This window comes from Talpa occidentalis, unplaced genomic scaffold (genome assembly GCF_014898055.3).
Source record: "Talpa occidentalis isolate TD23 unplaced genomic scaffold, MPIMG_talOcc4v2.1 talOcc4.4, whole genome shotgun sequence".
Taxonomy (NCBI): Eukaryota; Metazoa; Chordata; class Mammalia; order Eulipotyphla; family Talpidae; genus Talpa; species Talpa occidentalis.
The window spans coordinates 67,606,009-67,678,097 of NW_023604295.1; the positions used below are offsets into that span (position 1 = coordinate 67,606,009).

The 72,089-nt window shown below is 34.4% G+C and overlaps 2 protein-coding genes and 1 long non-coding RNA gene across 4 annotated transcripts; 2 read left to right on the top strand and 1 right to left on the bottom strand.

Annotated features, from left to right (window-relative positions):
* Positions 1-14,747: 14,747 nt before the first annotated feature.
* On the top strand, positions 14,748-29,995 carry POU1F1 (POU class 1 homeobox 1). Of its 2 annotated transcripts, none has more exons than XM_037524622.1 (6): positions 14,748-15,011; positions 17,809-17,880; positions 25,580-25,804; positions 27,847-28,011; positions 28,661-28,721; positions 29,647-29,995. In XM_037524622.1, exons 1-6 carry the CDS (start codon positions 14,870-14,872, stop codon positions 29,855-29,857), a joined length of 876 nt encoding a protein of 291 aa, XP_037380519.1. In that variant the 5' UTR covers positions 14,748-14,869; the 3' UTR covers positions 29,858-29,995. The 2 variants fall into 2 exon arrangements, with proteins under 2 accessions (XP_037380519.1, XP_037380518.1); XM_037524621.1 differs by having other exon boundaries at positions 14,870-15,011; positions 17,731-17,880; positions 29,647-29,857.
* Positions 29,996-35,063: 5,068 nt separating this feature from the next.
* On the bottom strand, positions 35,064-51,143 carry CHMP2B (charged multivesicular body protein 2B). Its single transcript, XM_037525693.2, has 6 exons — positions 50,860-51,143; positions 42,187-42,278; positions 39,895-40,089; positions 37,456-37,558; positions 35,565-35,671; positions 35,064-35,265 (listed from the first exon to the last, which is right to left on the bottom strand). Exons 1-6 carry the CDS (start codon positions 50,891-50,893, stop codon positions 35,155-35,157), a joined length of 642 nt encoding a protein of 213 aa, XP_037381590.1. The 5' UTR covers positions 50,894-51,143; the 3' UTR covers positions 35,064-35,154.
* A 10,080-nt stretch (positions 51,144-61,223) lies between these two features.
* Positions 61,224-68,408, top strand: LOC129146749 (uncharacterized). Its single transcript, XR_008553904.1, has 3 exons — positions 61,224-61,288; positions 64,508-64,596; positions 67,880-68,408. It is a non-coding gene; the product is annotated as an uncharacterized LOC129146749 (long non-coding RNA).
* The last annotated feature ends 3,681 nt before the right edge of the window (positions 68,409-72,089 follow it).

Genomic DNA, 72,089 nt, shown 5'->3' on the forward strand with positions numbered 1-72,089 from the left:
CATTAATCTGAGAGTTGGGCTATATCTTGGTATCTAAGATGGTCCCGGTGACTCATCCCATATTTAAGATGGAGTGAAACTGCTAGAGATTGGCTGGTTTTCTCTTCCAATGAGATTCAAATTCTTACATGGTACCTGGCTTTCAAAAGCAAAAGTAGAAGCTTTCAGGTCTTTAAGCCCTAATCTTAGATCTGAGATAGTGTTCTTTTCATTGTATTCTTTGGGTCAAACCAAGTCACATGTCCAACATACATTAAAGAGATATCAATTCCATCGTCTGGTGACAGGAAAAGCATCCATGTATAGGGATGGAGGAATTCCTACTGCATGATTTTTGAAACAATATCCAAAAAAAATTTTTGTCTAAAAGTGAATTTAATTTAACTCTTCTTAAAAAATAAAGACATTACTATATTTTCTTTTAAAAATTCCAAATCTTATTGAATTATTAGCAGTATTTATTATTAATAGTCTCAGTGGGTGCTTCCTGGAAATCTAAAGAAGACATAGGTACCATGAATGAATGTTGGTGTTCCCATAAATTTCACAAGTTGAAGATCTAACTTTCCATATGATGCATAATAAATCAAATTGTTTTAAAAATATTTAACACCAAAAAAGAGTCTCTAGTTGTCACAAAAAAAAAGTTTATTCTGCTGAATGTATTCCATCATAATGCCAAAGAACTGATGTGTTACTGTACTTAATTAGAATTTCTTCATCCAATATCCTATTTATAGCCTGTTAAATCTATAATTCCTGTACTCCAAAATTATATTGTTCAGGTTTTTCTTTTTCTATTCACTCTAAAATTATAGTAGAGGTGAACTCTGAAAAGAGTTATTTTCTTTTTAAATTCCAATTTTATGTAAGGTAATCCTAGACAATGACTTCTAATATAAGTAAGGCAAAAGCAATTAAAACTGCCCAACGCTTTTACTCAAGACAAAATAGATTCTATCATACTGAAGCAGTATTTGGTATGCTTTTTAACATGCTTCTCTTCCTTTAAACTTGTAACACCACTCAGTGTTTAAAAAATTGAAATGCCATCAAGTGTCACTCCAGTAATAATTCATTATGCATTTTTATCAGCTTCTTGAATGATCTTAACAATTGTGGCCCTTTAAATTTAAATAGCATGGATTAAGTTTAAGATAAAATTCATACTAATGTTTTTGCTTCTACACCAGCAAACGTGTTCTATTCCTCTGAATTGTCTCTTTTGATATGCTCAGCTAAAATATGTCTATGCCTAGGTGTTTAAAAATAAGGGCAAATTGTGTAAAAAGCTCTATTAAAATTATATAAATTATATTGCACTAAATAACTATTCTGTGTTGAAAGGGAACAGGAGAATTCGGTTACAAACTATATGTTTCCGTAGTAATCATGCAATAATTGCTTCTCTATAGATGTAGAATTTATAGAATTATCCTTCATATATTGGGCACAAATTTCCATTATAATTTAAAATACCAAAAATACCCCAAAGCTAAAGAATATATTGACATAGTTATAACAAAATAAACTATAAAAGGTACTGTGAATACATGCATCCACATGGAAATTATTCATGCTAATTTATGAACAAGTCTAATTCTCAGTTCAAATTGCTATTGATAATTATAGTTTCCAGATATTGTCACCTTAAACAGTGGTCTCTCCTTTCCCTGAATTAATAGAGGACTTTGCCTTCTCTTTGGAATTAACTTCAGTTGGTTTGTATTATTAGTAATCTTTTATAAGTTCCAATAACGCTTTATTTATGAAAACAGGTGGAGAGCCAAAATCAGGTGCCTACATAATCTGTTTTTGTCTAATGTGCTTTCGGAGTGATGATCAGGATATTAAACCAAAAATTAAACATCTTTTTTCACATGTGTTTATTTGTCTTTAGGGAAGCAGAGAAAATAAAACCATATTCACTTAGTAGAATTTATTTCTCTCACATACTTCCTGATGTTAAGGAAATTTGATGTTAACAAAACATTGCAAATTTTGTGATTTTGTAGTATAGCATAGCTTTTTTGTTGTTTAAAAAAAGTATTATATTTACTTATGTAGCTATTCGATAGTAAGATTGCTTAAAGAAAATAACATATGTTGTTATACTTTTCTTAAGAGTTGAAATGGGGCCTCCCTGGTGGCGCAGCGGTTGAGCGCTGGGTTGCGAAGCTGCCTGCGGCCTCTGCAGCGCTGGTTCCATCCCCGGCTGCTCCTCGGCCACCGGAGGAGGGTCCCACATGGCGCGCAGACCTCTCCTGCCGTCCGCTGCTCCCCTCAGCAGTGTACTTCGGTCCTTCAGCCTGCTCTGCTCCCCGCTCTGGCTCTGGTGAATTCTCTCATCCTCCCGCGCTTCTGACTGTACCCAGTGCTTGTATAAACACAAAACAAACAAATATAAAAAAAAAAAAAAAATGCCTCTAAAAATAAAAAAAAAAAAAAGAGTTGAAATGATTCAGAATTCATTTTACATTGTTTTATCTCAGAGTACCTTTCTTTAGTCAATGATACATTTGGGAATCTCCTAAACAAACGCCCCTTTATGGGTCCCTGGAAAAACTGCACTACTATCTACCTTTATCATATTTGTCTAGAAACACATTTGATGTACATTCTGGTGCTGCTCTTTTGTGCAGCTGTTTTCAGCTTTCTTAAGAAAGTGTGCATGTGTGTATGTGTGTGTGTATTTCTATATATATTTAATCATTTCTGTATAAAACAATTGTCCCAGGTAGATTGTAGTAATTCCTTGTTTCCTGTGCTCTAGATGTAAGATAGTGCCACCTGCTGGTGTAGTTGAAGTAAATGTCAGTATCAGGGGAGAGGAAGTAATCTACACGTTGGTTATTTTGCAAAAGTACATTGTGGGGATCTAGAAATTAAATGAACACTATTCAAGCTACCTAAGGTATATTTTGAAAGATTCTATTTAAATGTACAAAAATTTTCCATCTAAGACCTTTACTGAACTTTTCTGTTATAATAAAACTTTCTAATAAGGAGTTTACAACTTTAAGTAGCAAAATAGTTTTTATTTAACTTTTTGCTAGAAAATTTTCTTAAGTTTCTTTGAATTTCTCATCTGTCTCAAACAGATTACTTAGAACACAACTTATCTGGGGTATACTCATTAATAACAAACATACCCCAGTGAAAAGTAATATTTAGCCACCCTGTGTGAGGTTGGGAGGCTAGAAGAACCTGTGCATGTGCACCCAGCAGACTGCAGGACCCGGCAGGACCCCGCATGTCTTGCACCTCCAATAGCAAGTGATTTGGCTTCCCCACCCCAGCTGAAGGAAGGGATTATACCCCAAGGCTACATAATGGGGTATATCCACTATGTGCCATGGGCTGTGGTAGCACTTGGCTTATGCCATTTCATCTATAGTGATCATAAAAGGCATATTTGTATACTTTATTAAAGATACTCTTCTAAAAAATGCCTTCTTTGACTGTCAGAGAAGGGACCCATACTTGAAATATTTGTCACTGCATCCAACAGTACCAGATTTTATGCTTTGACTAAGCACCCAACTCTTTCTAATCCTTGACAGGGAAGAAAGAAACCAATGTGCAAAGCATTGCTTAATTGGTTTGCATTGATTTACGTGCATGTGTGTAAAATGTATACATATATCATATATATTTTTACAGCCATATACAAATCTAGGGTTGTAAAATATGGAGGACTTTATTTGTACATTATTTTCCCTTTACCCTTAACATTTTTGTTTTCTAATAATAGTAAACTTATTTTTTGTTAAACTGTATATGTATACATCCCATTACATGAAAATACATACAATATATAACAATACTGTATACAAGTATGTATATATATGTGTGTGTTTACATACATACACGTGCATGCACACACACACAATCTAGGCTGCCCTTGTCTCCAGGGTTAAAAAGTATACCTGGTGAAGATAAGAGTCTTGTGTTTTATTGTAGGGTTGACCTGTGTTAAGGATGTGTGAAACCCTACATATATCCTAAATGTGTCTCATTTAGTCGTGCTTTCATAGGGTATTTATTATAACTTATTTTGTTTTCTCATAAGAAATCTAATTTCCTTTTAAGCAAAGGGGTTAAATTTGACTTTTAAAAACTTCCCATGATGGGCTTCCCCGGTAGCACAGCGGGTTGAGCGCAGTGCTGTGAAGCTGTCCGCAGCCTCTGCAGCGCCGGTTTGATTCCTGGCCCACCAGGGAGATTCCCACATGGCATGGCAGACCTCTCCTGTTTCGCCCGTTGCTCCCCTCAGCAGTGTACTTCCGTCCTTCTGCCTGTTCTGCTCTCTGCTCTGGCTCTGGTGAATCCTCTCACCCTCCCGGCGCCTCTGGCCTGTACCCCCAGTGCTTGTATAAATAAATAAATCTTTAATACAAAAAACAAAAAGCTTCCCATGAAATGATTCATTTTATTTTCAAATATATTCTTTTAGATTTTAACACCCATTATTAATTGAAGGTGTAGATATGCTTTCTCCAAGTTTTGCTTGAGATGATCATTGAAAACTAGCGAATGTCTGTTTGGCCAGGCTTTAGCTACTCCAAAAGCACCGGATGAGGCAAAGGAGTAGGTGGAAATGAACATGACTTTTACTTATGTCAAAGGTTAAATTAAGAAAGTAGAACTGGAGAGAAGTACATGTGAAGAGATATTTTTAAAAATTAGGTGATGGTGGGCCTCCTTGGTGGTGCGGGGGTTAAAGTCTCAGTGCTATTAAGTTGTAGCCAGCCACTGTGGCATGAGTTCAATCCCTGGCCAGGCGCTGCAGACCTCTCCTGTCTCATGGCCTGCTCCCCTCAGCAGTGTATTTCAGTAAACCTGCGCCCCCACTCTGTCTCTGGTGAATCCTCTCACCCCCTGCACCTGTGGCCTAGGACCCCAGTTCTTATATGCATAAATAAAGCTGCAAAATCCCTCATAGACCATTATGCCTTCAAAAGGCACAAGATGGAGCTGGACCTTTGTGGTGGGAGTAAAGAGGTAGGAGAGGAAACATGGGACAGGACCAAACAGATTCTCCCTACACTTATCCTAAGTTTATTTCTTCTGCATATCCCTACCCACACCAACTACCACTTCGTTTCTTATTTTCCTCTACTCCAGACTTTAAAAACTGTCTGAGTTTCAGCTTCCAATTTCTGATTTTCCTTTCACCCTACATCTGAGTAATCTAGTTTTGCATTGAATAACTCTTGATTTTTCCTACCCCGTGTCTTTATTTTCTCCTTTAATTGAACCTCAACATTCCCTTGAGAACTATACCTTCTTTTAAATACAGCACATGCACATGCACACACACACAATAATTAAACACATGCACATGCACACACACACAAATTAACATACAATATGCATTAAATATGTGTCCCCTAAACCCCTTATGTCCAGAATGTTATCAAACCAAACATATATTTTACCAGATCAGCAAGTCCAGAATCCCCAGTGTATTTGCCCTGTTTGTTTGTATTGTCTGGAGTGTCCTTCCTTCCTTCCTTTCTCTTTTTGTGTGTTCAGTTATATATACTTAAAAACTTTATTTTATGCTACATTTCTATTTTTGCCAGAAAGTTTTTTTTTTTTGTTATATATGTGCCATTTTCCCAGAACTGCAATTATTACAATTATGTATTTTTGATCATTTTATGTATAGCCTTTTTGTATGTATAAATAGCTAAAGCCACATGACTTTTCTGAAAGGAAGCATTTTTTTCTTTTAAAAATCAATTTCCAGCATGAGGTTAGATAATCACTCATAAATTCTACTTGTAAAGCTGCATTTTTTTATAACAGACACTTTAATCCATGAGAACATATTTGATATATACTCAGAGCAAAGCTCTTTTTCCATATTTTTCAAAGGCAAGTCAAGTGTATGTCACAGGATTATTTACTAAGTGACACTTTCTTTTTCTATTGAGTTCTTACCACAATTGGTGCTGGATCCCTCCTATTAAATCTTAAAGATACCTTCACCAAAAATAAAATTCTAACATTGATAATTGCATGCATTAATTTTGAAATTATTAGTGGAATTATTACAAATATGACATATTGAAAACATTTTTAAGATAATAATTCTATTTAGTGTTTTAAGGATATAATCTTGCCTTCTGTGTCTTATGTTTCAACATATTACCAGTGACCTTTTACAGGTGCTGGGAATTGATTTGAATATGCTGATGAAATCACTTGGCTTGCAAGATGTTTCATAGAAAAATGAAACCTTAAACTACCAAATGTGTTTGAACAGATGATGTTTTTCTGCCTAACGCACCAATATTCATTAAACAGAAATATGTCTCCAAAGTTCAGGTATGAATAAAAATGAAGTAGATTTTCTGGGTGCTTACACGTTAATCTCCATTAGGTCATCATTTCTCAATACCATTATGATTTGTACTTTGTTCTTCAATATAAGAGAAGCAATTAAAATATTACAAAGCCCCATGAACTCTGAAGAACTTTTGTTCTCATTACTAATCATTTTAAAACTGGAGTTGTGTAGTTAGCTTTACAAAATTGTGCAATTGGCCAGTTCTAGGGACTAGTTCTACTCCTATTTTCATCCTTCTCATCTCCCTAAATGTTCTTTCCAAATTGTGGAAATCAAGTTCAAGTAAAGGAGATGCTAAGAAGAGTAATTTAAGAAGACAAAATTCTTTGTAATATTTTAAATTGTGCTCTGTCATAATGAACTAAATCATACAGGGGGATATATGTTTCTTTTGCATCTGCCACACATGAAACATGACCAGTATACCCTGCTATATATCCATCTCTGTGTGCCTGTCCTACCTACCATCACACTGGATTTTTTTTATATATTTTTTGCGTCATTTTTCATTTTTGAACAATGTATGTATTTTCATATTGGTATAGTCCCCATAAAATTCCCACTCCCGCCCCACCCCCATAGTGTGTCTCTGGTTTATAGTTGCTTGATGATTTTGATTTTTACTTTATTATATACTTAATGAGTCTTTTAAATACATGTTATATGATTAATCCTGCTGGGTCCCTCCATCTCCCCAACTACCTCTTCTGTTCTATCTCCCTCTCTTTTCCCCTCACTCTAGCCAAACTATCTGAACTCTTGGAAAACATAAAAGTTACATTAAGACAAGTAATAAACATGTTTGTTTCACTGTATACCAAGGATTTCACATGTGTGTTTAATAAAGAGAAATGTATTTTGCAAAAAATATCATTTTAAAAATATTTTATAAGTATCATCAATATTTTAATAATTCATCATGATGGCTTCTGAATCAGATTCAATTTTTCATTATAAATACAATTATCATATTCAGTTTACTATGTAATGTATATTTAAGTGATCTTATTTTGTAGAGTGAAGTAATTAGGTGATTCTGGTCAGATTTCATTAATGACTCCATTAAAACTCACTTTTTCATTTTCATTTATCCACACTATTATAAGAATATTAATGTTACTGGTTTTGTTCATTTTATGAGTTCAGTTTTATTGTCATAAACACCTCCAGATCAGTTCATTTTTCTACTCAGATTAATGATTGATTCAAAATTTAACTAGTCTAGTTTTTAAAATTCTTTGCAAAACACTTTGTTTACACCCTACATGTTCTTTGAGAACCGTGGGAAGACAGCTTTATCCTCAAAGATAGTTCCTTTCTTCCATTTACAACAGAGTGGTTTTCTTTTGCAGAGTCAATCTGGTGCAAGACAGGTGTCACAGTGAAAGAAATTCTAATTTTATTGACCTTTATTGAACCCTTCAAGTTTTTAATTAAACTTCTAGGATCCTGTAAGAGTAATATAATTACACTTACTTTTATTCAGAGAACAGGAATCTAGACAGCTAGTTAATCACACACATACATACACACACACACACACACATATATATATCACATGTATGGTTAATTGCTATTACTCAAGTTATGAGGAAGTATTCTACTTTAAATTGTTTAAATCTGTTGTTTCCATTTCCTCCTACTGAGAGAAACACGTTCTTTCTTAATAAATAAACTTGATAAAGAAAACCAAACTTAAGTTTATTTGCACAGACTTAGTCAGTTACTATATTGAAAGAATCCTAATTCTTGATGAAAATTTATGTGGTGAGATTAAGGTTTTGAATGTAAGTACAAGTGATTTTTCATCACTTGTAACATGGATTTTTCTGTGGTAACAGTACTACAAGAAAGATGAAAGAAGTATTTTCAACTAAAATGTAAATGAGAAATTTATATTTAATAATTCATTTAACTAGCAATTTTGGGGAAATGTAGGACAGATTAGCATAAAATTACTTGAGTGTCATTGAAATTGCATTCATTTAAATAACATATGATAGAATAATATAATACATGAGCACAAATGACTCACGGAGTAAATGTTCAATAAACAGTAAGTGAATCTGAATTTGAATAAGAAAGAAATGTCTAATTCTTTAAAAAATGAGTGTTCTTTTCTAAAAATTGGACACTAAATAATACCATGTTTGGATGTGCCAAGAACAACCCTTAGCACTACTCTTAAATAATGTCCTCAATCACGGGGATGCTTTACTACACTGACTTAATGCTACAACTTAGCTCTACTTCTTCCATCAAATCATTTTTTCCCCTCTTTTAAGTCATATCTTGAGAAAGATTTAGTCCCACATTTAAGTCAGAATAGTATGAATTTATATAAGTAAGTTTAAGATTTTCTGTTCCTCAAATGATCACACAGAAATTTACAAACACATCATCTGTGCATGACATTTCTACATAATAAGTAGGAAACATGAAAGTAGTGTTATTATACTTTTAAACATGGTGGAAAAGAAAACAAGGATAAGCAGAAGAGATCAGTGCTCTAGATAACATTTAAGAGTAGGTAGTCATAAAGCAGACGTTGTATGAATCTTTTGAGAGGCTTTTCATTCCTTTCTTCATTGTGATCCATACTAAGTCTTGCTTACCTTCATTTCTATGAATTTTTTAAGAAAAGGTTATGCATTACGTAGATATGATTGGATTTTTTAGTGGACATATTGTGGGCCCCCTCAAACAACACAACACACTGAGGCAATCCTAAATAATCAAAAAGCCTTTGATCTCTCTATCAGAGGAAATGAAACACCTTTCTTTCTCCCACTTTGCACCCCTGTTTACTTTTTCTCCCTTCTACAACCCCTACTTTAGATTATCTTGTGTCATGAGCTAAGCCACAGCCAGATGATTATAATTAAATAATCTCATTGCAGTAACTAAGGAAAGCATTCTGCTGCTTTCATCTTCAGAGATGCCTAAATGAAAAAAGAAGTAAAACTCAGTCGGCACAATATCAATTAATTTGCTGTGTTCTGTATTAATTTCTTGTTCTACCATATGATATCCTTGTGTCACCCAGTAAGACTACTAAGCAGCTAATCATGTTTTGTTTTGTCTTTTTTCATCATGCATATAAGGAATAGAAACAACTTCATATTCAGTTTCAAATAGCAAATAACTGTTGTGAGAGATTTATATACTCTAAAATGTATCTGTATACATCATCAATGCTGTCTAATGAAACTTGGAGCAAAGAGGTTTTCCTGCTTATATTAATTCAGGTGCAGCAGTCTATTGTATACACAAGACTTTATTTAAGGGAGACAAATCATACATCTACCCATGAACTGTAGTACAACAGGGATATGGCCCTTGTGGGTAAGCCTCATTCCTAAGTTAATGTCTCACCTTGACATTTATTTTCCGTAAGTAACAAGTTTACCCTTTAGACTGTATTAAGGGAACTTTCATCTTCAGCAAAGTTGCAAGTCATTGACATTATCTCTTCCTTGGGCAATAAAGAACCTTGATTTCTGGATATGAAATAATTTAAGCAAGAATGTACTGAATTATGCACACATTAATTGCTGCTTTCACAATCACTAAAGAGCCAAACTTGACATACATACTGAAATGTGCTTTAAATAATGTCTGCTTCCAATATGATGGAGTTCCTTTCAAGCCATATGGTTGTATAATCTTTTCTTTAAAAAACTGCTTTGAGTAAAATTTATCATCTTTTCAAAAGTTATGTGTTTTGGGAATACTACATTTTATTGCTACTTAGACTAACTGAATAAATTAATTTAGATTCATACTCTTATTCTGATGGGAATCTCTAATCTTAATTTTATATATGCATATTTATAATATAGCCCCAGATTCATAATATCTGTATCTCATATGTGTGTATATTTATATATATGAGTATATCATATATAGAGGGAGACAGAGGAAGAGATACTTCACAATTCTAATCAGTACAAAGTGATTTGAATTACGAGTTGGTATAGAAAGATTGTTAACATCAGTTGATGAATAAGGCTAAGTTATTCAGCAGTGCCAGTTCATTGCCCCACAAAAAAATAATGTCTTTATTACTCAAGTAATATGTCTCAATACTATTGCAGGTTTACATACAACTCCAGCTGCTGGAAAGATGAAAGTACATCTTTTAAAGAATTAGCTTTTTCCCCATGTTTTCTTCCTGAAGTTGTATTACAAACACAAACTCTACATACAGTGATACATAGAAAGAGGTATGGATCTAGTCTTGATATCATATCAATACTATATGATATCAATATCACATACCTTTACCTTACATAATAAAAGCCATTATTAAGTAGCTTGCTCAGGCTTTAAATGTCCTGGATTCATGTACCATATCTGTTACTTACTGTAAGGATTTTGGAAAATCTTTCACTAGTCTAGGACTTAGTTTTTCAGTCTGTAAATTGGTGGCTACCCCACTAGGTTAATGTGAGGGTCAAATGAAATAATGCCTAGCACACAGACTTTATAAACATAAACATTTATTATTATAGAAGCTTACTTATTAAAAAATTCTAATATTTATTGAGGATTTATTACATGCCAGGCCTTGTTCTAAATGAAATGAGGATTAGAGCAACCTCCATTTTACAAATAAGATAAAACATGACACTAAAAAGTGGAGTTACTTGCCAACTATTGAATAGCTATTAAAGTGTAAAGTTGGATTCTAGCCTAATAGTTTAGCTCCAAAATGTATCTGTATGCCGAACCATTATACTATGCTGCTCATCTTATACCAAAATGTAGCAAAAATAAATATGAAAAAGAAAAATGCTTCCAATTTTATTACTAGGAGATAAAGGTTTGAATATTATTCCTCATAAGAATTTTAATGGATTTATACATTTTACCTCAATATGTTATAATTCCATTAAAACTCAGAGTATATTTAAAGAAATAATCTTTTGCTTGACTTAAGAAATGAATCAGGTTAACAAATGTCTGGCCCTGACTTTTGCTATATTCTTTTTTATTACCATAAGTTAAAGTAGATTTTTCTTCTTATCTATCTAATAATTTTAAACTGTGCTATAATTTTAATTAATTAGTATTTAAATATTTATAAATAAAATCTAGAAACTTAATTAGCATAGAAACAAAATGTCGAGAGAATTTTTTAAGGCTCCAAAATAACAAAAAGCAAAAGCGAAAACAAAATCTCAGAATAAGAGAATTTTAAAACTTAAAAGCACAAAGAAATGCAAAAAAGAGAAGGTCAACTTAGTTTAGTTCATACATACCATGCCCAACAGAAGTTTGAAAGACAAACAAAATATTAGGAAAATATTTTAATCTTAAAATGATGAAAAGAGCAAAATTAATATTTTTAATATGTCAAACACACATACAAATTGATACTAAAACTGAAACCTATTAAATAAAAGGGCAAACTATATTATTTGTTAATTAGCAAAACATAAATACATATCGCTAATGTAATTGTTAAGAGAACATATTGGCAACAAAATGCAAATACAATTAATAAAATGTCACTGTTTTAGAATAATGTAGACCTTATTACTGACATTGAGATTGCAAGAAAAACATCAATTTTATTCTACTGGTATTATTGTAAAAAAGGTACAATAGCATCAGTCACATTTTAAGGATGGCTCCCCAGATAACAGCTTACCCTCATTGCATACAAATGCCTGAATGCTCCTAGCCGTTCTAATCCATGCACAGCTGTGGGCCTGGAAACCATGTTGTATGTATGGACACACCAGTAACCAAGACCAATTATAATGTGTCTCTCATAAATGTAGACTAAGAGGCAGCAAGGTAATCTCTTTCCCTGTCCAAAACTTAAGGCGTGATATGGGAAGATCAGTGATGTGGCCATAGATAATCAGTTGAGCTATTTTATAGCGTGTGAAAAGTGAGACATACAGGGAAGACAGGGGAGTCAGAAATATATGCCAGATGGCTTTCCACTTCCTCTTCGGACTCTCCCTATGGCCTGACTTCCCTTTTTTCTGACTTCCCAACACCACTCTTATGATGTACATTGTGGAAATATCCATGTCCTGTCCTGGCTTGCATTTCATTGTACATATAGTTAAAATTTTTAAAACCACTATAAGCAAAATTATGTCTGCTATTGAAATTTTAGAAATTTTAGATGGCATTGTAAACCCCTGGGAAAGGTTTTTTTGTTTTTGTTTTTTTGTTTTTGTTTTTTTATTGTGCACTAGGTTTTATATTCTACTTCATTATCTGTCATTTGGTTAATACACTTGGCCAAATCATTCCAATAGCTCTAAATAACAATAGCAAAAATATTAGGTTCGGGCCTCCCTCATGGTACAGGGGTTAAGACGCAACTTATGAAGCAATCTGTGGCCTCTGCAACATGAGTTCAATCCCTGGCCAGGGAGCTACCCACACGGTGCAGCAGACCTCTCCTGACTTGCCTGCTTCTCCCCTTAGCAGTGTACTTCGGTCTATCTGCCTGTTCTGTTTCCTGCTTTGTCTCTGGTTAATCATCTCACCCCCCGCACCTCTGGTCTGTACCCCAGTTCTTTTATGCATAAATAAATAAATCTTTAAAAATATATATTAGCATCAATTTGTCAAGTGTTATTCTCTCTAAATATCATTTAGCTTAATTTTTAAAAATAGTTATTTTTATTTAAATAGCTTAATAAGATTTTTTTTAAAAAACGCATTGAAAAATAACTTATTGTGACTAAGTGATTCTGAAAATTACAAAAATTCTGATAATGAAATAAATCCATTTCTGTAAACTTCTCTCTGAGAAGGCTAATAGCACTTTAAAGATACAGAATTCAGAATGAAGAGGTATGTGATTTTTAGAATAAATTTTGAGTAATGATTTGGGCAAACTTACAGCATCTTTTCATACAAAATATCAATTGTTTGCTTGCAAAATGTTCAAGTTAAAGTTTTTTTTAAATGTATTATCAATATTAACATCAAATTTAGCACAAAGCAAATATTTTCCAATTTATCTTGAAATATTCCACACTACAATAAAATTTCAAAACAAGATGTAAACCAATATTAAATCAATAAAAAATGAAGCTTGGTCTTTTCTTATGTCAATAATATATATGCCAATTAGGATACTTCCGTTTGCTGTATTGCCCCAGTATATATGCAGACATTAATATTGTATTTACACATTTATTTATAGAAATCATGATCATTATAAAATATTGATACTGATATATTTATGATTATATCAACTGTTTATAGGCTATTTTTTTTTCCCATTCTCACTTAATGTAAATATAGCCTATGTGGAAAGTTTGCACACAGTGTTACCATGGTTATTGCAGGTTCTGGTTAATCGCTAAAATCAAAGTTCTGGCACCATCAAGTTTAGTGGGGATGGTGTGGTGCATGACTCACACAGACATTCTGAGATTCACATGACATGACTGGAAAGTGACCAGGATAATGTCAACCTCTATTCATGACTTACTACATGTTCATTTTTTTAAAAAGATTTATTTATTTATGCATACACGAACTGGGGTATAGGCCAGAGGTGTGGGGCGGGGTGAGAGGATTCACCAAAGACAGAGTGGGAGACAGAACAGGCTGATGGACTGAAATACACTGTTGAGGAGAGCAGGAGGCAAGTCAGGAGAGGTCTGCTGCACCATGTGGGTCACTTCCCTGGCTGGGAATCGAATTTGTGCTGCAGTGGCTGCAGATAGCTTCACAGTGCTGCGTCTTAACCCCTTGTGCCTCCAGGGAGTCTCCCCACATGTTCATTCTTGATAAATACATTGAAATCAAGGAAAAGCTACAGTTACTCATGTTCTTTTCTACAGAGCTATAATTTTATTCAATATTTTACTAGTTCCCATTATATATAGTGACAAATTGGTTTTCATATTTTTTTCAAACTTGCATTCTTGAGTGTTAATCAGGAGTTGACAATGTATTTTTTCTCAAATTTAATGTCAATTTCAATATTTATATTTCTGAAAAATGTATGTGGTGATATTAACACTTCTTGTTTTATTTTATTGTGCAAATTTAATGAGAAATTATTAAAAAGAAAGAAAATGACATATATAAATGTGTCATTGTGTTAGTAGCAAAAGATGTCTAGTGTTTTCAATTCATTGCAGCATTATTTCGTTGAGGACACTTTTTGAAGTTCTTGATACCTTTCTAAAAGGCCTGAATTGCTGAAGTTGAATGGAGTGTCAGATTTCTCCCTTGCCCTCAATCTATACACCAGAATCAGCTTCTCTTTCGGACATGGATTACGTTTGGGTTAGAAGGAAGACAGTCAGATTGATAAAGCAATACCCCTGAGAAAAGATGATTAACATGTATAAAGGGATTTCCTGGCAGTATAAATACCAGCACGCACCCTCCTGGTGCTTCAGAGCTCTCCTGATGTATATATGCAGGTCCTGAGGTCGGAACTGGCCCTGTGAGACAGTAACATAATAAAATTCTGACTTGACGAGCAGCAGTTCTCACTTTCCTACTTTTTTTGTGGGAATGAGTTGCCAACCTTTTACTTCTGCTGATACCTTTATACCTCTGAACTCTGAGTCTTCTGCGACTCTGCCTCTGATAATGCATCCCAGCGCTGCTGAATGCCTACCCGTCTCCAACCATGCCACCAATGTGATGTCTACAGGTACTGACCCCCGAAACAGTCTACAGGCATTCGGCCTGAAGGTTTCAGAATGGCTACTTTGAATCTTGTTAGTTTAGAATCTCTGTTTCTTTTATTTTCTCCTTCAGTTAAAAAAGTTGAATATCGAGGATATTAAAAAGGCCAAAATGCACCCAATTATGTAAGTGTAGAAATTAATTGATGGTTTTATATAAAGTAATTTTTGATAAGTAAAGTAATTTTTGATAAGTAAACAGTGAGTCTGACTATTTTGATCCCAAAGCCATTTTAATGAAAAGTTTGTGGATAAAGAGTAAAACTAAAGAAATTATCTAAAATAATTTAGTGTTCAAAAGGTGTTACTTCTTTAGAATTTAAAGATGTATTTGGCTTTTGGATTACACTTGTAACATGTCATATGCCTCATAGTAAACACAACTAAATGATTCCCAATACCAACAAGAATCGATTTCAAAGAATAAACTAATTAAATAAATTTTAATGAATTTTCCTAATTCAAAACTCAGAAATCAAAGCTAGAAGCAATATAACATTTAGAGTCCATTAAGTGAGTTAAATGCTCTCAGAATTGAATTTGAATATAACCACATTTTATATCAGTTTATAAAACTGTCTTCGACGAAAATTAAACTTGAGAATTTAAATATATTGTCCCTAGCACAATCAAATCAGTATGCTATGTTGATGCATTCATTTTCTGTACAGTACAAAGTGTTCTGAAGTTGATTTATAAATGGCAGGCTTGAATTGAATACATTTCTTCCATTAAAAAGCAATGTACTTTCCACTTGTTTTAAATTTTATCTAAATATGAACTAAAGTTAACATATTTACAAATCGGAATTCACTTTTATACAGTTATGTTCTGATTTAAAAGATTTAAGTTTTATCTTTTATCATAATGAAGCCGTTCTGAAACATTTATGTAAGTTTGGCATTAATTTTCAACTGAATTTATGTGATTCTTAAAGTATGTATCTAGAAGTCATATTCTGAACATCAACAAAATCATTAATGTAGTTTTTTTATATACTGCAGTTCTCATAATTAACTAAAAAGGTACTAATGAAAATATCCTCAAACATGTTTTTGGGAAACTTAATAAGGCATTTTTCCTAAAAAGATATGTTATAAATAAACTCAAACAATTACAACATAACTAATAGTATAGTGTAAATAAAAATATTTCTACAAATTGGGAATGAGAAAAACTAATACATTTGTTTAATCTACTATGCAGGAGGGGTATTTAACCAGAATAAAAATAAAATTTTGAATTGAGGTAATGATTTGGCAAGTTTAGACTCAACACCTTATTTATTTATTTAAATATGTAAAACAAAATAAAATAAATAACATATTTACTAAATTAGTCCATTCTTTATCCAACTTCCACAAATCAAAGAAATGAGTAGTATTTAAATGTTAGAAGTTAAAAAGTCATAGTCATTAAAAACAACCTAAATGTGCATTAAATAACAACATCAGTTTTATAATTTTTCTGTCAAATTATAATCATATATCTAATTGTCTAAATAAGGATTTAGAAATACTGGTTATAATGAGAAGAGCATTTGTGTATAAAGTGTGTTTCATGTTTGTTTAGTTTGGGGCTGCATAGTAAGATTTTTTATTATAATCACTATAATGCAAAATCACCAGTTCTTTCTATAGGTCAGTTGTTAAATGAAAATTTATGTAAATATCTCAAAATATGAAAAATTGGTGTATAGTTAGATAAAATGTTTTATGTTCCAGAGAGACTTCATGTCTTTAATGACTAGATTATATCTCAGTATTTTAAACAGATCCTAATTCTGAACTTTATATCTGTTATATTTATTCTAGATATGACTATGTTTTATTTATAAAAATTCACTACTAGGATATGAAGAAAAAATTAGAAAACAAAATGCATATGGGAACATTGATTAGTGATTTTATTGTCAATAGCTAATATTCTAGTCAACTGTGTGATTCATATTTAAAATGATAAAAGTTTAGTAATTCAGATTTACTCTCAAAATATACATTGAGTCATACTTATGAACAAGGATGTTCTTATATACTAGATTCAAACTTTATAGACATCATGTCATTCAACTATAACTTGTTTTTGAATAGTTTTACTGGAATTGTTGAATGGATTGTGTGCATTCAGAAAGCCAGCATCCTCATGGTTTCAATATTAACATACATAATCATACATTATCATGGGTTTTGTAAAAACCTCTTAATTTGGGGGGGGTTTATCATTGCAATCAATAAGAGGCTTGTTGCTCTGCCATTTTCTCTTTGATGGAAGACATTTATTAAAAAAAGCAAGAATATGCTGTTCATGATTTGATTTCTATATTCATTCTCCCAGAAAAAGACCACTTTATGATGTCATAGTATTCAATAATTTTAAGAAACTAGTCTAGTTAGTTTGTCACAAAGTCCTTCTTAGATAGGACCTACAAAAATCCTGCAACTCAAAATCAGTCAAGCAGAAACTTCTCAGTTTTTTGTTTAGAGAGCACAGAATAGTTAATGAAGGTTATCTTTCACCTTGATGGTTGACATATGACTGTATTTATTATTTGTAACAAACTTTGTCTTGTAGTTTTAATGAACTGATCAGGGAATGTCAAATGAAAACAAATTATTGGCATATCTCATAAATGTATATTTTTAATGAAATGAATATGTCTTGAATCCTCATACATTTTCTTACCAGTCCCGTCTATTTTGTCTTTGATCCAAACTCCTAATTGCTTGTGCACATATTTCTGGGTGACAACACTGGGAAACACAGCAACTGGACTTCATTATTCTGTCCCTTCCTGTCATTATGGAAATCAGGCATCAACCTATGGAGTGATGGCAGGTAAGAAAAATTGTCTATATGTATGAGATTAAGTTTGAGGACCCTAAGATGAATTTCTTGGCTTGGAGGGAATCTCATCCAGAGTATATCTTGAAGTTCTGACCATTTACCTTGGAAATGGCTGGTAAAACCACCACTTACTCAAATGTTCCCTGATCTGTGATACCTTCGGAAGCCATAATGATTTTATCTGGTTGTCCCTGTTGTACAAAACCCTGAACTACTATATTTCTTAACTCTTGTGTTTCAATCTGAATGATGATTTTTATTCTAACTCACTAGAGTCAAATTGTCCATTGTCACTTGTTGATATTCTTATGGTAGCCACTAGCCTCTTTTGGCAATTTAAATGTAAATGTCAATTAATCAAAATAAGCTCAGAATTAAAATTCAGCTCCTCAGTAGCACTAGCCACATTTCAAGAGTTCCATGATCTCTTGTGTCTGTCTACACAGTAGACAGCACAGATTGATAGAACATCTTCTCATTAAAGTATTTCTTCTGAACATTTTGAGCACAAAATAAATAAGACATTGAAGGCTAAAAATGTGATATGTGGGGACTTTAATTCTCATTGTTTGAATATCTGGCAACCCTATCTACATTGCTTCTAAGTCTTAAAAGTGATTGAAATAGTTCAAATCACACATATTTCTCCTCTGGATAATAAAGTTTCACTAGATCAAGATCCAACTGCTGATTTATTGATGCGTGTATGCAGGCATTGATAGCATACTTCTTAAGGAAGAGGTACTGTGACCAGAGAGATCCCCCCATTACAGAACTTAAATTTAGGATTTGGCCAGAAGAACAATTTTAATGTTTTGATAAAGCACATAATTGTGTTGTACACAGATTTTTTAGGTATATTTTTATCTGATATTTATACTGCAGCAGGGACAGAATTACTATGGACAACAAGAAACTATAGACTAAGACTATGTGAGACTATATTTGTGTGTGTGTGTGTGTGTGTGTGTGTGTGTGTGTGTGTGTGTAAGAGAGAGAGAGAGAGAGAGAGAGAGAGAGAGAGAGAGAGAGAATGATACTTAGAGAAAAAACTTTGGCTGAAAAATCACTTATATTATTAGGGAAATGTTTTCTAATTGTTGTGTATTGTTATCATCCAGAGAAGTAATGAAAATGACATGGATTTTTGTCTAAAATTAAACAAATAATTTATTTCATTAGGCTTTAATTTCTCAAATGTTTTGAGCTTAAAACTAAATAGGACATTAAACCTTTAAAAAAATATTTCAGAGTAAATTAGATTCTCTTACATTCTACTTAAGAACACCCTGAATAAAGTAGTATCCTCATATTTATGGCAAAAAAATGAAGACTGCTATTATTAATGGTTACCTGTAAACCCTAATATCTCTTCTTGATCATTAAAAAATAAGGAAAACTATCCTTTTTCTTCCTTTTGAAAACTGATCATTTATGTATGATTCATATACTTAGAAGTTAATAAATATTCATAGTTAATGAGAACAGTCCTCCTTGATGATGAAGTACTTTCATTATAAAAAAGTAAAATGATGTGCATTTAGCCACTAGAGGTGCAGGCAGAACGCTGCTCGTGACCTCCACCACATTTTGACTGCAGAGACAGGAAGTGACAAGTGCGTGGCTGCTTGCTGCTCCCTCAGAGAATAGGCCTTACTTATTTACAGCCATTCCCATGAACACAGATCTATAAATGCCTTTTAACCAACAAGAGGCAGTGATGTATTGAGATTAGCCCAAAGATCAAGTCAGCTATAGACCAAGTACTTTAAGATGGATCTTGCTAGAGACCTTCCCCTGACAATCAAATTAGTTTGCCTGTCAAATCACTTCTCCTCTGGCGTGAGTTGTCTAACATCCTTCAGTTTCCAGAATTAGAGTAAATATCCCCTGGTTCATGAGTACCAGCAGCTCAGTTGTTCTGGTACTAGTTCCCTAGGCAAGCACTCAGCAAACCCTTTCTCTTGTAGTTAAAAGCAGAAATCCTTGGAACAGCTCTTTAAAATGATCAAAAGTCTGGGTTAGTGACATTAAGAGCAAAATGTCTCTACTAAGATTTACAGGTATCTTAGAACAAAATTTCTTTTGTCACTCATAGAAAAATTCCCAGTGACAAGCATAGAGATTGTATTTGAATATTTTTTGAGAGCAATATCATTAAAATGTGTTATGCTTTGTAGTTTGTTAGAATGTTGTTATTTTGACAAATAGTTGGTGTTAATATTTGCATCCTAGCAGATTAAATCTCAGAGCATCTGAACTCTCCTGCCATTATCTCCAGAGAAAGTACAAATTGAGTATAAAACACCGGGATTCACAAATAAGAGAGAAAATTACAAAATACACAAAAGAAACATGGCTGTGCTAGTTGAATGTTCTGAGAAGTCTTAAAGTTTTCATCAAATCAGTCACTGCCATACAAGCTGCAGATGCATCTTATTACAAACAGCAAAGACAGGTTCATGGCCACAGGCTCCATATAAAACTTGTAAAGTCTGCTATAAGAACCACATTTCAAAGGATGTGAGATTGTTTTATTTAAGTGTGGTTATCATATTACCCATACTCTGATGCTTACCTTTAGTTTGTGCATTCTATAGAACTAATCACCCACTAGAAGGGAAGAGCTACAACTAATATATTGTTAGGGTTGGTAGGGAGGACTTAAAACATTAGATGAATCACTGTGCCTCATCGTTCAGGTGTGAGCATACCAAAAAGAATGACTAATTGGGGGCAATGAACTAATACCATTAGCTAATTATGAAATTTGTTTGAGTCATTTAACATTTCTGAGCTTCAGTCTCTTCATATGCGAGCTGGAGTGAGTACTAATGACTCTCAACCAGCTCATCCTGGCCTTCTCTTTTGATCTTCTCTTCAGAAATATTTGCAACTAAATTCTTCTTCAATCCTGAGAATTTAAATATCTCAACGAGTCTAAAATACAGATCATAAGAACTGGGATCATCTTGTTCAATATCTTCTAGATCAACATCCACACACAAAAGCAAAACAACAAAAAAATCCCCAAAACTCTGATTCTTGGGTATCTGAGATATTTTCATTGTCCAGTTTCTACAGCTGGGTGAAAGTGAGAAAACAAGCTCAATGGTCTGTCCATCCTGTTCACAGTTCTGTGGAAAGTGAGCAAATCAACGATGTGATATTACATGTTAAACTCAGCAAGGTCCTATGACATGACAAGACCAAGTTTATTTTAAAAATAAATTTTAAGAGGAAAACAAAATAGCTTGTGCTTGAGAATGAACCACAAAGATGAATGTCCTTTCTTTTCTTATGAGAAGTGAATAATAAGAGAAAAGATTGTGGTTGAAAGTGCCCTCTGCATCTAGGCTAATGCAAAGGCAAGAAAAATCGATTTGGAAGTTGACATGGAGAAATGGTCTACTTTGGAGACATTCTGTTGATTCTTTGCTTTTTGTTGTTTTTCCTTTAAAAAAAAATATTTTGGCTTTGTATTGCTTTCTTTTTACTTATTCTGGTTGTGCTGATTCTTCAGGAAGGAGTAATTCTGAAGATTTTTGGCTTGAATCATGAAAGGTCTTTCAGTGGCAATAAGATGATGTATTTCCCTAAAGTTTCTCATTTGTCTCAGCTACTCAACTCAGCCATTATAGCAAGAAAGCAAATATATTGATAGACAATATGTAAACATGCATAACTGCCTTCCAAATACACTTAAATTACAAAACCAGGCAGAGAGCCTCTGTTGCACAAAATAGGATCTGTCAATGCTCAAAGCAGAAAAGATCACAGTTCATATTTATGATTTACTTCAGTGGTGGGAACGATAATAAAAATAAAGAGAAATATTCAAATATACATTCCAAAGCATATTTGTAGCAAGGTGGTGTCCTTTAACTGTGTTCCTCACCTGCCCTGATTGTTCTAAGCATTCAAACCTGTAACCTCGGAGGTGTCATCCACTAGCATCTGGCAGAGCCACATGCTGCAATGGAGCAGTTTGCCCCAGGCCAGGAGATGGAGTCAGAGCTGTCCCTGTGAGGCAAGACAGACCTCGCTTCCCCATTGCCTGCTTTAAAAGATTTACCTCTTTTCCCTGCACCTCCACCACAATACCGTGCATACAAAGCAATTCAGAAGAGCAGTAGTGGAGTCATCTGCAGTGTGAAAATATTTTTTAAGCTATAAAGAATGTGCTGACATTTCTCAAGCTATTTAGGTATTAGCTTGTGTAGAACTATAGATAGTTTTACTTTAACAATGTTTTAGAAATTGTTTGAGACCTCTGCCTCACATGACAAAGCATATCTTTTCTCTCGTCCCGCCGCCTTTCTTCTTTTCCAATAATCCAGGTTTTAGAAAAATTAAAAAAAAAAATCTTGCCATATATAGCACACCTTGCCCCCAAATACAGGATCACAGGATCAGAAACTCAGTTTGGCTGTGCTTGCGACTGTCATGAAGTTCTGTTTAAGGTTAGTTCCAGGAAAACTGTGTCCTGTAGATAATTGTGGATTCTCTCACTCAATGAAAAATGAAAACATATCACACATCAGGTTTTCCTTTTTAACTCTGGATGCCAAACCTTTGAACATGTTATTTGAACATGTTATTTATACATTGCAATGTATAAATTCCCTTTAAAATATTTCAGAAGTAGAAATGGCATATTCCTAATATTTAAAAAGTAATTTTATTTTATTTTTTTCTGAAAAGATTCATTTAATGTAGCCAAATGCCTATAGACTGTAAGAGAAGCACCTAAAGGGAAGCCGTTTGATTTATCTGAGTACAGGTTGCGTGGAAAATAAACAAGGCGAGTTTTTTTTTTTTTTTTTTTTAGATTTATTTATTTATACAAGAAATGGGATACAGGCCAGAGGTGCAGGAGAGTGAGAGGGTTTACTAGAGAGACAGAGTGGGGAGCAGAACAGGCAATCGGACCGAAAACACTGCTCAGGGGAGCAGTGGCCGAGACAGGAGAGGTCTGCTGTGCCATGTGGGTATCTCCCTGGCCGGCCGGGAATCAAACCCACACTGCAGAGGCTGTGCAGACAGCTTCACAGCACTGCGCTCAACCTGCTGCACCACCGGGGAGGCCCGAGGAGAATTATTTTGATGGGGTTTGTTGTGCTGCTTGTTGGACTTCAGTTCTAGTTTCTACTGCAGAAGTTAATTCATGGCCCCTAGGAAAGTTATTTAACAACTTTACATAAATTTCCTAAATTCTGGGTTGTGGTTAAAAAATACATATTCTTCCTACCTCGTTTATTTATATAAGGACAAGAAGATGACAAATATAAACACAGCACAATGTGTGGTATAGATTAGTAGCAGCACATGGCTATGGGCAGTAAGAAAAATTGAAAATGGTGAAGATTGCTAACTAATTCAGACTCTATGCTCTTGTAGGAGATACACTGCATGTTACTTATGTAAAGTCAAATCATTTGACGTAGGTTAAACGAGCTCTCTAAAGTGTCTTCAATACATTAAGTGTTCAGAATCAAATAGCATTCTGATTTTTTCCTCTGCTTTTATACTTTCTCAGAGTGTTTTATCATTCATTAAATGTTTTAAATGATGCTTGGTATTTCTGAATGATGAAAGAAGTGAAGATGTTTTCATCTACCTATGAGAAACAATACTGGAAACATAAGTGAAAAAAAGGGTCTTGAGATCAATATGAAACAGATGCTAAAATAAATGTGATTCATTTTCTCCTTATGTACATTAGTCATTTACTTCAGTCAACAAACCCTGAAACTAATAGAGAGTAAAAAATGAACCCAAAGCTTCTGTGGTGGGTGTGGTGTGGTAACATACCTCTGAAGAAGTGTGAAATTATACCCCTAAAGGTGTAAGTGTTGGGAAAAAAACATTATCTCTATTTTAAAAAAATTAAAAAATGAACTCCAAAGCAACATTCTCAAAAATGAGCCACTGATAACGATTTTTTTATTTTTGTCTACTCTTATCAAAATAACTCACACTAAAGCATAAAATGGGTGATTAACTGACTTTTAAAAAAATAAATCTGCATAATTTGGGATTACAAAAGTAGCAGAGAGTTTTCTAAACAGAAATAGTTTCTTTCAAATATTTTTCACATCCAGGAAGCAGCCAAATTTATCTCATGCTATATTATTTAATCTCTTCCTTGTAAATTTACTTTGCTCCAGAAAAATAATGTAATTTCTTGATGTGGTACACTTTATAATTACATATCCTCATATAAATAATATAAAGCCAACAATGTGCTGACTTACACTATTCTTTGCTCATTACATATTGATATATTAATGTAAGATTTATATATTCTGGCAAAATATGTTATTACTCATGTCTTTGATTTGCAAATATATTTATGGATGAATTGTACGTAGCATAAATTCTTGATGTATTTTTTTCAAAAGCTTCCAAAAATGATTATTGCATATATTTTGTGGTAATTTATTTTTACTTTAAATATTTACTTAGGCTCATAAGAAAAATGATTAATTAATGAATATTTTATTTACACAAAATGTCTTGGCTATACATGAGTCATTTAATATAAATTAAAATGAAACCTCTACATGAACTTATAATGTATTGATAAAGAAAGCAGAAACAAAATATGTGGGAATTTTGCTTAAATACTCATTCTCTTCAACTGACTAAAACGAACTTTTTTTCCGAATGAAGAAGGAATTCTGGAAGCAATTAAAAAGAATAAATTTGTGAGTTATTATTTAATTCACGCAACTCAATGTTTCATCATTTATGCACGATTTCCTGTCTTATCTAGAATCACGCTATGGTGACCACATCTGAGGGGAGAAATCATATATTGTCCAAAAATTAACAATGATATAAGACAAAAGGCACTAAAAAATAAATGTTTCATTAACATTAAAAACAATGTATATGTTATAAATGAGGAAATTATACTGTATTCTTAAGAAAATAAATAGAATCACACAGGTCTTAGCCACTTATTTTTGTTTCTTAAATACTAAGAAACAATTCCATTATATTGTATACTTTTCAAAAAATCATATTGTTGACTTTTTAATAGAACTTTTTACTTTTTGCTAATATATCTTCACTCCTTGAATCTATTTAAATATGTCTATGTATTTCATGTCCTCATAATTCTCTTTTTTACCTGCCTTTGTTAAAATTTAAAAAGACTTAACTATTTCCCATTGAAGTTAAACATTTACTGAGAAGGCATTGGTACTTCTTAATATTATAAAATTAATTTTCTGATCATAAGAAAGCTTTCCAGCTAGGACTGCCCCTGTGCCTTGAGTATAATAGACACAGCAGCTACTTTGTTCAATGAATTAAGAAAACAGAAATCAAAACATGCATTCTGCTTAGAGTTGAACCTCAGATTCCTAGGAGTAGTTGTATGTTAAGAGGAAAAAAATGATGGAAAACTTACACTTTTAAGATAATATGCTTATTTCAATTTTAATTATTTGCAATTTCCAGCTTCTTGCCTTTGCATTAATTTTTTTTTTTACTGCTCTGGGAAAGGGGGGAAATAAATAATCACATTTACACTAAGGTGTTCTAACTAATATTTCAGGAAACTGAATGTTAAATAAACTTTAAGAATTGAGAGTGGCTACAACAGACAAGATCCTTGCTTGTGTATAAACGTTGGATAATTACAAACGGCCCTTACCCTCTCTTTCTTGTTTATTCACAGGTAGCTTAACCCCATGTCTTTATAAGTTTCCGGACCACACCTTGAGTCATGGCTTTCCTCCCATGCACCAACCTCTCCTGGCAGAGGACCCCACAGCTGCCGATTTCAAGCAGGAACTCAGGCGGAAAAGTAAATTGGTCGAGGAACCAATAGACATGGATTCTCCGGAAATCCGAGAGCTTGAAAAGTTTGCCAATGAATTTAAAGTGAGAAGAATTAAGCTAGGTATGCAGGGGACACATAAGTTGGTCTGCAAATCCTTACTCCATTATAATTCAATCTCTCATATTTGATCAAAAGTCCAAGTCAGTGTTCATAGTACACCTCTACTGTGGTAAAGTTAGTTTAATTATGAAAATCCTACAAAGAACTTAATTTCCTTGTAAATTTTAATAGGCTAACTATACAGATTTTTAAATTAATTAATGGCACTCTGTTTCAAAGCTGAGGTTTGAAATGCCTGTTTGTGTTGTATATAGACACGGATTGGACACGTAGAATGTAGGCACATTTGAATGGATGATGCATCTTGTGATTCAAAGTCATACAAGGGTGTGGTGAAATGTATGCCTTTGACCAATGACATTAGTTTGTGTATCTTTCCAGAGATACAGTTTGTATACACAAACACATACATATTTGTCCTCATAGGGATTTTTTTTTCCACTTTGTTGGAGAGGTTTCAGTATTATTTTTGGAGAGGTTTTTATTTTATTTTATTTTATTTATTTATTTATTTATTTATTTATTTATTTTTTGTAATGGATGTGTCCAATTCCATTTTAGGAATGTACTATAATGTATGGAGTCAGGTCCTTATAGGTGGAATTTAGGCATGTTCAACCTTCAGTTGTTACCAACAATGCTACAATGATGAACTTCTGAAATGTCACTTTGGACCTATATGCATATATGTCTAGGGAAAGTGATAAAAGCAAAGTTGTTTGATTACAGAGTATGTATAGGTGTAATTTTGAGAGATGTCAAATTGGTCTCTGTAAAAATTGTAGTAAATTTTACCAGCTTTGCAAGTGCCTTCTTTTGCTACATCTCAGAATATTAACTTCATGAGGACAGCAGTTTTTTGTTTGTTTCTTTTTGTTTTCTCATTAATAGCATATCCTCAGCTATTGCAACAGTGACTGGTGACTGGCACATAAGCAAATACTCTTGAAGGAAAAATATGCCATTAATATTTTGGAAACCTGCACATCAGATAGGTCAAAGTGGTACCTTATGGTAGTTTCATTTTAAATTTGTCCGACTACAAGTAAAGAGTAAAAAACATTCTTTCATGCATTTGACAGTTATTTGTAATTCCCCTCCTGGCATTGTCTGTTCATAGCCTTTGCTCACTGTCTATTGAAAAGTGCTTTCACATAAAAAACTATAATAATTAACCTTGATTTAAATTCATGAAATAGTAATTTTTTTGGAATGGAAAGGATTGAAAATGATAGTTCAAATCTTTGCACTTGTGAAATGAACTACAGGTCCTTTTATGATATTTATTGATGGACATCATATGAAATCATTTTATGCAGACAGATATATAGCCACAGGCCCTAAATTAACATGTAGTTACTATATATAATAAACACAACTGTAGGACTCTTTATGGCAGTCATTTTGTTTGCCATTTATACTGCAATGAATGTTTGAAATTCTGTGTTTATGGTTTACATCAACTTGTACTCTAAAAATGTTTGGGACAATCAATGAGGGTTTTTTGCCTGCAGATAGAGGCATTATTAAATGCTGTAATAAATGTGCTTGGAGGTGAACATACATATAAAGGTACAAATGTGCTTGGAGGTGTGATCGTAGTTTCATGCTAAACATGTTTTTAGGAAAAGTATAGCTCTTAGTTTTATTTGATATCTTTTAACAATACAGTTGACTTTTCACTCTGTAGCTCAGATGAAAATATTTCTATCATATATTTTGTGCATTATATTTTAATATACTATAGATTTTGAGTACAAATTACTGTACATTTAATGATAAAAAGGATCTTTTAAATTAAATGTCTTATAAAATGCTGTGATACAATTATCCAATTGGGCTAAATATTAACCAAAAGGGATACTTCTGTAAGTAATGGACAAGTCTAAACTGAACCTTACTAAGAAATTCTAAATTGCTAACAAATTTATGCTTAAAAACACATATCTAGTTGACAAAGATACAAAGATCTGTGCAGTAACACGCCAAAATGTATGTTTCTTGAAAAAATGAAACTAAAGGTCTTTATTGTCCTTTCACAGGATACACCCAGACAAATGTTGGGGAAGCTCTGGCAGCTGTGCACGGCTCTGAATTCAGTCAAACAACTATCTGCAGATTTGAAAACCTACAGCTCAGCTTTAAAAATGCTTGCAAACTAAAAGCAATATTATCTAAATGGCTGGAGGAAGCTGAGCAAGTAGGAGGTATTGAAGTTATATTTTTAAAGGCTTTGTGATGTTTTATTTTTAAAGGCTCAATCAAAAAGTAGTCATTTTGATTGAGAGTATTAATGCTAAGGTGAGAGGTTTGAGATTTAATTTGTTTATTTTTTTCCCTTTGGAATAAAAAATAAGTACCTTGTTTCATTACACTGAAAAAAAAAAAAAGCAAGGCCAGATTTTTTGCTTCTGTGCTGTATGGTAGAAATTGTACATGAATCACGTTTTGTAACCTACATCTTAGTGTAACCAGATGTGCACTTGCACATCTGGTGCACTTGCACATACCAGTCTTCCAAGTAAGTAACACAAGCAATTGCTAGATGGGAAATTTTATATGATAAAATTATCTACTCATGCCAGTGTTAGGACTGATCAGGGTTTGAGAGCACTCAAAGAAAGTGTTCCAACAACAAAATTAAGATAGGGGTATAATTTATAGATAATTATATTTGCAAAGTTATTCTTTATTCCTGCATAATATTCTTATGCAAGGCTTATAATATAAAATACCCTAGGATTCAAACTTTAAAAAATGTATTTCATTTTTCTTTATTTTATATAGAAAACTTGAAACCCAAATCTAATAGTCATTTTTTTTTTTTAATAATTATCTCTCTTTGCCCCACTACAGCTTTATACAATGAGAAAGTGGGAGCAAATGAAAGGAAAAGGAAACGGAGAACAACTATAAGGTATGTTTGTTTTTTTTTTTTAATTGAGGTAACGTTGGCCTACAACACTGAATATATCAGTCAGAGGAATACGCTCACACCTCAGAAGAAATAAACATTTTAAAATAGAGTCAGCATTGATGTAACATGACATAAATGTAAAGTGAACAGAAGCTATTCAAAAAACAAGACTGGTGAAAGAAGCATAATTTAGTAACATAATGGTGAAAATTGAGAATTGCTAATTTTTAACATAAAATAGAAAAAGCTATATATTGATAGCTTTTTCAAGATTCAGGAACTTTTTGGTCCACAAGTTTTGGATAAAATCAGAAACTGAGCAAACACTTCTAAGAGGACGGGCTGGTTTTTCTGTAATTTTAGATCTATCTTGCTCTAGCATTATGGTTTTTATGTTATTAAAAATAACAAAACTAGTAATCAGTATTTCACTCCTAAAAGTCTACGGTGACTCCTGGTATTTCAAAGCAAAAGGATTGTTCATTGATCTTTTTTGTAGCTTTGGTGAGACTCACAGAGAAAATACTAAAATATAGGTTTTAGTCTTGGTTGAGTTGTTCATTAAACATTTCTTTATTGTGAATAACCTAAATGATTTCTTGGGTTATTTACAAAAATCCTCAAGTGTTCATTTCCTATTTAACTATTCAGTCGGTGCCCTCTTGTGGCACAAAGTGGAATAAACACAGAAATCCTGGGGTCCCCTACGTTGTGACCCCTTGTGACCCTACTTACAGTACCTTGCATAAAACAACATCTAAATAGTTGACAAATTGTTCGTTTATCTTTGTTTATGAGATTTGAAAGTGTTTTTCAGGGTCGTTATCTTTTCATTTTAATATTTAGAAAATTTAACTGAGCTTAATTTGGACCTGCCATAAACATCAGTAAAAACAACATTTTTTGCCTCTTTCCCCTCCCCTAGTATTGCTGCAAAAGATGCTCTGGAGAGACACTTTGGAGAACAGAATAAACCTTCCTCTCAAGAGATTATGCGGATGGCTGAAGAACTGAATCTTGAGAAAGAAGTAGTAAGAGTTTGGTTTTGCAACCGAAGGCAGAGAGAAAAACGGGTGAAAACAAGCCTAAATCAGAGTTTATTCACTATTTCTAAGGAGCATCTTGAATGCAGATAAGACTTCCTACAGTATAATGGCCAGATTTTCTATTTTTCATTCCTTTCTCTTTTCTGAAATAGAAGTGAGTTATTAGGTTGACTTCAAAAATCATTTTATACCAATAACTTTTGGAGAAGCTTTCCTTTTGTACTTTTTAAAAGAGTACACAATTTAATATTGACATTTTCCTGGAAATATTTATTTTCAGAAGCCACATTGTGCATTTTAAGCCAAAAGTACTAATAGGAATAAAACAGTGAGTCTCTGCCCCAACCTACTCTCTGTTTTTTTACACACACAGATACACACACGTGCACATGGGTCTTTTAAAGGGTTTTTTTTCAAATAATGTATATTACCTTTTAATCTTTCAGTTAGTAATGTCACAAATTAAAGTCTATTACCAGAAAATATCCAGCTAGAAAATTTATTAATGTCTCGCTTACTGGCAGCTATAATAGCTTGCTTGAACTAAAAGTTTTGAATTTAAAAGCCAGAGGCATCTTAGAATTTTATTATTGTACTTAGGAATAAATCTTAATCAGAAGTAACACTTTTGAAACTATTATTTAGGACATAGCTCCCAAAGAAGTGTTCCAAGTGAGATTTGTAGAAACATGATCTTTCCATTACTTTTTTGATGTTTTGCTATAGAAAATATGATTTATGTGTTCTTTAGCTCCACTCCGCTATTCTGCAAACTACAATAGTGCAGGGAAGATGTCTGACTTGTTTGCTGCTGTTTCTGCAGATCCTGGGAAGAATGATTGCTATAGCAGGTATGCAATCTTTGTTAAATGAACAAAGGAGAGTGTTATTAATGACGGCTACAAATTTGAAGGTGCCTAATTTAATAATTTCAGAAAGTAATTTTCATTTTGAAATCTCACAATCTGGAAAATCAGGTCCTATCCAAAAAAGACCATGACTTTTGATTTAACTGCTTAGAATTAGTTATATTAATTTGAAAAGTTTAATGTATTAAGCATTTCAGTTCAGGGAATTCTATCTCAAGAAACATTTATTTCATTTACAAGATGGCACTTCATTGGAACTTGAAAGTAGAATTACGCTGAAATGTGATATCAATCTAAAATAGTGACTTTTTGCATTTTAAATATTAATCTGCAGGCATAACAGGTATCTATACGTACGTGCATAAATTTTAAACTTGCAAGCAGAAACAAAATATAATGCAATATAAGTCTAGAATAGTGACTTTTGCACTTAAGTATGACTCTGCTGGGAATATTTCATTTAACTTAACCTAGCTTAATTTATATAATAATGGAAATAATTAGACAAAATTTTATCATTAATTTAGAATGTCTGCTAAATATAGTTTTTGTTTTCTGTGGTATTTATTAATAAAGATCAAGCACTGCATATGTCATAATCTATGTAGATCATGCTTGGGCACAATCACCATCAATTGGATAAGTAATAACTGGTATACTGATGAAAAAATGTAGCTTTCTGTCACCCATTCATCTATGCTTAAGCATACATCTATCACCCAGTAAGTGATACACATACAACTTATATACACATATAGATGTTTGTTATTCAAGTGTAAATTTCAAATTATTCCATCATATACCTGCATAAACTGACCTGCTTAAAATGTCTGTTAATCAGGGGAAGAGATACTTCCATTTGCAAAAGGCAGGTATTGGATATACATATACCTATACATACACACATACACAAATTTTAAACTTTGCAAACAAAAACAAAATATAATACAATATAAATCTAGAATAGTGACTTTTGTACTTAAATATGAATCTGTTAGGGATATTTCATTTGTTTTGTTATATCACAAGAAGCACAGATTTGGATAATGATATATGTCTAGATTATATTATCAGACATCCATCCATATAGGTCATTCAAGTTGAGATTTAACTAATATTGGGAACCAATTTTTCTCCCAAAGTCCAAAATTATTATGAATCACAACTTAACATTGAAACAGCAATTCTTTACTTAGCTATTCATAAGTTAATTGCAAATACACTGTTAACTCACTTGTATTAATGAGTTTGAGACTATTTTCTAAGTTTAATGAGATATTTTAATATCTTAATTGGTTAGATTCCTAAACTGCAATTAAACAAATAAGAGATGCAATTTTCTATGTAGTATAAATGTGCTCATACTTTTGAGAATAGATATCAATAGCCAATTTTAACCATAATCTTTTCCTCTTTAAATTTTTATGAGTTCTTCAGTAGTAAATCTTAAGAAATTCAGTAGTCCATTAGCATGGGAAGATCTGTTTGTCACATGAATGTAACACTGATTGTTACATTCAATTTTACCTGGTAGAAGTGGTTGACAAACTATTCATAAATTTACCTTTCTTTCTCTAATGGTGAAAAAAAATTGTTTAAATAGTTTCACTCTTTAGGGCTCGGAGGGAGGAATGTGTGTGGTGTTTCAACAATAAAGTACTTGAAATCAGACTTTGCAACCCTCAGGCTTTCTCTAAGGCAAATTTAATCCAGTTGACGCTTAAAGGAACTAAAGTTTAAAATGGACTCAATTCCCTTTATAGGACTCAGCTTCAACAGAGAGGAAATTGGAAAGCTGATCTGTTTTTCTGTAGCTGCAAAAAGCTATTCATGCAGAGAAAGGATATCAAAGAAAGTCCTCATAGATCTTTCTTTAGATCTGGATATATGAGTGTTTAAAATAGGAGTACATACTTAAATTAGGCCCAGAAGGCTCAGACTAGATTTGTGGCTATTGGGGTAGTAAAGAATGTACTTGTGTATAAGGGAAGAGTGCCGGTTGCTTCTAAAGGGATTAAAATACGAATAGTAAAATATGTATCACTGTGCAGGTCATATAACATATGCTGCCAGATTTCTGCCTCTTGTCGATATGGTCACAAGCTTGCGTGCCTTTCCACCAGGTCCTGCCATCCATACGAGACTCCCCTTCAGAGCAGAGTAGTCTGTGCAACAGTCATATGACAGATGAACTTTTCTTCATATCTTCTAAGCCGGGTGTTACCATTAGTATTAACATTTTTGTCCATTTTACTTGCCTCTGATACTCTGAAATCACCTCTAAGACTTACACATGTAAGAACAGAATATAACCTATATAACACTGGGTGCAGCCTTTTTGATAGCAACCTCTGATTTGAATACAGTTATTAAATTTTTTTCTAAAAAAGGAGTTAGGTAAAACAAGTTTAAAGAAAATCATTATGCCCAATGTATAAGAATCCTTTTTCCTAGTCATAAGGGTCCAAAAGGAAATGTTTTAAACAAAATAGCATTATAAAATTATAGTCATTGTAAAAATTGCCCCCAGAACATTTATAAATGTAGCCAAGTCAGAATGAATGACTCTGCTCTGCCTATGGGTCCCAGATTCTTCTGTGGCATCTGTGTTTGACCAAAATGAAAGAAATCATCAAAACTCACATATTTAAAATTAGGATTTAAAAATGTTTATCCCTATAAGTTCTAGGAAAGGAATTAATGTGAAACCACCAAAACTTAGGCTACTCCATTCACACCTCTCAGTCCTGCATTTACTGCTAATTTTTAAAAAGACTATTTTTGTCAAAATCTAAGTAGCAGTTATCTATATGTTCCAGGAAAATGGTGAAAATCATTCTTCAGAAAAAGTACCAAATATGCAGAAAATTTTATCAAAAGCCAAAAAAAAAAAAAAAAAAACAGAAGAGATAAAGGGAACCAAGTATAACAGCAATAAATTTTTATTGGTATTTTTTTAACAAAATAATTTTTAAAAACAAAAGCCCCCACATGTAAACAAGAAAGTAAATAAAGTTAGTTGGCATTACTATGTACATCCAAGAATCAAAAAGCATATTCTGGGTGAATATGCCCTAATCCAATAAAATGTTTTGACTCCTCATTGTTCAGGGAAACTCTATTGAATACTAACAATTAATGAAATAGTCTTTGAACATGATAAAATGGTTTATGGATTATAATCTATATAGTTCAGCTTTTCATTTTTTCCACCAATCCATATGCTACATGTATACTAGTGCTAAAATGTATTTATGTTGTACTAGTTCAAACTGTCACCTCAAATTAAGCATGTTATATTATCTGATCTCCAGAGTTTTTAATGGTTGGATGTGCTATAACCCATAATATACACTATCACTTTTCAGAACTAATCTAATTCTAGATTCTCACTCTAATCTGCTACTTCGTCATTCTCCCTCCCTCGCTATACTGTACATTAAATAACGTAGCAACTTTACTTTAAAAAGTACTGCTTATACATTAATACACATCTAGGCAGTAATTTCTGACAAGGTTGTAGTTTATCTAACAAGGAAAAATGTTAATTTTTATTTTAAAATTTAGGGTTAGTATTGTCTTTGTAGTGTTATTTAACTGAGAATGATGTTTCAATTTAGAGTGTTCAATATAACAATAACACACTTTGAGATTAAACAGAGGTTATAATTCATGTGGAGAAAATCACAGTTCTTGGAAGAAAGATCAGAATATCTTGTTTTATTACTATAAAATGTTGTTAATTCAATTTTTGTATTTGCTAGTTCAGTCACAGTTTTTGCTAATTATATTCAATTTTACATGCTTTACAAAAGAGAGTCTGGGTAATTTTTGTAAGAGACCTCAATTTTAGCTTAAAATGCAATTCTTTTCTGCCAGTTAAAATAATTTAAGAATGTGCACATTATGTCTGTGCTGTTTAAGACAGGTGCCAAGCACATTCTGAAAGGTAATAAACTTACCAACTGGAATGTTCTCCCAAAGGAAAAAAGAAAAGCTCATGACAGTTTTTGTTTAAGACAGATGTTTAAATAGCACTCTTCTTTTAGATCATTTAAAAATAATTTGGCAGCTGAACAGCCTATGGTCATAACATACAACCACTTATAAAGGACAAGCAACAGATACAGAATTAATTTATATACTTTAATATTTTTACAAGTTTCGCTAAGTCAGCGCCTTATGGCACTTAACAATATTTTTGTATTCAATGTAAAAAGATTTAGAACATAAATGACACTAAGTAATGAATATAATTTTTTTATGCCATGCAGAAAAAAGTCAAGTTTTTACACATCATCACTCCTAAATAGTTCTAATTAAAATCCAAACTGTTCCCATTTTTGCATCATTGTCATTCTTTGGCAAAAGATTCAAAATAGCCATGGGTTAGGAAACAACTGTTCACTCGTGGTCCTCATTTTTGTAAAAGAAATGTGTTTTGTAAAAGGAAAAAAATCTGCATTGTGCCTGGTTTATACTAAATAATTAGAAGTAAGCAAAATATGGCTTTTTTGGCTAATCTACTCCTAAAGCTTTGAGCTGTCGTTCAATCTCTTCATCAGATATAGTAGCCTTTGAAGTAGAGGCAGATGGTAAGCTTCGCGCAGCTGATGGAGCTTTGGCCATCTATGTTAAAGGGAGGAAAAGGAAAAAAAGGTACATCATTATTTTTTTGATTACTCCAATTGTTGTGTCTGCTTCCATGCCGTCTAGACTCTTCATGTTTGTCATCTATCTTATGCATCACATTATATAATTATAATTACATGAATTATTTCTTAGTTAATGTAAGATATTACATTGGGCTAGAACAATGCTGTAAAAAAAGCTTAATTTACAAATATTAAGTTGTATACCTAACAGTAAAGGACAAATTGACAAAAATGGTAGAAACTGTTTCCACTGAGAAAAGATGACATTCCTACCTTTCCAGAGATCTCAATTCCAATTTCATCAAGAACTTGATTCACAATATCTTGACTTTCTTCTTCATCATCAGAGCCATCAAAGATGTCATCAAGTGTGTCATTGACTTGGGGATAGGGGAGAAACAAAGCAGTTACTTTCAAACAGAATCTGTTAGGCTTACATTTTTAGTAGAAGCGTTTCAACACTGCATATATTTTGTATATTATAAAAAGGGCAAATTTAAGTAAACCAACAAACCACAAAGGTCACTTTTAAGTGTCAGTGAGGCTAATTGATAAATTCATTTTTGAGGTACTGATAAGGACTAATGTTCATTTCACTGCAAAATATAATTCTTTTTGGAAAAAGATATGTCTATTTAAACTTTGAATTTATTTTTTGATGAAAATACTAATGCTAATGCACTTTACTAGCTTACTAAAAAATGACCAACCAATAATTACCATTATTTTAAAATCACTTGCAAGGTACTAAAATATAAATGAGAACAACTGTGGTAGATGTGAGTTTTAAGTACACGCTTATAGAGTTTCTCCATTATAGCTTAATGGAAAAGTTAATTCCTTTGATAAAATCTTCTCACACCTGTGCCATCAAAGGAAACCACATAAACATGTTAGATACTATGATCATTACACAGATGACAATTCTCTCAGTCATTAACAATTAACTAATGATGTTTCAAATACATATATATCTTTCAAAATAAAAACAATACAGGTTTAAAATGAAAACTAAAGAATTTCTGACTTACAAAGATACAGTATCATTACACCCTAAAAGGAAATAAGTATTCTGAAATAGAACATTAGAACAATGGTGAGTTTAGTCTTCCTAGTAATTTAATTAGTTACTATTGTTTACATGAGAAACCATTAAATTAAAATGCTAATTTACAAGCAGAAACAAATAGATAGATATATCCCTAGAAAGTTCTAAGACTATTAGAAAATATCTTTGCAAAACAATAATACCAGTTTTGAATTATGTAAGCAATAATTCATTATTGATCAGGATTCTGTGAAGGGTCCCACATTCAGCATGGGTAAAATAAAGATTGGTATAATCATTCTGGGAAAAATATGATAGTATGAACCAAAAGATGTATAAAAGTTAATACTCTATGGAGACTTGAAAAATTTAAAATGCTCTTATTGACCAAAGTAAGAATGGTTCGATAAATTAGGGTATACTGATGTTATACAATATGAAAGCCATTTTTTAAAAAAGACTTTAGAGAAGATTAGGTTTATAAGTATATGCTCTTGTTATACAACTTTTTTTTGTTGTTTGAAAGCACAGTAAGATTGAAAACTGTACATGTAATGTGATCTCATGCTTGTAAAACATGAATAACATAGGAAGGAATATACATCTAGGTGGTGTGATGTAGAAAGAGATGGTTTGGTTTCTTTATACCACATGCACTTAGTCTATACTCAAAAAGAAGAAAATGAAATATTAAATAACATGGAAAGGGGAAGAAGAAAAAAATGAGTTCCATTATCTCTACCTCTAATATAAACAGAGCTAAAGTACGAGATATGAAAAATCAACCCAACTCTGAAACTACCTAATTTATACCAGAAAGTTATATAATAGAATATGCTTTTTGTCCACTAATCAATACACTAAAACTGTTGGGGCCAATATGGCATAACATATTATGCCATATTCAGTTAAATGTTAATGGAATTTTGAGTTTTATATATTCCCAATTTAAAAATATATTGAAGTTACAATATAGACATCTATCTAGAAGAGTGCTGTTATCATTTCTTACTGCATTATTTGTGTTTTTATGGACAAGCATATGAGCATGCTAGTATATAAACTTAATTCAAAGATGCGAACACTATACATTTCATTGTAATTTTTTGAACTTACTCATTTCTTCAGTCATTTCCATTTTCATGTTTTCCTTCTGGAAATTCTGCATAGTTTGTAATGTCTTCTGTGGATCCATCTTCTTATTAACTGCCTGCATAGTCTTTAAACATATGAAAAGATTCATATTAGCTACATAATAATGAAAATTTTACTGTGGAATAAGTCCAAAGGGAACACACCAAATAGAGACAGGCTTTTTAAAGATATATGTTCCTGCCATAATCAAACATATGAGAGTTAAATATTCTAGGAAAGAAATGAAATACTCATTTGGAAGCCATCTGCTTAAAGCCTATACAATAAAGACCAATGTGAAATGCCTCCTCTAAACAGTAGGCAAAAAACTACATAGTAAAAAAATCAACATAAAATTCATTGCTTTTCAAGTGGTAAAACTACAGCTGCCTATTACATGTCAAGCACAAAATATCTCAATTAATTTTTTTAACTTTTAAAAATTTTTTCATTAACTTTTTAAATTTCTAACCTTACAAGAATATGCTAACATACATATAATCTATTGGTATATTTTAAACTATGGTTTAAGAAATGAACAAACAGTTAACTTTGCAAAAATATGTGAAAAGAATTCCCCTATGGTATGTATTCACAACTTAGTTCATTAAAAGAGATTAATGTTATCAAGTACAGTCAATACATTTAGTGTGTGTGCGTATATGTGTGTATTTATATAGTTAGTTCAGTATTAAAAAACACTAATAGAAAATAAAATAAAAATAATATTGCAAACACAGTCTTTTCTCAGTCAGTCTATATGAATGCTACAGTCAAAATAATCTTTTCAAGAATTAAACTCCACAGCCTTGTCCCTCATTAGCCCACACATATCTAATTCACCAGTGGCTTTTCATTGCTCTTAGTATTAAAAGATAAATTTCATAATTGGTGAATAAGACTAAACTATGAAATGAGCCTTGCTGGTCTCTCGTCTCATTTTACACCGCTGTACTTTAGCCACACTAAGCTTTCATTCCCTTAAATATGCCGTGCCTTCTCCTGCCACAGGACCTTCGCACATGCATCCCTCATTTGGACTGCTCTTCTCAGTTTGTTTTCTTTATCATCACTTCAGATTTTCAGATTTCCATTTATATACCACTTTTTTAAGGATGTAACCCCTGAAACTCCAGATTAGAGTAGGTGGCCCTGTTAATTCCTACCTATCATATATGGTATTTCATATTTATTAGTGTCAATGACATTATTTTACTTGCAACTTACATTATTACTATAAATAATACTAAATATAGTGATAACAACAATGATATATGTGAAAATTCTAACCCAGACATCTCTATATGTCTAGACCACATTAAATACTTTTTCCTACCCCACAACTTGCATAAAATAGCAAAATGAGTAGCCTTCCCTCCTCAATACAATTGAAAAGTTATCCAGCCCAGGTGTATAATCTTCACATATGATCGTTCCCTGAATAGGACATGTTCAGATCTTCCAATTTGTAAAACCAAAAAAGGAAGACAAGTGATTGTCACTGTAAAATTTAGAAATTCACTGTATTCACTGCAAACTGAAAGGTTCTCTTTTTCAAAGAACATGTGTCACTGTACTTACTGGTACCTAAAATGGACACATTCTATTTTCATATATTTTACAGTCTTAGCAATTACAGTTAATCCTCATTATTTGTGGAGTCCACATTTGTAAATCTGCCTGCTCACTAAAATTTATTTGTAACCTCAAGTCAATACTCACACTTCTTTTATAGTTCATGGAACATGTGAAGAGCAGCAAAAAATAAGAGTTGCCAAATGTACACATTTTCAGACTATAAACAAGGGTCCTTTTGATCTATTTAATACCACATTTTGGTGCCTTTTGTTGGTGTTCTAGCTACTTAAAATGTCTCCTAAGCATAGTGCTAAAGTGTCATCTAGTGTTCCTAAGAGCAAGAAGCTATGATGCGCCTTATGGAAAAAGGATATTTGTTAGATAAGGTTTGTTTAGGCATAAGTGATAGTGCTGCTGACTTAGGCATAAGTGATAACTCATGCTCACAGACCATGAGTTCAGTGTTAATGAGTCAACAATATGTATAAAATATGATGGCTTTCAATAGAAGCACGCATACAAGATATAGACTAGCTGACAAGAATGTTGAGAACAAAGGCTCACTGGAATATAACCCTACATTTCCCCTAAGAGCAACAGTTTCATATCCACTAATTTTATGTTCCCAATTTTATAGGATATAATTACCATGATAAGAAGTTAACTGTTATGCCATTTTCCTAACATAAACTTACGCTTTCTGTGTAACTTTTTTTTTGCTTTTGCTCTTCATCATCATGTCCTCTCCCTACATTTTGAAACCTAAGTCTTAAAAGAATTCTGCAAAATCTTCAGATCACTCTACTCAACTGTTCAGGCAGGTGATTGAAGTTCAGCACTTACTTTTGCTGTAGTAGACATTGCTCCAGCCATCTTCATCTGGGAATTCATCACTTTTGTTTGTGTGCACATAGAAGTGACTTTTGAACTTACAGCAAAAGTTCTTGTTTTCTGCTTCCGGAGATGTACAAGCTGTTTGGCTAAAACTCTACAAGCTTCTTTATTACCAATCTTAGCCATTTTCTTAATCTCTAATTCCTAAGAGAGTAAATAAAAAGGAGAATAAAACAATTGAGGAGTAGTCCTGAATGATTTCTTTCAGAAGAATAGACTAAATATACATATATCCTTTTTTCCTAATCATGAAGGGAAGTTGTCATAAAGTCATAGAAAGACTAATTCGAAAGGACAATTTATTCTACATGTTTACAAGAGGAGAGCACTACTATCATCCACAAATATAAAATAATACATAGAGTGAACAACACCACAGATACAAAAATGCCTAATAAATTTTCAGCAAACTAAAAAAAAAAAAAGGAAAAAAAAACTTTACCAATGGAATTTATCTAAGGAGCAAAAATTTGATTTCAACTTTGGAAAATAAATCAGTAGAGCTGCTACTGTACACTCTCCCCCCTCCCAAAATAAAAAGAAAAGAAGTAATGAAATACATTCCTGATTATGTCTTAGCAAACTTAGCAAACCTGGGACAGGACATGTAGAAAAAAATCCCTAGTTAGTATCACACCTAATGGTGCAAAACTAAATATTTTTCCTCCTAACATCATTAAAAAATGTAAGGATGTTTGCTATTGCCAATTCTATTTAATACTACAGTGGAACCTCTAGACATTGTAATAAGGTAAGAAAAAGAACAAAATGTTATCAAGATTCCAAAGGAAAATTAAAAGTTTTATTCACAAATGACATGATTATGTAGAAATCTGATAGATCTGCTCAGACTGTTAGAACAAGTGGGTTTAATAAGGTTATAGAATTCAAGATCAACATAAAAATTTAAGAGATTTCTAAACATTAACAAAAAGTTAGAAATTGAGTTTGTTTTTAAAATATCATTTAGCATCAAAAATATGAAGTAGTTAGGGATAAATCTAAGAAGTGTAAAAACTATAAATTTTCAAGTACAAACATTGCTGAAGAAAATTAAAGATTTAAATAAATTGGGCCTCCCCTGGTGGCGCAGCAGTTGAGCGCTGGGCTGTGAAGCTGCCCGCAGCCTCTGCAGTGCCAGTTCGATCCCCAGCAGCCAGCGAGGGTCCCACATGGTGCGACAGACCTCTCCTGCCGCACCCATTGCTCCCCTCAGCAGTGTATTTCGTCACTCTGCCTGTTCTGTTCTCCGCTCTGGCTCTGGTGAATTCTCTCACCATCCCGCGCTTCTGACTGTACCCAGTGCGTGTATAAATAAATAAATAAATAAATCTTAAAAAAAAAAAAAAGATTTAAATAAATGGAGAAACAAACATGTTATTAACCAAAGGTCCATTGGCTGGTAAATAAATTATGGAATCCATACAATGGATAACATTTGTCAACAAAAAGCAATTAACACTGACAAAGGTAATTTTAAAGTAATTAAGAGTAAAAAAGACACAAAGAATTAATATTATGATTCCATTTAAATAAAATTCTAACAAATACAAATTTATCTACAGTGACAGATTATTTTTGCCTAAATGGGGAGGAAAGAGACAAGAGGGCTTAAAATACAGAAAATCTTGGGGATAATGGATATGTTATCTTGATTATAGTAATAATTATTACACATGTCAAAAATGTATCAAATTGTACATTAAACATAGTTTATTGTATAGCTATTATAATTCAATCATGGTGCTTTTGAAAAATATTTAAGCAACTTACATTTAAAAAGAACATAAAATATTCAAAGATGAGCAACACACAAGACAGTCTACTTAAAAAAGTACATTGCTAAAACAAAGATCATTAACATATGAAGTTAAGACACCTAAGAGTTAACAAAATTATTTCCTTGTAACCCTCTCTTGTTTTCAAGGACTATTTTATCTTTGTTAACTGAGAAAGTGATAGCTCTGTTTTGAGCAGTATTTTTTCCTAGGCATTCATGACTTAAACAAACTGAAGAATAATTTGCTTTTATAATAAGCAGAATCCTGATAAAAGTCAGCAGAAAGACACAATAAACAAAGGTAAACAGAAAATACAAGAAGGCATTAAATGCCATTTCTTACTATAGTAAATCACTGACCACCTGCCATGCATGTGTCCTTTTCCTAGTGAGCTAATTATCACAACACTAATTTCCAAATTTGTTTAAAAAGTTAAACTGAAATTTAATGTTCAACTTACCAGTTGTTTTTCTTGTTTCTCTAAAGCTGCTCGATCTCTGATTATAGCTCTCTGTGTACCTCGTAACTCTCGATTCTGTTCCTTTATTACATCTATGAGAACAACAAAAGAAATCTAAATGCATGGGTTGTAAAATTGTCTTCAATGACACTTAAAATACTGAACTCAGAGACCTCAATTTAAAAAAAAATTGATTTTTTTTACAAGATGGCAAATTGTCTTTCAATATATAAAAATTAGTCAAATATTAAAAATTGCATTATGAATACTAACTATATAAAAATCACAAGAGTACAAATATGCTACAGACTGTGGTTTAACCAAAAATATATATAAATCACAATAAAATATTCCCTTAGAGAACTGATTAGTATACAATGTTTTATGTGGCATATATATATCATACAAACAAAACCACACACCCTTTTCATCTCTCCTTATTCTCCAGTACTTTATGAAATTCCAGAAAGGATGACATGTCATATGCTTATTAAGTCTTCTTTTTTTTAATACAAAGTTATCATTGCAGAGTGGAAAGCAGACCTCAGTAATTTCTTTAAAGGATCACAGATATTGGTGTTAAAGCTTGCCACAAATGATCTCATTGTCTGGAACACATGGTCTATGTGTTTTCATATGTCATTACAATATAATGTTCATAATAATGCTATAATGTTCATTATCTACTGTAATGTATATAATAATATTACACATTTTTATATTATTTTATATACAAGAAAATTGAGTGTTGGAAGTTTAAATAACTAGCCCAAGGCCACAAAGGTAGTAAGCAGTACTGCCAGACTTGGATCCAGGTGTATTTACTCCTGAATCAGGAATTGTAATCACTCCACTAGAGTTTGCTTTTTAGTAAACAACAGAAGGAATAGTCCCTGGTGCTGGGACAACCGTGTGTCCAAATGAAAAAGAATTAAATTGGACCTCTACCTCACACCATAGAAAAAAATGTACTCAAAAAGAGATTAATGACTCAAACATAACAGGTTGTCATAAAACTCTAAGAATACACAGGAGTAAACATGCATGACTGGGATCTAGCTGTGGATTCTTAGCTATGACACTGAAATCACCAGCAAATAAAGAAACACAGACAAATGGTAAATAAACACATGAAAAAGATGTTTAATATTATTATTATAATGGTTAATATTATTAAATAATATTATTATTATTTAATAATATTACAGCTGTTGAGTGCGGGGTTGCGAAGCTGCCTGCAGCCTCTGCAGCACCGGTTCAATCCCCGGCCTTGGGGTGAGGGTCCCACATGGCGCACAGACCTCTCCTGCAGCCCGCTGCTCCCCTCAGCAGTGTACTTCATCGGTCTGCCTGTTCTGTTCCCTGCTCTGGCTCTGGTGAATTCTCTCACCCTCCCACGCTTCTGATTGTACCAAGTGCTTGTATAAATAAATAAATAAATCTTTAAAAAAATATTCGCCTTTAGAAAACAATATTATTCGCCTTTAAGGAAATGAGACACCACTCCACATTCATTGGAATAGCTACAAAAAAAAAAAAAAAAGGAAAATAACAAGTGTTAATGAGAATGAGGAAACTGGAACTCTTGTACATTTCTGGTAGTGATGTAAATTGTTTCAGTCACAATGGATAACAGTTTGAGGATTCCTCAAAAAGTTAAACATAAAATTATCTTATGATACAGCAGTTACCTTGTAGGTATATATACCCAAAAGAATAGGTACGCAAACAAAAACTTCTACACAAATATTCACAAAAGCAACTATTTACAATAACCAAATGTTGGAAACAACCCAAATGTGTATGAAGAGATAACTATATAAAACAAAGCACAGTAAATGTGTGTGTTTGTGTATATATGTACCACATATAATAGAACATTATTGCATGATAAAAAGAAAGTTATACTGATACACACTACAACATGGATAAATCTCAGAAGTATTTTGCTAAAAAAAAAGAAGTAAAAGAAGGGTCCAAGTCCAAGATCAAAGTATGGACAAGTTTGACTTCTGCAGTCTCTCTCTATGGCTTGAAGACAATGACCTTCTAGCTGTCTCCTCACGTGGTCTGTTTTCTGTGTATGCTCATCCCTGGTATGTCTTCCTCTCCTTAGAAAGACACTACTGCATCAGGACCCTATTCTCATGACCGCATTTAATGACAGTTACCTCTATTATAGATCCTATCTCCAAATATATTCACATTAGCAGGTAGAAATTGAACACAGAAATTCTAGGGGGGGCCAAACTGGTCCACAGTATAAGCTATCCTTCCTCAGATAACTACAGACCAACACTAAACATAACAGTAAGGAAAGTTCCCTTTCAAAGAAGTTATAAGCCTTTTCATCAACAAACAGACCCAATTTTCTTCTTTTGGACTTGTTCCCTATTTTGCAAATATTAATCCTACTTTTCAATAGAAAGTATGTTTTAAATCAAAACTGAAATTATTAAAATTTTAGCATATAATCCTTTTGTGCACAAAAAAGTCTCTCTAAACTCAACTAGCATAAGATGAAGTGTTAGTATTGAGATAGTGGTGATGGTCTTCTAAAGCAAGATGGTCTTCTAAAATACAAGAATACTGAGCTGAAAGAGAATCACATTAATGAATCATGGCGAGACAGTTGACACAGGTGTAAAGCAAATGCTCAAAGCCTTAATTGCTAATATCTATAATTCCATTAAGATTGATAAACTTTAATTAGGTGTGTTTAATTAAAACACACATTAGTTTAATTAAATAAACTTTAATTATTAAACTTTAATAGGGTGTTTTGAAAAATGTGTATTTGGTTTTTGTTCTGAGTTCCTGATATGGGCTCTTAAAACTTTTCAAATTTTCTGAGTGACAGGAATGTCTAATGGTTAACAACGTGGGTCCCTTATGTAGCTTCAGGATGGGGCTGGTTACCAGAAAGACCAAATACTTAGAGGGTGGGCATTTTTAGCCTCACCTTTTGACCTCAGGAGAGGCGAGAAGGGTTGGAGATTGGGATATTAAAACTCTTGAGCAAAGAGATTAGGAGACTTCAGGGTTGTTGAACACGTTCACTGCTAGGAAGGTAACGAGCTGCAGAGGGCATGCAAACATGACACCGTCACTCCCCCAACCCAATACCTTGCTTCCATTTGAGTTGTGTTCTTGCAATAAACTGGCAGTAGTAAGTAAAGTACTTTCTTGAATTCTAAGAGTTGTTACAGCAAATTAGCAAAGTTGTGAGGACCTGGATCTTACAGCTGGCTTTCAGAGTCCTGGTGGTACCAGGGATTTGTGACTGGTGTCTTATGTGAGGATAGTCTTATGAGACTGAGCCCTTACCCTGTGGGACCTGTGCTCACTCCAGATCCTCAGTGTTAATCAGCACTGAATTGAATTGTTGGAGACTCCCTGTTAGTGTCAGAAAATCAGAAAGTAGAAAACAGATATTGCCATCTTTGTTGAAAAACAAATATTAAGACAGTAATTTTTAGTAAGACATGTAATTTAATCAAAGTTTCACTTTTCTTAATTTTATACAATGATGTATACTATAACTACCTCTGTATATTAGAGAAGGTAAAATAAAGAAAATTAACTACCGCATATTCCACAGCTTCATAGTTGTTAACAGACCTATTAATATTTAAACAGCTCTAAGCTATAAACTGAGAGTATCTACTATTACATACTAAAACACAGTCATAACACTTTAAAACATATTATGGTAAGTAGGAAAAGCGAGTAAAACATTTTTTTCATATGGGATGATAGATATATACTATAAAACAAACATTATTCTTTTTAAAAAGCAATTCTTATACTAAATCCACATTTAATGATTTTCTAGATTATTCAGAATGAATCTGAGACAAATATGTATTTGTAAAGAAATACAAACATATATTTGAAACACAAAAGGATTTACTTTAAATAGATAAAGTTAATATATTCCTTTAAAACATAATAAAATCTACTGGTTATCAAGAAAGTTAGTTGATAATCTAACAATAGTAAAATCTGAAATAGGATAGGTATCTTACTTCACTGAATAGATGGAGCACTAAAATAATCTGATTTTTCCCTATAATTTTCTGCATTGTTCTTTTTTCATCCTGAGTCAAGACAATGCCAGAGACATCTGTGGGCACTGATATCTAGAAGAGATGAAGTACTTAGCACTTGCTCATCTGCTGTTCCTCCTCTAGGCAAAATAGTATGGCCTGAATTTTTATACTCCTGTACTTCATCTACTGTGTGGGGCTTGCTGTGATGCATTCATAGCAGGTGATAGGAGAAAATTATGGTGGAACAGTGGAAATGACAGTGATACATGGGTAAGAATATGGTAAGCTCTCTGTTGAGAGTGAGCTAAAAGGGTTTAGAGGCTGCCACACCCACCACCCTCTGCCCTCCCACACCCAGCACAACACTTACACAAGTCCACGTAAGTTAGTGACACTCTGCCCATTAGTCTTTCAAGGCTCTCCTTACTGAATGAAATACATATGTTTGCACTACAGTGATAAAATCACAGATTTAAAATTGGGGACTTAAAATATAGGCAGAAATAATCTTTCTGTCTTCTATTGTTCTAAGTCAATAGGTCTATCTGCTTGGAGGGGGGTGGAGGTGGAGAGAGCCATAAAATAAAAAAAAGGCAAAACAAAAATGGTACTCCCATGTGGTCCAGCCTAGCTCATTTGAATCTTCTGCTGGGACTTGAGGCCAAGCCCCAACTTGAATTATGACTGGACTTCCAGACCCTTCTCATTTACATATAATTTGCACATTTGAGGATTAAAGCAAAAAGTAATTATCAACAATAAATATGGTCACTCCCTTGCTGTGAGTAAGGCTGTTTAAAGAGATTGTTTATTTTTTGTGGGAAGAGAAGAGGGATCTTTCTCAAGCTTGGAGGGCAGTTCAGGATTACACCCCAAGAGTGCTCAAGTGTAACATGCAGAACATACACTCTGGAATTCAAGAAGGTCTACTAGTTTAGTCATCAACACCGGTACTAGCTTCTGTTCAGAAAACTTCAAAGGGCATTTTTCAGCTTAGATAAGTGAGGGATGGAAAAGGAAAGTACCTCTGAAAGAACAATCTCATATACCTGTAGACTGAAAGGTAAGAAATGGGTGCATGAGAATAAATACCAGACTCTGTGTCATGGTTGCTATAGAAAAATAAAGTGGGAAGACAAAAAGAAAAAAACTTGAAAAGAGAAGGAAAAGTGGTCAGAAGAAATTGAGAAAATTTCAGAGTGTTATGCCATGGAAGATGAGAGAAATACAAGTAAGAAATTATCAGCATCAAAAATAAAACACAAGCCCAAGAGATGCTCACTATAAAATGGCCATAGGATTTAAGGATCCACAAGTCACTGATGAACAAGTTTTCATTACATGAAATGTAAAACAAACTGCTGTAGAATGAGGAGCTTCTAAGCAATAAAAAAGTAGAGACAGAAGACTCCTTCAAGAACAAAAAAGAAAATGATCACACTTCCTAAGAAATGCTGGGTGAAGGGAGACTCAGGAAGAGGAGGGTTGTTTCCAGTTTTACCACTGTTAGAAGTTCAACTTCTCCCACTGATTCTGAGACAAAGGAGTCTGGTTCACAGGCAAAGGGTATACTAAAAGTTGGGAATTCCACATATTTCGTAATAACAGCAAAAATTAACTTATTAGATGCCACAGGGCATCTAATAAGAATATTATTCAAAGGGATGAGGTCCTAGGTATGTCATTTAGTAGTTGTATGATCTTGGGCAAGTTATTTATCCCTTGCCCTTCAATTTTCTCATTTATTAAGTGAGGGTAATAATAGGACTTATCTTACAGGTTTTGTGAAAATTAAATAAAATACTAACTAACACAATGGTATACAGCAGGGACCACAAATTTATTTTTACTGAGGATATCAGACAAAAATTACATAGTGTTTAAAGAACTTCAATTTTTAAAAGGCATGTTTAGTTGTATGACAAGTCCTAATGGCATCCTGATTAACAGGTTCAGAACTAGCTTCAATAAGCAGGCCATCATTTGTACACTTCTGGGGAAAAAAAAAAACCACAATGTAGATAAGCACATTTATATACAGAGTGGTTGTGTTTGCTATATATATCTTACAAATCAGTAAAAGGAAAACCAAGTACTCAATTGTAATTTCAAATTCAAAATAATCTTTCTCTTCTATACCATTGAGGTACAATTCTCATTAATTTCTGTAACAAGGTATACACTGCAGAGACTTGTTCATCTCTGTGTCAAAAATGAATTAAACATTACTCTGAATAGTAATAAGTGCTGTAATGTTGTCTCCCTTTGTAATTTACATGAGCAGTAGTCTTTAATGATACAGTATGTAACTCTTCCAGCCAATCCAAAGAGACAAAAAGATTCAATTATTCTTCAGATCTATAAACAGTTACAGAATTCCATTACATATCAGAACTTCATTACTGCTGAACCAGATACAAAGACAGCATACAGTAAAAGATGCTATGATCAATAACCAACAAGTCCAAAGGTTCTGGGAGAAATGCATAAAAATACATTAAATTTCATAATACATAGCCTCATTACAGCTAAGAAGAATGCTGTCACCTTTAAAACAAAACAGCAAACCTTTTTAATAAAACAAGAAGTAAAAACATCAGTAAATCTCTATATCAAGATGATGAAATTATAATTAAGAGATCATTAAGTGATCTGAATTGACATGATAATTTAGGAAAATACCAAAAATGCAATTTGTAGTTACAGTAAATGTACATGGTGGTCAAATTTACATTTAGAAATTCCATACAGAGACCTTTAATTCAGTAGCATAGCTCAAGTCCTCAGGTCTCCAATTCCGCCCCCCCCCCCAGTTTATTTAGCAAAATATGATTTCCTGGGCTGAATTTATCCAACTGTAAATGAGTATAAAATTAAAATGAGTATAAAATTAAATATCTTCCCTGCACAGCCCTCATTGCCTTTTTTTTTTTTTTTAAATTCTGCTCTGTACTTCAAGTACACAGTCACTAGATATTCAAAAGCACCAGGAGGCACAGCAAATGAATACAGAACTGATAGTTATGTCTTTGAAAATATTTGATAGCTATTAAAAAACTAAAGCTAGAATGACTGGCTTTTAATTAAATTTTTTAATTTAATTTGTAACATTACATTAAAAAAGATATAATTCTTTTCCTCTGTTACATAAAAATTTTCACTACTTAAAACCAAAACAAAAAATACCCCCCCACCCCCCCCACCCCCGCGCGCCCCACCCCCTCCAAGGACTAAACAAAAACTGATGATCACAATTTTGGTACAGAAATACAGAAAACATAAAAGTATTCTGTAAATATTAAACAGCATTTTGGAAAAACACACATAATACCCATTCCACATAATTGTATCAGATCTTATACCAACTTGGTAGTTATTTAGATATTGTAAAGGGTACTTTTCAGTTAATAAAAAGTCAAAAAAATCAAAGAAATGTTTTCATCCACTCAGGATAAGCAAAAATGTATTATTCTGTGTGATAAAATAAAGTAAAATGACATTATGTGTTGAAGTGAAGGGTAGAGTGGCAGGGGAAAGATGATGTCTTTGTTATCTTCTCCAAAATAATTTTGTTGGCCCTGGGATAGTCAATACAAAGGAATGAAATAATCCCCCCAGGTCTGGACTGAGGACCCTGTTTGTACCAATCACTGTCTAGCTACCACAGCTCCTTCTGTGGCAGTTAGACCCTTACAAAGAAGTGATTATTTGATTGAATCAGCAACTACCTAGACTCAACATTAAATGGGAACCTCGATGTTTAAATAAGTTCAATAACTGATTTCAATTTTAGTGAACTGATTCACTGAAAATATCAAGATTAATGTTACATAAACATCCATAATAGACATTACTCATGACACAAATCTGTATATTCTTGTACATTCACTTTTTCTCTTAAAATGACGTTGACCTAAATGTCTGAAAGAATCCAAGTATCTTACAACGTGAACTTCTATGCAGATCATACCACATTTCTTACTTTAGACAGCGGGAAAATCCATTATGAAAACTAAATCCAAGTACTTCCCTTGGGTTTCTTTTATCCTTCTACTAACATCAGTCAAGACGCATGTTTCACATCAAGAATGATGGGGTGCTCTCAGGCCAAGAGTGACCCAGACACGAGTTCATTCTGTAACTGGAGCCTGTTGTCTTCCCTTCCCTCACTTTCCCCCACCTCAAGACACAAGACACAGACTTCAGGTTTGGATGCTACAAGTATTACAGCTTCAAACTGAAGGGGCAACAAACCACGCAGAGGAAACCAACCAGAAATTGACCAAATAACCAAATGAAGGAACAGCAGTATCTTGCCTCCTCGAAATGCTTAGTATCCCACTAAAGAAAAAAAAAAACAAAACACGGGGGGGGGGTTGTTAGGTGGGTTAGGGGAGCTGTGTTGTCAGACAGAAGCAGCTACATTATCCCAAGTGAGGCTGAGGTGAGAGAATCAGAAGAGATGGGGAGGCAGAGAAGTGACGCGCGGGGGGCGGTCACCTGTGGGGCCACTGGCTCCAGCCCCGCCCCCCGGGCAGCAGTAAAAATCGTGGCCGGAAACCCCCAAAAACACGCCAGGGAAAGGCAGAGCTGGGGCCCTTTGGCCCAATCGGGAACTCACCGTCCACGGTTTTCTTCTTGAAGAGGGACGCCATGGTCTGAGACCGCGCCCGGGCGCCTGGGCTCGGCCCGGTCCGGCCCGCGACTGGGAAAGGACAAGTGGGGCAGACAGACCCCTGGCGGGTTCGGGGTGGCGGAGCGGCTACGAAGGAGACGGGGTCAGGCTCTCCGGGAAGGGCCCGCGGAGGGCGGGTATCCGGGAAGTCGACCGCAGCAGAATCGCCCGTAGCTCAGGTGACCGCGAACTAAGACACTTTTTGGAGAAGTCACTTCAAGGCGGCGCCTGCGCGCTGTGTGTGCGCGCCTGCGCACTGCGGCCCCTGAAGTCGCGCCGCTGCCCTCACCTCGGCTGCTGCCCGCTCCTCGCGCCTTTGGGGTCGCGGTGTGGGGAGTGTCAGGCCGGGGCGGAGGAGTCGGGGGCTCTGTGTGCGGCTTGCTGGCTGAATGCGGACGGAGATGAGCCTTGCTTAGCGCTTTCTTCCTTGCTCCAGGTGAAGGGGTAAGGAGGAAGAAGGGTTCCCCAGAGTCCTAGCACAAGTGTGGGTCTTCCCGTAACCAAATGATTTACGACCATCTAGTTGCTGTCAGTATGAATACTTTCCTAAGTGCAGGGACTCGTGGGAACGCGAGGTTGGTTCCCGGGTGGTGGTTGTCAGCAGAGCTCACGCCCTTTTCCTTCCTGACTTGCTCAGTGAGCTCCCTGGCGCCCGCTTGCGACGCCGCCTTCGGCACCCGAGGCCCGCGACCTGTCTCCTGGGCCCCGGGCACCTCCACCTGGTGCGGGGCTCCAGGGATCCAGATGCAAGGCTTGGAGGTGGCAGAGGGAGAAAGAAAATAGGGAGCAGCTTTCTCTCCTCACCCCCAACCTCAGCCTCAACCCCACCCCCAACCCAGGAGCAACTTTCTTAATGCAGCCCTTTCTACTTACTGCTTTTAGCTGGAAACTAAGAAAACACACGTATTGGTAAATCTGTTTCAGTGTCTCCAATTTGATTTCTTTAAAACCGCGATTTCTTGTAATTGCTCAAGAAAAATTCATGGCCGTATTGTGACCCTATTAGAATGTAACATAGTTGTATACTAGTGTTTAATGTGAAAAAAAATCCGTATCATGTTAAAGGAAAAACATAATGAATTATTTAAAGCGTTCTTGTGTGTATAAGCATAAGTACGGAAAATTTAATCTGCGCATCAAGACCTTGAGCATCGTTTTGAGAATGTGTGTACACATATCTCTGTTTAATATATTATTTTGCTATTTCAAAGCTTAAGTTTGCTTTGCACTTCTTTCCTCCCAGTCTATTAGTGTTTCAGGCAGCACTGCCTTCCAAAGGATAGGAAGCCTTTTTTTTTTTTTCCCATAGACATGGTATTTGCAAAGAAAGACACCCCAACAATACTGTCACTATTGTTGGTCACTCCTGGCTTTATGAATCATGTCTCAAGGATTTTTAACTGTTTAACTTCCCTTACCCATTTTTTACCCCGTATCACAAATCAAAGCCTTTAGGGCCACTGATAATCCTGCTGTTGCTGCTAAAATTTAGTTAATGGTCTACCAATGAAAACTTTCTCTGAATGACATAGTAATATGTATAATTACAATACAATGTGTAATCTGTTACTCTGGCACAAGTTATTCCAGATATTGAGGCAAGGTGAGGTAAGGAAACAGGAAAACAAAAGTAAACAAGAGATATAGCCTCTGAACAGGCCTGGTCTTTTCTGGAGTAAATTCTGGCTGCCTGTTGTAATGAATGGCATTGAGCTGTGCTTGAATGCATGAGAGGCAATAAGCTGTTATGTGAGTAGTAATCTTACTCCTCCCTGCTGCAGTCACCCTTGTTTTATTACTCCTACACAATCCCCCCCACTGACCCAATTGTAACAGTTGGGAAAATGCCAGAATACTTAGCAGCAACCATATGGAAGACCCTCCAAAAGTGCACAGCAGGAGCTAAAGACGGGGCTTGTTCATTACAATAAAGACAAAATAGAAATGTGTAGTATTTAAACTCAGCACTGTAATAGCTTAATTATTTCATAGTTTGAAGCAGGCTGATTTTCATAGACACTGGATGGATGGTGTTCATTCTGATCATTTGGTGGCCAAACTGTACTGGTAAGGGGCATGTCCACTTAAATATAACTGAGAATTAGGACATGAAGAAGCCAAACCTTAGAGTACAATGGTATTTTCCATTTGTTTAATATCACCATCTTGTACAAACTAATTGAATCAAGACACATATATAAGCAGAGTGAAAATATTTCAATGTTACTGCTTTGAAATCACATTAAGTAATAATAACATATCCCATGGTCACATCATTATGATTCAATACTCTTCTTCCTAACTGCTCAGATAGTGAAAAACATTCATTACATGCCTAATGACATGTACCTTGCTATGTGCTAGTGATGTACCAGTGAAGAAACACAGTTCTTTTCTCCTTTTTTCTTACCTACCTCCTAACACATTTTTTATTCTTACGTGTTAGTTACAATTCTGACACCAATTCTGATGTGTTCCCCCCACCCCAACCGAGCAATTCTCTCATACCAGCTCAACTCAATTTTCTCAACTCAACTCTGATGCTATCTACCTGAGATAGCAATAGATTCCACAGGTTAAAGGCTCAGTCCCAGAAGACTGCCCTGGTTTCAGGTACCAATCACAGGTCCACGATGTTACCTGTGTTTGTGACTCGCCAATGATAGTGCTAGCTCTGATTTTCAGTCGGGTTCATTCAATCCCCTCATCAGGGTTGATTAATTTACCAAAGCAGCTCATAGACCTCTGGAAATCATTTTACTCGCTAGATTACCCCTTTATACAGAAGATTTTAAAGAGTACAAGTGAACAGAAGATGATAAAGATATATAATGCTAGGTTCTGAATGCTGAAGTTTCTGACCTCATGGAGCTGCAGGCCCAGAAATGATTTCATGTGGCTGCATCTGGTTCACCAACCTGAAATTTACCAAACTCTGCCTTTTCCCCCTAGTTTTACTGGAAAAGAATTGCAGGTCTGCTAATCTTAAGTGGCCTGTTCGGCCACCATTTTTTCTTACCTGCAGTTCTGCATTCCTATACAAGGTCAGAACTGCCTGGTAAATCAGTCATGGAAGCCAAACCTTACAAAGGTGCCTTCAAATCAACCAAGAGCAGAAAGCTTGATCATTGTAGGGTAAGGAAAAATGTCAGGCTTTTCTGCCCTCCCACCATCAGGATAGATGATGGATCTTTGCAGTCCTGAATGCATGCCTGATGGCGGGCATCTGAAGTAGGGTGTGGGCAGAGGTAGATGAGATTCACCTGGGCTAAGACTGCTTTTAAGGGCGGCATCACGGGAACGCCAACAGAAGCCAAGAACGAACGGAAGCCGAAAGAAGAGAGAAGCAGAGAGAACACCAGAGAGCCCAGATAGAGTGAAGATTTGCTGGGGGCTGGGAGGCCTGCCAGCCTCCTTGCCTGCTGTGTACCGGGCAAATCCCAATAAAAGACCTGCAAAAACTACTGAGGAGTCTGACTCTTCCTTTACCCGGTCTGCATGGGATCAGAAAACCTGCCCTGTGGTCTTCCTGACCTTCCAGTCATTCTGGGAAGGCTATGCATCATGAGGTATGACTGGGAATGCTGGGGCTGAGGACCTGTGTATGACAAGGGACCCCAGAAGCTGATCAGTGGAAGATTGATTGATAAGATTGGAACCATGGGTGGGGACCTAGGGCTTGATCTCAATTACAATACCAAGTCATCAAGCAGATGAGAAGTGTCTGACGGGCAGACACACAATCTCTGATACTAGAGATGATAGAGCACATTTTCTAGTTTCACCCCTCCCTTTACTTTTTGTCCTCCTTCCCCTCACAACTGATTCTGTATAATTATTCTGTCAATAAAAAGGCCAGGATCTTGCTCTTCGGCATCATCCTGTGTCCTACAGCTTGCTCCACAACTCCCATTTGTCAGTACAGTGTTGTAAACGCAGTAAAGAATTGCTGTTCCTCACTGTATAATTTAAGGCACAAAGCATGATAGTTTGGTTTACATATATTGTGAAATGATAACCATAATGTGTTCAGCTAACATCCATTGATTTAGATTTATAGATTTTAACATTCTGTAGATCTATAAATTGTTTTGTGGTGATGAGAACTTGTAGGATTCACTAGCTGAACTATCATATCATTACTGCAGTGTTAGCTATAGTAAAATGATCATGTACATTCTAAGTACTTATTTATCTTATAACTGGAAGTTTATATTGTAGAAAGCTTATTAGAAGGGTGGTGACATTTTAAAATGCAGAGGGAAACACCACAGTAGAAAAAACTGTATTTGTCTTGCATTATCTTTGCTTTTTTTTTTTAGTAATACTATATATATATGTGTTTGAACGTTGCTAAGAGAGCACATCTTAAAAGTTTCCATAACAAGAAAAAAAATTTGGTATTTTGCATTATCTTTGGGGTGTGCCCAAAATCAATTGCCTTAAGAAACAATCAAACAGTTGTTTGAGAAGCCATGCAGATCACAAGTACTGATGGTTAAGAACTTTTTCCTAGAGGATAGAATCAGTAATCAATAATGTATAGCCAAGGATAGTTGAATCTTATTAATACTAATTAACTCTTTAAGCACTTGTCTCATCTTCCTCTTTTCTTCTCATAAAACCCCCAGACTTTTGTCCCTTCTGGGGTCCTGTTTTTGGTTACTGCCTGAATTTGTGTATCCAGAATTGCAGTTTCTTGATTCCCCAATGACGATTCTTTGTCTTTTAATGGACTCTAATTTTTGGATTAATGATACCTTTTAACCACCTTCCTCCAATTACTCCTTCCCCCATCTTCTTTCAGGTAATCACAAGTCAGATAATTTTTTCTATTCATTTAAGGACTTGTTATTGTTTTGTTTTAGATTCTACATATAAGTAGGATCTTGTAGTATTTGTCTTTCTCTGACTTAGTTTGCTTACATAATCCTTCAACGTTCATCCATGATGTCACAAATAGTAGGGTTTCATTTTTATGGCTGAATAGTATTCCAGTGTGTGTGTGTGTGTGTGTGTGTGTGTGTGTCTCCCACAACTTCTCTAGCCATTCATCCATCTATAGACACTTAGGTTGTTTCCATATCTGGGCTGTTGCAAATAATGCTGCAATGAACATGGGGGGTTAGGTATCTTCTTGAGTTCATGTTTCTTTTTCCCCTTGAATATATCCCAAGAGGTGAAATTCCTGGATCATATAATAGTGCTATTTTTAATTTTTTGAGACTCCACCATACTGTTTTCCATAATGGCTGGTTTAGTTTACAGTTCTAAAAATGAACAAGAATTCCATTTTTTCCATCCCCATGCTAACATTTGTTATCTCTTGTCTTTTTGATGATGACTATTCATGTCAAGGAGCTTTATTCATATATTTTCTGTTAGAAGTTTCATGGTTTTATTCTTTTAAAATTTTATGGAAGCTTTATTACATACAATAATTGAAGAAATCAATGGTCAGTGGTGACTGGACTCAATCTCCAGTCCCTCTCCCCACTCCTGAAGTCTGTGGTGGGGATTCAAGTGTGGGATTAAAAGTTCTACCTCATTGGGTCTCCCCTGGTGGCGCAGGTGGTTGAGCACAGTGCTGTGAAGTTGTCCACAGCCTCCGCAGCGCCGGTTCAATCCCTGCCAGCCAGCAAGTCCCACATGGCGTGGCAGACCTCTCCTGTCTTGCCCACTGCTCCCCTCAGCAGTGTATTTCGTCAGCCTGCCTGTTCTGTTCCCCACTCTGTCTCTGGTGAATCCTCTCATCCTCCTGTGCCTATACCCGGGTTCTTGTATAAATAAATAAATAAATATTTTTTTAAAAAAAAATTCTACCCCATTAATCATGCAGTTGATTCCCATGATGACTAGCCCCTGTCTTTCAGTGCTTTCCATAAGTCACTTCATTAACATAAATAAATTCAGGTGTGAATGAAGGGGTTTGTTATGAATAACAAGGCACCTCTATAACTCTCTTAGGAAATTGCAGGGCTTTAAGAGCTCTGTGGAGAGGAGTCCTTTCAAACATCAAAAACTTTATTAGGTTTCTAAGGTTCCTTTAGAATCTGGAATAGTTCAGATACCTTCGTGGAGTTTTTCACACCCTACAGATAATACCACCAAATCTTGTTGACTATCTTTAAAGATATGGCAATGCAAAAACATATAGCATTGCAACATTTTGAATCATACCATACATATAATGTTCATCTCTTTTCCAAATGAACATCTGTCTTATTTTCTTGTTTCCATCCTTATCTGCTTCCACTTTCATCTAAGCATAGCAGACAGTAGTCTTGTTGAAATGTGAATCAGATCATACTATTGTGTTTCTCAAAATAGATCAATGTATCAATACTGTAGACAGAGAAACTGAAATCTGGTGGAGTTTTACAGCATAGGAGAAATGTTTATTTGAAGCTTAGTACTGCAGCCCAGGGTACACAGACCCTAGAAACTCTGGAATTGCATGTTCCAGTCGCCCAGGGATGTATGCACTCCTATGTTCATCAAAGCGCTACTTGTAATAGCCAAGCTATGGAAACAACCTCATTGCCCAAGGAAGGTGAATAGATTAGGAAAATGTGGCATATACACAATGGAGTACTACTCAGCTATCAAAAAACAAAAAGATAAAATCTTGGCATTGAGATACCATGGATGAAACTGGAGAAGATTATGCTAAATGAAATAAGATAGGAGAAAGTCAAACACTGGATGGTGTCACTTATATGTGGAATACAGAGAAACAAAACAAACAGCCAGATAAAACCAAACCATTAACAAACCCTAGAAATCTGACTGTAGAATTGAAGTCACAGGGTGGGAAGAGGAAGGGAAATGGAGAAACTAAAGTGGGGAGGGGTTACAATAGACTATGGTGGAGGACTAATGGGTGCTTTGGTGTTGGGTGTGGTGTGGTAGCAAACCTAAAGGATGGGATACTATACCTATAAATCGTGCAACGTGTAAACCAATGTTGCCTCAAAAAATATATATATATATGTATAATAAAGGTAGACTAGTTCACATTCAAGTCCATGTTATGCAAATGAAGTTTCAATCAGTTTTTTTAAAAAGATTTATTTGTTTATGCATCCAAGAACTGGGGTGTAGACCAGAGGTATGGGGGTTGAGAGGATTCACCAAAGAAAGTGGGGGGTAGAAAAGGCAGATCTACTGAAATACTGAAATACACTGTTGAGGGGAGCAGCAGGCGAGTCAGGAGAGGTCTGCTGCACCATGTGGGTTAGCTCCCTGGCTGGCTGGGGATTGAACTCAAGCTGCAGTGCTGGTGATAGTTTGATAGCTCTGTCTTTAACTGCTTCACCACCAGGTAGGCCCTCAATCAGTGTTTTGATTGGTGAAAAGTTTGTCAGCAGTAATTGGTGAAGTTTCAATCCTAAGTGATCTGTGTTGGGTGAGTTTTATTTCAGCTTCTTCTAGGAGGTAGCTGTGTTTGAACATGCCTGGACATGTATGTCAGAGAGCTAATAATGCTCAATTGTCTCCCATCTCTGTTTTACTTACCCAGACTCAAATGACTCCAAAATGTTTCACATTTCTTGTCAACACATATGTCTAGACCACACACATAAATGTACATGTGCACATACATAGCCACATCAGTTATATGTATTAAATTTCTATTTTGCATTCATTAAATGTCATTTTTTTACCATCCAACTTGCTCTCCTAGTTATTTGCCTTCATTATGTTTCACTAAAGTGAACATAATTGTTTAGCTATGACCTTAGAATTACACCATTTATTACCTTCCTTGTTCTGAACACTTTCTAATAACATTCTCCTTGATTTCATTAGCAATTTTGACTATCATATTCTTCAAGTCACATCAAACATTTAGTCAAGTAAAATTCTTAGCCCTTTTTAAAAGTAAATTCCTATTTAATCCTCCCTAACCTGCACTTGATCAACAGATACTCTTAACCCAAATATAGAACTTCTTGTGCATCATAAAGACATCCACTCATTTTAGTATTGATTCACTTATAAGCACTTCTGAGGATTTGTAGTTTTCTTTGAACCCATTATTTCATAAATCATCATGATTTTATATAACATATTTTTTAGAATATTTTGCAGATATTTATAATCTTTAATATGTTAGAAAGAATTTTCTACTAAAATCAAGGCATATTATGACTATGCTATTTTTATAATTTACCCATTATAAGAGCCATAAACATAAGAGATGAGTTGAGTTTGACCATAACTCACTACTCAGGAAACGATGTGCATTCCATATGATCAACAATTTCTTTTTCCAAATATTAATGAAACATTAGCTAGTAATATTTTAAGATTATTTTTGAGAATATTTGATAATGTAGCTTCCTCTTTAAAAATCAGAGCATTTGTCATTTTTCAGTCTTTGGTAACTTTTTTTAAAAAAGATTTGTTTATTTATGCATACCAGAACGGGTACAGGCCAGAGGTGCGGGTTGGGGTGGGGGGGGTGGGGGGGTGAGAGGATTCACCAGAGACAGAGTGGGGAACAGAACAGGCAGACTGACTGAAATATACTGCTGAGGGGAGCAGTGGGTGAGGCAGGAGAGATCCACTGTGCCATGTGGGTATCTCCCTGGCTGGGGATTGAACTTGTGCTGCAGTGGCTGTGGATGGCCCCATAGGCTGCGTCCCAACCCCTTGTGCCACCAGGGAGGCACAAATGGGTGCACAAATGGGTGTCTTCTACTCTTTTGACTTTTGAAGGTACATGACATCATGGTTAAGAGTGTTGACTCTAGACACACACTGCTCAGGTCTGTGACCAGCTCCATCACTTTCTAGCTACCAGACCTGGGGCAAGTTGTGAACCTTCCCATGTCCAATTCATCATATGTAAAATAGGAAAAATATTAGTACTACTTTCATAAAAAGTCATTGCAATATTTAAATTACCTTACATGTAAAAACCTTCAGAGTAGTAACTAACACATAATACGCACTACATAGCTATCTTATGTTTTTGTTCCTAGCTTTCTTAAGCGCTTTATGTTTTTTCAAGAATTAATCTCTTTACTTTGAAATTTGAAATTTACTTTGATACTTGATCATGATTACCTTCACTGTGGGGTTATCAGTCACCCCTAGCTTTCTACCCTTGCTCTACCTACACAGACTATTTAGTCCATTTCTTTCTCCTTAGTGAAAAAAAAAAAATCTGCTTTTCTTATCCTTTTATTCTATTGTTTTTATAGTGTTTACTTGTTATAAGAGAATGTGTCTAACAAACACTGGCACTTATTATACTGGAAGGACTGATTACAGGTTTGCTTATTTTGTCTTTTCTCCATAGCACTAGATCCTAAGCTTCTTGGGTTCAGAAAAAATATCTTACATATCATGCCCTTGTCAAAAGTTCATAAATAGAATAAATAAAACCAAGAAATCACTGAAGTAGTAATTAGTAAAAGTGTATTGTGCACATAACCCAAAGACGGCAAACTGGGAACTACAAAGAACACATGCAATGAAGCTCAGTTGTATATTGTTATAAAGCAATTTGCATAGTGAGGAGGCAATGATAGATTGTAACAATAGAGTTTTCTTCATTGACAGTTTTCTTCAATTGTTCAGTGGTTACTTCATATCAATTTTGGGAACAGATTAATTTTTGCTTATGATTTCCAGAGGCATAAGCAAGGAATGACCCAAGTCAAATCAGTCTTGCAAAAGAAGCTAAACTTGCTTTGCTTGTGTGACTAAACCGATTTTGTCTGCTTAGGTAATTTTCAAGGTTGGTCTTCATTTATATTTTATTTTAACACACTTCAATCAGTTCCCGGTTGGAAAATAAATATGCTTAGTAGAAAGTTAACAATGTAATAGCATCTTTATATTACCTATATTTCAAATATTTTAATGCCAAAACTAGATAATATATGTTTGGTACATTTGTATTCACTGACACTCAATTTCAAGTCTCCATATATCTGAAGGGCAGCCAACATTATCCATCTCCATAAACAATGTAGGCTAGAGAGTCTAGTTCAAAGTCAATAAAGACTTAGCTCTAGGTAAGGATTTAGTGTGGATATACCCCTTTTTGTTTCCTGTTTCATTTACTTTCAGATTTGAACATAATTGCAAACTGCTTTACTATGTCACTAAAGACCTTTTGGTATATTCTGCTTTGTATTTACTAATGCTACCATACAAAATATGACTATTCACAAATAAGATTATGAATAACATATCTGCTTATATAACATTTAAAAACATTAGAGACTTTGGAAACTTAAATCAGAAACACTCATTGACAAAGTCTAAAAATCTCTTGTTATAGGAGATAATCAACAGAGAAATGAAAATGCTTCTTCAAGTTCTATAGCCACTGAAGTGTTGAACCAGAGTATATGAGGTGGGACTTTATTTTTTTAAAGATTTATTTTATTTATGCATACAAGAGCTGGGGTGTAGGCCAGAGGTGTTGCGGCGATAGTGAGAGGATTCACCAGAGACAGAGCAGGGAGCAGAATAGGAGGATCTACTGAAATACACTGTTGAGGGGAGCAGCAGGCGAGGCACGAGAAGTCTGCTGTTCCATGTGGGTTAGCTCCCTGGCCAGGGATTGAGCTGGTGCTGCAGAGGCTGCTGATAGCTTCATAGTGCTGAGACTTAACCCCTTGCTCCATCAGGGAGGCTGGAGGTGGGACATTTTTAATGTCCACTAACTTCATAACCAATAATGTAGGCTTGGTTTGTCAGTTACCTGGTGACTGTCATTGTGTAGGGCCAACAGGCAGAACGGAGTGTGGACTGCCTAAGGTCGTTGCGTCCAATATTCACTCACGGAGGATTTCAGGTTTGATTTTAAGGAAGGGGGAGCTGGAGATGGATGTCCTGTTGTGCTTGCCCACCCTGGCTCCTTTCTCTTCTCAATGCTCAGAATCTACACATGGATTCCCCGCTCTCAAATTCTCAGATTCAGAGCAGATAGCACTTTCTCTTATCCAACAAAGACAACATTCAAATAAAATGATCTCCAACACATGGATGATTTTTGCACATTTCAAGTCAAATAATGAATGTGATGTTTTGCCATGCTTCAGCATATTTAGTGTTAAAATTTGAAATTTTTCCAATAATTTCTGCATCCATGCTTTAATAGTTACAGAAATTCACCTCATTTCTCTCTTTGTCAAATACTGCTTTTAAAAATATGTGCCATAAAAAATGAGTGAGACTAGTCAGACATTCAGTCAATGAAAAAGCTAAATAATACCCTAAATGTGTATGGCTGCACATCATTGGTTTTATAGTCTAAAAGAGTTCATGTGCTATTTGGAATATGTAACAACATGATCCTTTTTGAAAAATAAACTAAACTTTGCCCTGAATTCCTCACAGTGTTAATAGTAGTTGCACATGAGTAAATCAAGACAGAATTTGTGCCCTCTGGCACAACGAAGCATATGTATATATTTGCTCTTCAATCCAATGAGGACTTTAAAGTGCAGAAATACTAACATACAAAATAGAAATGAACCTCAATATAAGGGTAATAGATTTGGTTTGTAAATGAAATAAAGCCTTAATAGCTATCTTACTTTCTATTTTAAGTGAAAGGAAATTAACAGAGGCTCTGGATGTTAGATGTTGGTGGATTAGTAAGTATGAATAATTTACTAAGACAATAGCACTGCATTTTCTCTACAAATAAGGTGGACTTTTATATAAAAATATCCATTCCAAGCTACTTATAGTGATCCTCTCTTCATTGCTTTATTCAGTCATGTAACAAATATTTATAGAATAATTACTATGTGAAATATGTACTGTTGTAACTGAGGAATGTAAAAATCAACTAGACATTGATTTTTGTTCCAAAGAAATTAAAAGCCCAGTAAAGATGGGGTCATCAAGAATTAAATGAAAGCACAATATATTTTAGTACAGATAACAAAATTACATGATTATTCAAATTTGTGACTATAAATCTTCCAAATAGGTTATAACTAATGTATTGAGAAATATATTCCCATTTTAAAATATTTCCTATTATATTTGTTTCTTGTATATACAAGGAAGTGATTCAGAAGCTCAAAGATGCCCAATGATGAAAGATTTTAAAAAGTTTTAAACAATTTTAGATATTTTTAATTGAAATAAGCTTAATTTATGGTATCACATAGGTTTCAGGTGTAGAGCTTATTAATAAACATCTGTATATACTACATCATGTTCACCACCAAAAGTCTATTTTCTATCCATCACCTTATAGTTGATTCTTTTTTACTCAATTAGCCTGCCCTGCTTTCCGGTAACTACTATTTTGTCCCTATAGTCTAAAAGTTTGATTTTTTTGTGAATTTTTTTTGTCAAGCAAATATCAGTGAAATCCATATGGTATTTGTCTTTCTTCAAATTTTAGACTTTTGATGCAAAGTAATAGAAGAATGTCTATAGTACTAAGCCTGAACCTACTAATAGACATAATATTAGTGATAATTAATACCTGAATGTATATAATGTTTATTCTCTGGGGGGAAAATGGTATCATATTTTCACAATTTAGCAGGAGAATTGTGAGAATTTCAATTATTAAAACATAATGAGAATTAAATTTTTATTATTAACTTTATAAAGCTTTAAGATAATTATTCATAAAGAAAGACTTGAGCATTCAGTTGGACTCTTATAGTTAAATATGTATTTAGACCTAAAACTTTATCTGAGACTGACTTTTACAAGTGCCTTATGATAACGCAGTGAATAATCATATTTAGTGATGTCCTATTCTATGGATGGCCTTAAGATGTATAAAAAGTATGAAGATAAGGTTTTTGCCAAATTAAGAACTACTGTTTTGTAATAAGACAACCAAATGGGTAAAGTAGTTTGTATTAAGAGGGTTGACTTTGTAGTTCAGAATAGCAAGTTGATTTATTATCATAGAATAGATTTCACAGATTAAAACAGTCTTTACAACAATACCTGCTGTCTTTGGGAAAGTTTCCAGTACGTTTTTGAGATTAGTTGTAACATTATATTGTTTTACAAAGGAACCTATTCAGAAGTTGTTTTTCCCCAGCTTCTTTCTTAGATGTCTAACCTTGATTTTACCGGAGAAATGCTGTGTAAGATCCCTAATTCTGCGGTAACAAATTATCACAGACTTAGTGACTTAAAACAACTCAGGTTTATTATATTAAAATTGTGAAGGACAGAAGTCCAAAATGCATCTCATTGGACAAAAATTAAGGTTTCATCTGGACTTTGTTCCTTCTGGAATCTGAAGGGGTGAATTTGCTTCCCTCCTTTTCCAACTTCTAGAGGATACCTGAATTTTTTGACACCTTATCCCTCTTCCATTTTCAAAGCCAGCAATGTATCTTTTTCAAATATGTTTGCCTTTTTTCCACATTTAATGTCACTTATGACTGCCCAGATATTCCCAGGATTTTTTTTTTTTAGTAATGAACTTAATGTAGTATATACAGGTGTTGATATTTAAAGATGCACATCTAAGACATATTTAATGTTATAATACAAGATTACTTCATTAAAAAAATAAAGTCAACTGATTAGCAACCTTAATTCCATTTGCAACCTTAAATTCTCCTATGTCATGTAACAGAATATTCACAAGTTTCAGGCACTCAGTTGTAAACATCTTTGATGGACCACATTCTGCGCACCATAGATGAGAACAAGTTTTTTAGTAAAGTAAGTATGAATCATTGGCCCTGCATTAACACTCTTTGAGCTGTTCTAGTTGTAGATTATTTTCCCAAAAGTATCTAATACTCCTCCCCCCCATCTTGTTATAGAAGTCACTCTTGGCCTGACTGATATTCTTGATATTCATATCATATTCTTGATATGATATTCTTTGTGACTATGGTTAAATATGTTGTCAAAACAATAACCTATCTAACATGCATTTGGCAGGAGTATTCTTGATGTTTTCTCAAATCAGCCTTAATAGATTTCTAGGAAAAGGAGTAAAAAACATTTGCACAAATCCTGACATATTTTTCATTAAAATAAACATGGCTGGGCCTTCCCTGATGGCGCAGTAGGTTGAGCACTGGGCTGCGAAGCTGCCCGCAGCCTCTGCAACACTGGTTAGTTCCCCGGCTGCCGGCGAGGATCCCATGTGGCACGCAGACCTCTCCTGCCACGCCCGCTGCTCCCCTCAGCAGTGTATTTCATCAGTCTGCCTGTTCTGTTCCCCGCTCTGGCTCTGGTGAATTCTCTTACCCTCCCACATTTCTGACTGTACCCAGTGCTTGTATAAACAAATAAATAAATCTTTAAAAAAAACAAAACCAAACATGGCTTAATATTTTGTACCAAATTCTGCCTTATGGATAGAGTACATTAATGTTTACTCAATTTAAAAAAAATTGACATTTAATTTTGGTGGCAAACTGCATTCACAGTATTGATCATCAATATATTTAAATGTTTAAATGGATTGCCTTTTTTGTCCTCAAGATATATAACATGTAAGTTTCAATAAGTATTTGTAACATTATGTCAAAAATATTTAATCAACATTTAGTCTTATAATATAAATATATTTCAAAAATGTGCCTATAATACCACAAATTTTGATCGCAAGAAGCACAAAGCAGGTACAACTAGACCAAAATGTTCAATGATTTTATTCATTTTTACTCATTTTTTCATTTGTTCATCTACTTATGCTAGAATTTTAGAGGTGGAAGGGATCTTTAAAAAACATTTATTGAAATAACAATGATTTATAACATTATACAGGTTTTAGGTGTACCTTATTATAAACCATTAACTGTATGTACTACTAAAAGTCTTAATTCCACCCTTCACCATAGTATTGACCCCTTTTGTCAGATTTATACCATCCTCACCCCTTCCCTCGGTAACCACTAATTCGATCTTGTACTTTGAATTTTCTTTAATTTTTCATTCTTTTTCTACTTTATTGAAATAGCATTGCCTTAAACACTGCATATGATTTAGGGGAATAGGTTCATTTCTCCTTCGATGTATGTCACCATACCACCTGCATAGTCAAGGTCCCCCTAGTCCTTTACCCTATGCTACTGGACCCCCTCACCCTCTTTGTTCTCACCTCCACCTCTTCTTCCCCTCTAATAGTCTCTATTCTGTGGTCATATTTATAGGGCTTGTTTTAGTTTACTTTTGTCAGTTACTTTTTTTTCTATATTTCACATAGATTAAAATCATTCAGTCTTTGTCTTTCTCCTTCTTGCTTCCTTCACTTAGTATAATTCCCTCTAGTCACACCCATGTTGCCAAACTGGCAAGAGATGATTTTTTTTTTTTTATAGTGGAGATTTCCACTCTCTATATACCACATCTTCTTAATCTACTATGTTGTCAATGGACATTTTTTTGTTTGTTTCTTTATGTACCACATATGAGTGAAATCATTTGGTATTTGTATTTACTTGCCTGATTTAAGTAAGACATTTCATAGGTCATTTAAGGCATAACTAAACCTCACTGTTGGTAAGTGTAAAGTCTGCCATTAGAAATCGAATTGACCCAGCTTTCAAACCAATGCTAATCCTGTCCTAGCCTATAGGAGTATCTTTTTTAAAAAAAAAAAAAATTATTTATTTATACAAGCACTGGGTATAGTCAGAAGCACAGGCGGGTGAGAGAATTCACCAGAGCCAGAACAGGGAACAGAACAGGCAGACTGACAAAATACACTGCTGAGGGGAGCAGTAGGTGTGGCAGGAGAGGTCTGTCGCGCCATGTGGGACCCTCGCTGGCGGCCGGGGATCGAACCAGCGCTGCAGAGGCTGTGGGCAGCCCGGTGCTCAACCGCTGCAACACCAGGGGAGGCCCCTATAGGTGTATCTTAATAAAGAAGCAGAAAGGAAAGAAGAGAGATCTGGAAGACAGTCTCTGAGCAACTGCAAATGCTATTGATACATTGAGACATTTTGTTTATGAAGAAATGACAGAGCCCAGGGTATAATTCATGGAATTCATTTAGGGTGGTTGTGGAAATACCAGATAAACTTCTCATTGTCTTAGTAGCTAGATTTTTTTCTTTCAACAAATGATTTCTGCCATCCAATGTGGAGATTCATTAGAGCACTCACTAGCATTTAAAAAAACAATTCTGATTTTTTTAATGAAGACAGAAAATTCTTTCAGGTCAGAAGCATATATGGGCAAAGATCAGATCAGTCTCAGAGCAAAGATGCAGAAATAGGATCAGGATATTGGAGTTAGAATTTTTGAAGGCCTATTCACAATTTGCTGATGGAATTGTAAAGTAATGAAGGCAATTCCCAAAACAAGTCAAGATGTAAACATCTCCCTAGATCATCATTCAATTTCTAATCCATCAGAAAATATTCTTAAGTCTCACAGTTCCCTTTTAAACCCTGTCTAAAGTTATCCTGGTTAAGGTGGTGGTGTGGGGATTGAAAGCAAGTGCTAATATTTCTGTGGGACACATTCTGCATTGCAGAAGCAAAAAAGCAAAAGAGTAACAGGAGGTTGCATTTTAACTCAATTAAAATTATAGACACTCATAATCTTCAGGTATATGATTTTAAATTGTTAAACAAATTACAACAGGTTTTATGTCAAAAGAAAAATTTTCCAAAATAGAATTTAAAATGTGCTAGAATAAGTTATTTGAGTACAAAAATAACTTATGGTTAATCTGAGTGATTTTGGTACTATTTGACTTTACAAGAAAGGGAAGTTTCTTTTCCACATTTTGCACACAACCCATTAGGTAGTAAAGCAGTTCTAAGCACAAGTTGTGTTTCCAAGGGAGGTTAGGGACTCTCTCCTTGGGGGTCATAAATATAGTTTTCCATCTGCTAGAAACTGTTTAGGTGAAACATGCCTCAAGTCAGGGGCTGGATCAGATGATCTCTGGGGGTCTCTTCCAGCCTTTTGAGTCTTTGAGAGAAATTTCTAATCAGCATGTTAATGAGTACTTTAAATTTGTATTCTGATTTCCTTGAAGATAATTACCAGAGACACTAAGTGGAGAACAGCATTTCTAAATGCCTGTTTAAAAGAAGAAAAAGAAGAAAGAAAGAAAAAACCAGGATTCCTTCTGAAAAGAAAAAAAAGAGGTCATAAAATATGACCCATTTGATATCAGAGAAGGCAATTACCTGAGAAGGTAGGATGGTCCAGTGGTCTTGGTAACATCGGAGAAAGTCCAAAGCTACTGCATCTTTTCCCTGTTCTGATGTCTTGCTGTGTGACCCAGGGCAAGTCACTTGACCTTAGTTTCCTCATCTGAAAAAAACAAGACCCCAGGAGTTGTGCTTGATTACCTGACTAATATCAAGCTACAGGAATTAAATGAAGAATGGAATTTCATTTTGGGCTTCATCACTGCTGCAGCGATGACAGATGGGAATTGTATGAATTGCTTTAGCCCCTGCGCTTCATTAACTGACAGAAGAAAGTCTGAATGATATGGATGGTAAATTAAACTTTGAAAATCTTTTAAGAAATCTTAATTTGGATATTATACAGTTAGTAAATAGAGCAAAATTTATTTTGATTTCTGCATTATGGAAAATTAATTGTGATATCTTCCTGTGTGTTCAGTGAATCTAGTTACTCCAACATTGGCTCCAGAAGTAAAGAAATGAGAAAAATACTTACAAGTTTGGCCCAATATATCCAATTTTATAGTTAGTTTTTAGAGGGAAAAAGATCCTTTCTATTAAAATTAGTATATATCTGCTTACAAATAAAAATAAAAAGTGTATCAGTTCACATTATCTTCTGCCCTCTGTCCATCCTTCCTTTACTCATAGTTAAATAAATTAAATCTGAAATTTATATGTTTCTTGACACAAAAATGTAAATTACACTGGGTGACTAAGCTGGCAGGTTTCCCAACCTGGCACTTAGGGTTAAATTCTTAGCCAGTGTTATTTTCAGCATTCATTTTTTCTACCAGAGTTCAATGCTTATTTTAATAAACATGTCTAAAACATGAAATTAAATAAGGAAGGAATTAAATTTATACATAACATAGAAAATAATGCTTACCAAAATCAGCTAAAAACTGTGTTCCTGACATCAGCTAAAAATCATGTTCCTGACACACTCTTTAGAGAAAGCAAGTAACAAATTTAAAAAAAAAAAAAAAAAAAACTATGGGGATAGAAAGATGAATGGACATTGTTTTTGACCAAATTTGAAAAACTGAAACACCTATACCTGATAAAATCTCTCAGTACTTCTAATAACCATTATCTATAACTTAATACACTATATATTCCCATTAAATTGGAAAAGTCAACCCCATTTTGAAATAAGCATAGGCAATTTGATTAGAGATTGCAACTGCTTGCAACCTTTTGTTGATGAAGAGTGAAGAGAGGGCAGGGATATCACAGGAAACACAGGGATATCTGCAAGAGGTTTGGGGAATCATAAATTCTGGTTCTGACTCTGCTGTTCAGCTTTTAGATGGCATTATACCTTATTCTCACCATCTGTACAGTATGAATAATCATACTTTGTTAACTCACAGGTGTGTTGTAAGGAACAGACAATGAAAAAGTTACAACATATAACCATTGTCAGAGCACAGATAAGAAAAACAAATGTGGTTAAAGGATAAAAAGCAAATGGACTGACCTTTCTATTAAAACTGAGAATCACATTTAACCTGATAACAAAAAATATTTTCTAACAGTGTTTACGTACCCAAGTATTTCACATGACATAATTTACCTACAAAATGTACATGATTTGGATTATTCCAGATTCTATGAGGGTTAAAAAAAAAGACATACTGACCCTGCAGAGTGGGTTCACTCTGAAGTCTATGATGTATTTAATAGTAAATTGCACCTTTAATTAAAAGATTGAATAGGGGGCCTCCCCGGTGGCACAGTGGTTGAGTGCTGGGCTGCGAAGCTGCCCACAGCCTCTGCAGTGCCGGTTCGATCCCTGGCCACTGGGTTAGGGTCCCACATGGTGCGCAGACCTCTCCTGCAGCCTGCTGCTCCCCTCAGCAGTGTATTTTGTCAGTCTGCCTGTTCTGCTCCCTGCTCTGGCTCTGGTGAGTTCTCTCACCCTCCTGTGCTTCTGATTGTACCCAGTGCTTGTATAAATAAATAAATAAATTTTTAAAAATAAATAAATAAATAACTCTTTTAAAAAAAGAAGATTGAATGAGTACTTTATATGAAGAACAGGGAGAGGACAACTGTAACGAGTTGAAGGAATACGTTTTGTTCAAGGTTTTGGCATTTATTAGCATGAAACAGATGAAATGTCCATAAACCCTTGTGACTCTCCCTTCTAAAGTTTGAGTCCAAGGATACCAAGTTGGCGTGTCCCAATTTGAATCAGATGGCTACTCCTGGATAGTTAGATACAGAATAAGAAAAAATCAGTAAGCATATATGGCCAGTAAGCACCCACATTTGCTTATTAGCAGACTATTCCCAAATAGAAGAAAAATCATTATGTACCAAAAAATCACCCCAAGGTGGTGACTTCTGAAAGCATGTTATTAAATGTTAGTGATTCTTTCCTAGCTGAGAGAAAGAGAACATGCTAATTTTTTTCTCTTCATGCTAGAGAGTACATTTTCTACCATCGATAAGCACTTTCTGGTCTTAGCCCTTTTACTCTCAAAGAAGAAAATCTGTTTGGAAATACAAAGTTGGAAGCTGTGCCTTTCCAATTCCTTTCTTTGTAGTCCTTTCTTTCCTTTGTATGACATTTGAGGGTGGAGGATTTTGCTGTCAATATACCACTTCCTTTTACCAACCTCACTTAGTTTCTTCTCTTGTGAAATTGGACCTTCCTCCAAGAAAAATGAAATGCATAAACAAGTTCAAGAGTTCTGGTTCAGTGTTAGGAAAGTCAGAAGGAAAGAGAATTTCAAGGATGGGTAGTCAAACTTGTTAGAATCATGTACAGTGGAAGAAAAATATGGAGCAGAGAAAAAAAGCCATTTTATTTTGTGATTATCTTTGGTGACATTCAAAAAATGTAGTTTTATTAGTATAGGGGTTGAAGTTCAAAATACTTTAAGATAGAGAGCAAATTAATGTGAGAAAGGAAGTGGAGTAAGCAAGTATAGAATACATGCAAAGTTTTGAGAATTGAAGAGAAAATAGATTGCTTTTTGGACATTTGAAATATAACCTCACAATATCCAATGGTGTGTGTGTAGGTCCAGGAAACTCCAAATATGCCTCTCGGGAAAGGTGACAAATGTCTTCATGTGTGGCACAGGACTCCTTGCATCCATGCAGTATCAGTCTTGAATGGGTGCCTGGAAGTATCTTTCCCTTTATCATTCATTTCTTTTCTCTTTTCCATCTTTGGAAAAGATGTGCTCACCCTCAGTTAAGTTGCAACTAATATTTTTGTCTTTTGGTTTCATCCTGTCTTCAGTTTGGATTAATTTATAGCATATCAAGTATTTGAGTGTAATATCTAAAGCCAACCAGTTTTTATTTGGAAGTGATCAAAAGTAATAGGAAACTTTTATTTCCCCAGGAGTGCATTTATAACAACATGAGTTCTGAGTGGAGACAAAGAAAATGAGCTTTATGGAAAAGTGGACAGATGAACAAGCGTACAGATAGTTGACTTATAATACTGATTCATTAAGTCATGGAGGAAGAGATGTTATCTACTGATAAATTTGCAGAATAGGAGTGGAGAAAAATACAGAAATTTTGTAATGAACATTGTGGTGAATAACCTAGGAATCAACACTATTTTGTTGTTTTTAAGGCAAAATTCCACCACTGCCCCCAACATCTGAACAGCTGAGTGAGAGCAACTTAAAATCGTTGATGGCTGAGACTTAATATAATTGATCTTTCAATACAAATAACACATAACTCCATCATGGCTATTCATAGTGTCACTTAAATTGAATTATGTGCTTGCTGAAAATGTCATCAAGAAGATTACTCTATAATTCAGCATTGAAACAATGTTATTTTGTACTCAGGCATGGAAGCAGTAGTGGGACATGAATTTGATATTAATGAAGCAAATATTCATCAGAAGAGGAATGAACACAATTCTATAATTACTTGCAAAGAATAACCAAAAGCTTAAATGAGATCTAAGGATATAAAGTATTTTCACATATTTTACTGAGATGTTTGTAAAATGATTGGCTATCTCACACCAACCAATGCTACTGAAGGAAAGGGAAATTTCCATATACC

What these genes read in the sequence shown, in the direction of transcription:
- POU1F1 (XM_037524621.1), top strand. Translation starts at nt 14,870, where the DNA reads ATGAGTTGCCAACCTTTTACTTCTGCTGATACCTTTATACCTCTGAAC. An exon ending in AGTGAGAAGAATTAAGCTAG is followed by an intron (nt 25,805 to 27,846) that starts GTATGCAGGGGA and finishes GTCCTTTCACAG; the next exon opens with GATACACCCAGACAAATGTT. An exon ending in GGAAGCTGAGCAAGTAGGAG is followed by an intron (nt 28,012 to 28,660) that starts GTATTGAAGTTA and finishes GCCCCACTACAG; the next exon opens with CTTTATACAATGAGAAAGTG.
- CHMP2B (XM_037525693.2), bottom strand. Translation starts at nt 50,893, where the DNA reads ATGGCGTCCCTCTTCAAGAAGAAAACCGTGGACG. An exon ending in CAATGTCTACTACAGCAAAA is followed by an intron (nt 37,559 to 39,894) that starts GTAAGTGCTGAA and finishes ATATGTTTAAAG; the next exon opens with ACTATGCAGGCAGTTAATAA. An exon ending in GGAAATGACTGAAGAAATGA is followed by an intron (nt 35,672 to 37,455) that starts GTAAGTTCAAAA and finishes CCTATCCCCAAG; the next exon opens with TCAATGACACACTTGATGAC.